Below are 61,526 nucleotides of genomic sequence, written 5' to 3'. Positions count from 1 at the left end.
CCAGTTTAAAGCACGACCAGAGATTCCCACCCAGTCTTCTAACCTCTGTAATAAGATTGCATGGTCAACTGTGTCAAAGGCAGCACTCAGGTCCAACAGAACTAAGACTGTGACTTTACTTGCATCTGTGTTCAGGCGGATGTCATTTGTCACCTTGATCAGAGCTGTCTCAGTGCTGTGGTGGGGCCTAAAGCCTGATTGGAAAGTATCAAAAGCATTGTTAGACAGGAGAAAGTCACTAAACTGTTGGTATACAACTTTTTCTAGGACTTTGCCTAAGAATGGCAGGTTTGATATGGGCCGGTAGTTGTTCAGTACTGTGGCATCAAGATTGCTCTTCTTTAGAAGAGGCTTAATGACAGCAGTTTTTAAGGCCTTTGGAAATGTTCCAGTCTGGAGTGAGATGTTGACTAGATGAGCGAGTTGTGGTAACAAACTGCTCAGTACAGACTTTAGGAATCTAGTGGGCAACTCATCAAGGCAGCACGTTGATGAACTCAGACTGCAGATGATCTCTTCGACTGTTTTGTCAGTAACAGGTGTGAAATGTGTCAGCTCTAGGTGTCTAGCTGGCTGCAGAGTAGTTATTTGTGTTGTGGAAATTATTGCATTCTTAATGCCTTGAACTTTGTCATTAAAAAATGTTGCAAATTCATTACACTTGGATGTAGAAATGAGTTCTAAAGGCAGTGAAACTGGAGGGTTTGTTAATCTGTTTACTGTAGCAAACAGGACACGAGGGTTGTTACTGCAGTTTTTGATGATTTCAGAAAAATAACTCTCCCTTGTTCTACACAAAGTCTGGTTGAACATACATAGTTTTTCTTTGTAAGTCTCATAATGAACCTGGAGCTTTGACTTGTGCCATTTCCGTTCGGCACTCCGGCACTCCTTTTTCTGTGCCCTGACCGACTCTTCTTTCCTCCATGGCGCCCTTTGCCTACTTTTAACCGTTCTAACCTTGACAGGAGCAATGGTATCCAAAACATTTAAGAGACTTGATGTGTAAGAGTTCAACAGATCATCAACATTAGAACACAGGGTTTTCTCAAACATAATCATTTCCATAAACTGTGTCCCTGTTCTGTCATTTATGAGTCTTCCCCAAAGAACAGCAGACCCAGCTGCTGGTTTGGGTATAACAGATAGGTCGAAGAAAACACAGAAATGATCAGATAAAGCAACATTGACAAAATCCACGTTTGAAATAACAACACCCCTTAAAATGAGCACATCTAGAGTGTGTCCCCTGTTGTGGGTGGGCTCAGTCACATGCTGAGTTAGACCAAACATTTCAAGGACAGCAGTGAGCTCTTTAGCTTGCTTGTTATGGGCTACATCCATGTGCACATTCAAGTCCCCTGTTATGACTAAACAGTCAAAAGCAGTGCACACAATTGAAAGTAGTTCAGTAAAATCATCAAGAGACTGTTATTGGCTCCCGTCAGTAAATGAGTGAACTAGTATATATAAATATACTATATAACTAGTATGTTATATATTTAAATTATATATATGATATAAGAAGAGAGACACAGAGAGAGCAAGCATACAGATATGAATGGCATGGTGATTGAGGAAGTAATTATTGACAGAATGCTAGTGTGTGTAAATGATGGCTCTGGCACTAGACTCAATATCCTTAAGAATGAAACCTCATGCATTGACTTAACCTTAGTTGACAGAAGATTAGCTTACAGATGTCAATGGTGCACTGACCAAACAACTACTATTGGCAGTGATCATTTCCCTATATGGTGTAAAGTGGAGGTGGAAATCAGGACCAATCCAAATTATGTTCACCATAAGTGGCTTTTTAGGAAGGCTAACTGGAAGGTATTCCAGAACATGTCTACAGAATTGGCAGAACGTGCACCAGGTTCTGAGCTGAATGTTAATGACATGAATGATAGCATAAGCTCATCTCTCTATTCTATAGCAAGACAGTCTATACCAATGAGTGAGGGGAAAAGTAATAGGAAGAATGTTTCCTGGTGGGATGATAAATGTACCAAAGCAATAACAGACCGAAACAAGGCTTTAAGGCTACTACGTAAAACTTTAACCACTGATAATTTACTGGACTATCAAAACAAGAAGGCACTAGCTAGACGTACTATTAAAGAGGCGAAAAGAGAATCCTGGAGAGACTTTTGCTCATCAATAGGTAGAGAAACTTCACTCAATCAAGTGTGGATGATGATTAAAAAGATGACTGGTAGATATGTACCCCCTCATATTCCTGTCCTAACTGACAACTTTTTCAGATGTTCATAAAGGCCACCACCTGGAAGACTGCTTCAAAAAAAGGAAAGAGGAAATCTTGAGTATGAATGAGGACCTCCTAACTAAGAGGGAATCGAACAAGTCTAGTATAGATCTTGATTTTAACATGACTGAGCTAAAAATGGCCCTAAAGAACACAGGCTACTCTGCTCCTGGCAATGATGGCCTTTGCTATGCCATGTTTAGACAACTCCCTGATGAGGTTTTAGAAATTATCCTTACACTTTTTAACAAAGTATGGGAGGAGGGCACAATACCAGCAGCATGGAAAAGATCAACAATTCTCCCATTTCACAAACCTGGTAAAGATAAATGTGATCCAGGTAACTATAGACCAATTGGTCTATAGTTACCTGGGCAAACTTATGGAAAAAATGGCTGTGGCTAGACTGAACTACTGTCTGGAATGTAATAACCTACTCCATAGCTATCAAACTGGATTTAGAAAACAAAGATCAACTACTGATGCACTGGTTAAACTAACCAATGAAATTGAGAAAACGATGACTATGAAGGAAACAATGGTGGCAATCTTCCTAGATATTGAAAAAGCATATGACACAATGTGGAGAGAAGGACTCTTAATCAAACTAAATAAAATGGGCATTGAAGGGAAGATGTACAACTACATCTTAAATTTCCTGTCGGAGCGCACACTGAGGGTTAGGGTTGGCGAGGCCCTCTCAAATGAATTCTTTGTGGAAGGGGGAATTCCGCAGGGTAGTGTGATTAGCCCAATTTTGTTTAATATGATGATTAATGATGTATTTGAGAAACTGAACAAAATGAATAATGGCTTACTGTATGCCGATGATGCTGTCATCTGGAGGAGGGGGAATAATATCCCGTACATCACTAAAATAATACAGAAGGAACTGCATATTCTAGAACAATGGGGAATGGAGTGGGGTTTTAAGTTTTCTGTGCAAAAATCACAAGTGACATACTTTACAAAGAAGAAGGTGTCAGAAACATATGAAATTTTGCTTTATGACCAGCCTCTCAAAAGAGGAGATGGTTTCAAGTACCTAGGTCTTTGGTTGGACAATAAACTCACCTGGAAACGACATATTGAGTATGTAGAAACAAAATGCAAAAAGGTTCTGAACCTAATCGATTCCCACTCTCGCCACTCAAAAGATTGGTGGAACTGATAGCTGGAGGGGTGTCAGTCCACCTCCTTGTCACGGCCGAGGTGCCCTTGAGCAAGGCACCGTACCCCCCTTGCTCCCCGGGCGCTTCATGGCTGCCCACCGCTCCAGGTTGGCATCTGTCTCTGAGTGTGTGTGACCCTGTGCATGTGCATGTGTGTGTCAACAGGTGCAAACCTGGATGGGTTAAAAGCGGAGGACAAATTTTGTGTGTATGCATGTATACATGACAATAAATCTGATCTTGATCTTAATCTAATGCGTATGGTCTCTGGTCTCTGTTGGGGTGCAGATAGACAATCTTTACTCAATATCTATAAAGCGTTGATAAGGTCAAATATTGACTATGGTTGCATAGTTTATGGATCTGCCTGTAAAACATCCATCATGAAACTTGAAAGAGTACACTCAAGGGCCCTGAGAATAGCCCTGGGTGCCATTAAGACAACTCCCATCAGTGCCCTGCATGTGGAGGCAGAGGAAACTCCTATTCAGCTTCGTTTTAAAAAATTGGCTCTGACCTATTGGGTCAGACTACAGTGTAACACTGACAGTCCTGCCATGTCAGTGCTCAAAGATTGTTGGGAATATTATAAAGAAGGAAAGGGATTTGGTTGGACCATTGAAGAGGCTGCAAGCGTGTTCGGTTTAAAAAGCCTTAAATTTAACTCTGCCTTGGCTATGAGTAATGTACCCCCATGGATCCTTCCTGCCCCAGATGTTAACACAGAGCTACTGAAAGTGAAGGAAGACCACCCTGATGATAATGGATTTGCAATACATTGTAAAACTTATTTGAATTCTGCATTTTATGGGTACCTACAGATATTTACGGATGGCTCGAAAAACCCTCTAACTGGCCAATGTAGTATTGGAATCTATATACCTGATACCGACTGAATAACTTCTTATCCATATACTCAGTAGAACTAACTGCTATAATCACTGCATTGAGATGGATTGAAGAAGTCAAGCCTTTTAAATCAGTCATCTGCACAGATTCACTCTCAGTATTGCAAAGCTTTATCTCTGGAAATGCAGTGAGAGATGACTTGGTTATCGAAACGAGGCAGCTTTTAGCCCAACTCAGTAATCTGGGGCTCATTGTCCAATTTTGCTGGGTGCCAGCTGCTCATAAGGGTCTCAAGGGTAACGAAACTGCAGATAAAGCTGCCAAGGACGCATTAGGTCTCCACTGTATCTTAATCCATGTTCCACTAGGAAAAGGGGAAGCTAAATCTCATATTAAGGCAGAAATTATGAATAGGTGGCAGGATGAATGGGAGTCAGACCCAAAAGGCAGAACATACTTTAATGTGCAACAGCAGGTTGGGGGGATGTAACGACGCGCTCGCCGTTACCTCGGATTAAAAGGAACTATGACAGACAGGAAAAAGACAATTATTGATACAGTGGATTCAGGTGTGTTTCGGGCGGGGCAGAGACTCTGTGCACAGGACGCTTGCTGGTCTGTGTCGTCGTCCGCTTGTTTATGACCTGCACACACAGAACCACACAGACAGACTCATTACATGAGTGGGATATGATTGGGAAAAACAAAGGTGAAACTTACCTCAACCGGCTGCTCTGTCCTACTGGGGTGTTACATCAAAAGAGGTCCCCGGGGACATGACCCCTTAAATATGGTTCCGGAGGACAGTAGCAAGTAGGAAGGGGGAGTAGGGGAGTGTGTAAATATGTTTATTCATGTATATATGTTTAGGGTGTTAAGTAATGGTTTAGGGGTTTGTAAATGGGTGATTATATTGTGTATATATTGAAAGTATGGATGTATGTACATATTTATGATTTATTGGAAATTATGTAAATATTTGAACCTACCTGTTAATGGTTTGGTCTAATTAGTCATGTGACTAAGGGTAGGGTTTTAAAAGGGAGGCAAAATGTTTGTTGGGGGTAGAGTGTTGGAGATGGGATTTGAGACTGATGAGTATTGTTATTGAGAAGAATTTGGATTTTGCATGTGTTGCAATAAACACGCCTTCCTTGCCACTTGAAGGAGTATTCCTTGGTTTTTACCTCCAGACCGCTCGACAAGTTGACAAGTGGTGTCAGAAGTGGGATACTGATCCTGGAGGCCTGTCAGAAGACAGAGTTGGTTAAGGCAGTACACATCATGACGAGAGGTGGTAAAAAGACAGAGCACCATGAGGAGCCTGACGATGGTGTGCCAGGTGCAGCAGATGACCAGCGAGGAGCCACAGCAACCAGCAACCCGGATAAGCTGGAGGAGCTGACCAGTCTGGTGAAGTCTCTGGTCGTTTCACAGGCATCCAGAGATGACAGGATGGAAAAAGAGACGACACGTCAGGAGCAGAGATGGAGAAGCCTGCACCACCAGTTCACCCAAATCCAGGCACAAGTGAGAGACCTAAGAGATGAGCATGAGGATGATGAAGGCAGCGATCGAGAATATCTGGGACCCGGGGCTAATCAAGCCAGCCGGCAGGCTGAACCTCCACCATCACAGAGGTCGCTGCACAGCCGCAGGGACCCGAAGCTGATACCCCTAGCTCCTGAGGATGACATCGAGCATTACCTTACCACGTTCGAGAGAATGGCCACCGTCTGCCGTTGGCCGAAGGAAGAGTGGGCAATCCAGCTGGTCCCACTGCTCACAGGTAAGGCACGTAGTGCCTATGTTCTCATGGACTTTTTGGATACAGAGGACTATGATAAAATTAAGGAGTGTATCTTGGCCAAATATGAGATCACGGCTGACACCTACAGATGACGGTTCAGGTCACTGGACATTCATCAGGGAGAAACTCCTCGAGAATTGTATGTGCGGCTGAAGGATCTTTTCAGCAGATGGGTCAGACCGGAAACGTCCACGGTGAAGGACATTTGTGAGGTACTGATTTTGGAGCAGTTCCTAAGGATGGTGAGCCCCGACCTGGAGGTCTGGATTCGCGAACGGGACCCGAACACAGCTGAGGAAGCTGCCCGGCTTACAGAGGTGTTCATGTCAGCCAGAACTGGGAGCAGACGAGGCACCTTCGGCCGTGATGAACATTTCACCAGGCAAAGTAAGTCCAATGGGGGTGAAAGGAGTGGTCAAGCTCAGTTTAGGCCTCAGCCTAGTTCCAGGCAGTATCCTCCCAGTAGACGAAGTAAACAGTCATTTTCTGGCCCCAGACAGGATACCCGCTGTTATCTGTGTAACAAAATAGGTCACACTCAGTACACATGCCCTGCCACCAGACAGAGTAAACCCTCACTCTTGTGTACAGTCCCCAGACCCACCCGCCCAGCCCAAGTCCAGAATGAGATGCACACAGTGCCAGTCTTGGTGAATGGTCAGCGTGAAGAGGCCCTCTTAGACTCTGGTAGTGTCCAGTCGGTTGTGCAATCTAGCATCGTCCCTAGGGAGCTGTGGACCGAGTCCACCTCTAAGATAGGCTGTGTTCATGGGGATGAGAAAGTGTATCCCACAGCTGAGGTGTATCTTACTGTAGGTGGTCAAACTTATCTCCTGCCAGTAGCGTTAGTGCCTAGGTTGCCATATAAAGTGATCTTGGGGACTGATGTTCCCACGTTGCTAGACTTGATACAGCAGTCAAGATTTAACAACCAGCGAGCAGCTAGTTCACAGAGCATGGTCACCACTAGGGCACAGAAGGAAAGGAACACTCTTCAGGAGTTACCTTTTTATGACAGTGAACTGGAAGCAGGCAGAGCTAAGCAGCCGAAGACCAGAGCTCAGAGACGAAGAGACAAGGTTTTAGCAACAGCAAGGGGACAGTGTGAGAAAACAGTTAAACCCACTAAGCCACCAGACATTCACATTCCATCAGACATAGCAGCATTACAGCATGCTGATCAAACTCTCAAACCCTGGTTTCAGAAGGTCTCAGAGGTTGAGGGTGTGAAACAGGGCAGGAGTGACTGCATAGCTGAGGCGAGCTATGTGATCAAGAAGGGCATTCTTTACCAGCGGCAGGGTAAGGTAGAGGCCTTAGCTTTACCATTTGACTTTAGGCACAAGGTTATGGAGCTAGGTCACTGAAGCAGTCACAGTGCCGTGTGGATTAAGAGTTTTTCAAACTTTGACAAAACCAACATTCCTGTGGGGGATGTTTACGTATGTGGATATAAACCAGATCTTCATTTTCTTTCCACAAAGGAAAAAGAGACAGAAACTGCCTAATTTACGTTAACCTTCTACCCTCTTAAGAGCTTTTGGGAGTGAAAAATAAGCAACAGACACTTGCCATAAAAATTGGAAAACTCGAATGAACAAAGGACCTTTCTGTTGGAGATGTTGGAGACCTCACTATCTTATCTTCACCATGAATCGAATTGACATGTTAACACCCTCTTCCCCCAGAGAAAGAGACCAGATGGCTACATACGAACTGAGAAGACTTCACTAAGACTCACTTTTAGTCGATCTTAAAACTATATTAAATGTGTTTGATAACCGTATACAATTTCTTTCAGGTTTCCAGCTTGATCACAAGACGCATATAGAGACAATTTGTACGATTCTGGCTTAAATATTGACAAAGAACTGATCTTGGTTGAAAATGCCCAACCTGCCTGATGGAACCACATTGCCCCCTAGTGGTCTGCAGTGTTGATTAGTTGAACATTTAAATCCCAGAGGACTCAGTAAAATGGACAAGATATATGCAACTATTAACTTCTAACGATGTCCCTTCGGTATCTATTTGGTATTTGTTTGGTATCCCCATTGTTAACACAGAAAATTAACATTGTGTGGTTCACTATTCATATGTCACGATTTCATAGATATTCATCTGAATTTTGAAAGTCATAATCATCAATTACGTTGTGTGTTATTTTGATGTCTTTATATTACAAGTCTATGTTATATCTTTAATCTGCATATCTTAACAAGATGTGGTGTTTTCAGAATCACCGAGACAAATGTTCTATGAGACGGAGTAATGGAGAAATAAGCGTTTCTTTGTCTAATCCAGAAATCCCCATATAGCACAGATCACCTTACACAGACACCCAGGCAGACATGCACACAGTTCAAGCATATCATTGGCTGAAAAAGTAGTGTAAGCTTACGTCATGATCCGCCTCCGAGAGTCAAAACCTGGAGCCCGCGAAAAACACTCTCTCTCTCGTTCTCTCGTTTTCTGGCTCTCGCTTCAGGCGTCTTGTTTCTGGCTTCATGCCACTTGTTCCAGAAGAGTTCCAACCCAGAGTTTCAGAAGGAGATTTGAGCAGAGAACAGCTGCTCAGAGAGTTTTGGAGATGGTTTGAGCAGAAGAGAAGAGCTCACCAGAGTTTGGGAGTTTTCCCATAATCTCAGAAGAGAGCGGAAGGACGTGAGGATAACGATGCAGCGGACGACCGGAGGAAACCCTCCAGTACCCAGTGAGACCCCGGAGACGAGAAAGAAAGACCCGAACAAAGATAAGAACAGAATGAAGTTTTCCTACCCAGAAAGCCAACTCCAAGCAACCTTTTATTAATCTTCTGTGAACTTAAGTTCACTTCATCAGAGAAGCAACGGACCAACTGACACTCAGAAGATTCGATCATCTAACCACAGCCCTCGGCACCATCGTTCCCGTTTCCCAGTGAAAGAACCAACTGAGAAGTCCGCTAAAGTCAGCCACCACAACCAGGAAGGCCCAGAGAGCGGAAGAGAATTCCCCTCGGACCCCGCGTGGCCGCTGCCGTGTTCCGAGCTGACTAAGCAGAACTTCAGCACAGTAAGACCGACCCGTTTTCACCTTAAAGTGGGTTTGATGGATGTCTCGAGGCTTTCACAGAATGATACATTAATCCGAAATGTCAGTATTTAGCGTCAAATAGTCAGCCAACCCAAACTATTTGAATACATCCAGTATCTCCCCATTCCCCATATTTTATTTTCCATTCACTAAGTGTTTTATATAATCACCCATATTCAATGCATCTCCTGTTTGTTTTAAAGGCTCATGTTTTGGTCATATCATTTTAATAAATAGTTCATATATCTATATATATGTTATAATCACAGATTGTGTCGTATGCTTTCTTTACGTAATGTCTGTCCAACCAAACGAGAACTTCACGAAAGTAGCGAGATATGAGACTGATTATTAATTGATTATTAACTGATTATTAATTTAACATACCAGGATCGTAATATTCCAACAGTTTTCCTACCTGACTGTAACGTAAAGTTAAGATAACGGTAGGTGGTGCCCTTAATTCGAGGTTTAAGATAAATCCTTATATTTGATATATATAATTGCCCCGGTAACGCTACATCACTCTATCCCATGGTCAGGCCATCTAGGATTCCAGAAATCCTTTAACAGGATTGCCAGTAGGTTTGTTTGGCCAGGCATGTTCACCCAGGTGAAATCCTTCTGTGAGGCCTGTGAAACCTGTCAGCTAACAACACATAGGGGAGTGGCACGTGCCCAGCTTCAGCCGTTACCCATTGTTTGCACACCATTTGACAGGATAGGCATGGATATTGTGGGGCCGCTGGAAAGAAGTTCCACGGGCAATCGGTACATCTTGGTTATCTGTGACTATGCCACCCGATATCCAGAAGCCTTTCCCCTCAGATCAGTTAAGGCCAGACAGGTTGCAAACTGTTTGTTCCAGCTGTTTTCAAGGGTAGGCATACCTAGGGAGGTCCTCACAGACTGTGGCACAAACTTCTTATCCAAACTACTACAGCAGGTTTATCAGTTGTTAGGGGTTAGGGGAATTAAGACCACTCCATACCATCCCCAGACGGACGGTCTGGTTGAGAGATTCAACCAAACTCTCAAGAACATGTTGCGTAAGTTTGTGTCTCACACAGGCTCCGATTGGGACCAATGGCTGCCGTACCTGCTGTTCGCGTACCGTGAGGTGCCACAGGCGTCAACAGGATTTTCACCTTTTGAGCTGCTCTACGGTCGTCAGGTGAGGGGGCCGTTGGACCTCCTGAAAGAGCACTGGGAGGATCCAGTTGCAGAGGGGGAGAATGTGGTGTCCTACGTGGTCAAAATGAGAGACAGACTTGAACAAATGACTGCTCTTGCACAGGAGCACATGAAAGCAGCGCAAGCCAACCAGAAGACCTGGTACAACAGGAAGGCCAGAGACAGGTCTTTTGATCCAGGTCAGGAGGTGTTGTTGCTGCTCCCAACAAGTGATAGTAAGCTGTTGGCAAGATGGCAGGGACCCTACCAGATCACAAGGCGCCTGGGTAGGGTTACCTATGAACTGTTCATGCCGGATAAGGTGAAGAAACACCAGAACTTTCACGTGAACCTGCTGAAGGAGTTCCAGCAGCCTGTACAGCAGCACATCCTCATCCGTGCTCTTGATGAAGAGGGGCAGAGAGAGGAATCTTTTCCTACCAACAACCAAGACTCTAATCAGATGGATGTTTCCCATCTCCAGCCTGACCAGCAGAGGGAGATACGAGCCCTGCTGGATCCGCAACTCTTCAAAGAGGAACCCGGCTTCACGTCCCTGGTCCGGCATAAGGTCCACCTGAGGGAGGTGTAGCGTTATTGGTTACCAAATATAAGGATTTATGAGGGTTCTCACTGTCTCAAATAAGCCTTAAAACCTAGAATTCGGGGCACCACCTCCCTGATTGGCTTAACTTTAGTTAAGTTTGCAGTTCAGAGAGGGAAACTGTTAAGATAATAAAACGGGTAGTCTCATTCTGATTCGTACGTTCTGTTTGAAGTGACAACCGACTTAGTAACTGTCCGTGACGCTCTTAAATGGATTAATACAAACATTTATTCAACATCGCACAGGTATATAGGTGTATAAACAATTGATAAGAGACAGAATATGGGTACTTTGCAATAGTTGTAGGGAAACATGGTTGAAAGGGAGAGATGACTTAGCTAAACGGGAGGACTAGTGACCTGGGGTTAAAACATTAATACTGAGTCTGGTTCTTCACACGGAACTGCTATGGCTAATCACTTCGGCCGGTTATTTCCTACGGATCTCTGCACAACCATCACCTCCAGAGGAAGGATTCAGCACTCCGAGTTCAGCAGAGTTCCACTGCTCCAAAGATATCAGACTTTATGCACCTTACTTTTGCCGTAGAGTATCGTGGTTCTTTACAAGGTGAGCGTCAGTCCTTGGAGACCACGTTTCCTTGGTTACCAGCGGCTGGGCGTCGTTGTTGGAGACCACGTTTCCTTGGTGACCGGCTGGGTGACGTTGAGTCGGCTGTTCTTCTTGGGCCGGGCGGTGTGATTTAGCAAACACTCGCGTGTATCGGACCAGACTTTTATAAAAAAAGGGAAGTCTAAAAAAAATGGGAATTAATAGTTACGGAGTAAAATAGAGAGAGGACAGAAGAGTTGCGGGGAAAGGCAAGATTACAAGAGGTCAAAAATTGTAAGCATAAGCTGAGGGGACAAAGGGAGTGGTCAAGGCTTGGAGGACCACCGGGAGGTCCTAGAGTTGCGGATTTTGAGAGTAAACAGTAAGAGCGAGCTAAGAGGGGAGAGATGGTAGATATGAGAGAGAGCTCGAATCTCTGGTGCGCTCGGGTTTTAAACTCGAGGTCACATGTCAGCTTTCGTCCAATCAGCGTTTCACTGACCCCCAACCCAAAAAGCTAAAAATGGGGGTGGAACTGAGAACAAAAGGGAAAATTCTCTCTTTCAAACGCATTTACCTACGTTACACTGATTTATACAATATAATGTTCCTAACAGACAATAATATCGCATAAAAGCAGGCATAAACACAAATATGAGCATGAAACACTTATTAGCATACAATACTTCATATAATCATGACAAAAATGGTAATGACAACTTTGCTTGCTGTTAACTAGAATGATCTGCGGCTCCTTGAGTGATACCTGTGGGATTAACACCATTGGGTTATGCATTGTACATAATGAGAACATTAAAACATCCTTAGTTATGAGTGTCCTTGGTCATTAGGCTGACAGAGTGGAAAGTGTCCGTCATCTATGTCCACTGGGTGGTGCTGTGGTTCCATGGCAGAGTTTCTATTAAATCCAATATTCCATAACTTGGTAAATACTCCATGTAAAAGAATGGCGAATGTTTCAAAATGATCTGTAGATTTATGCAGTTCCGATTGTAACAGTTTTATTCCAGGAGAAAGTGAGGATTATGGTGAAAGTTCTACTTTCTAGAAAATAGAGAGTTGAACATTCCTTTGTAACAGGCCAGGAAAGAAGAGCAAGCCTGGTTTGTTTCTCTGTCAGAGGGTGTCAGTTTGCATAATTATTATGCGTGGCTGGCGTGGAGGAGAGAATCTCACAAAGAGACTCCAGTTGGTCGGAATTCACATCTGGGTCCTTATCTTCTTTAGGTAATCCGTTGAAAGGGTCATAAACAGTGAAATGTTTTCGATGTCAAGACATTTGAAAAAGGGGGTAAGGTTAATGTAAACATCTCCGTTCTCTGTCTTTCCTGAGAGCACGCTACAGAGGAAGCAACGCCACGCCGGAAGAGCTACCGGATTCCTGAGCGGTTGGTCCTGAAACTGAAGAAGGAGATCGACCTGATGTTACAGCTAGGCATCATCGAGGTGTCTACAAGCGAATGGTGCAGCCCCGTTGTCCTGGTCCCAAAGAAGGATGGTTCGCTCCGATTCTGCATTGATTTCAGGTACCTGAATGCAGTCTCCAAGTTTGAGTCTTACCCGATGCCTCGCATTGACGAACTGTTGGAGAGAGTGGGGAAGTCCACGGTGATCACCACTTTGGACCTAAGCAAAGGGTACTGGCAGCTGGCACTGGCACCTGAGACAAAAGAACTGACGGCATTCAAGACACCATATGGACTGTTTCAGTTTCGTGTGATGCCATTTGGTCTCCAGGGAGCACCTGCAACATTCCAGCGTCTGATGGACCAAGTACTGAGGGACGTGCCAGCATTTGCAGCGGCGTACCTGGATGACGTGGTGATATTCAGCGAGACCTGGGAGGAACATTTGAGCCACCTCCATCAAGTGCTACGTCTAATCAAAGATGCTGGCCTGACAATAAACCCTGGCAAATGTGCGTTCGCACAACAGCAGGTCCAGTACCTGGGCCATATTGTTGGCCAGGGGATGGTGAAACCACAGATGAGCAAAGTGGAAGCTATCCAGGCGTATCCTGTACCTGCCACCAAGAAGAAAGTACGGGCCTTTTTGGGTCTGGTGGGATGGTACAGCAAGTTCATCCCACACTTTTCTGAGAGGGCAGCAGTCCTCACAGACCTCACTAAGGCCGCTGCACCAAATAAGGTCAGATGGACTGAGGATTGTGACAGAGCATTCACGGACCTGAAGAGGGCCATCACAAAGGACTCCATGCTGCAAAGCCCAGACTTTACGGAGCCATTTATCCTGCAGACGGATGCCTCTGGGGTTGGCCTCGGAGCAGTGTTACTGCAGGAGACAGGAGGAGAGAGACGGCCACTGCTCTTTCTCAGCCGCAAGCTCCTGGATCGGGAGACGAGGTACTCCACAGTGGAAAAGGAGTGTCTGGCCATGAAGTGGGCTATCGACTCGCTCCGCTACTACTTGCTGGGGCGCCAGTTCTGCCTGGAAACGGATCATCGGGCCTTGCAATGGCTAAATAGGATGAAGGACACAAATACACGCCTCACCGGGTGGTACCTCTCCCTGCAGCCCTACAACTTTACAGTGCAATACCGGGCAGGGAAGGCCAACCTGGTAGCGGACTGTCTTTCAAGAGTCCATGAGGATTGAGTATGGGACTCTTTGGAGAGGGGAGGAGGAATGTAACGACGCGCTCGCCGTTACCTCGGATTAAAAGGAACTATGACAGACAGGAAAAAGACAATTATTGATACAGTGGATTCAGGTGTGTTTCGGGCGGGGCAGAGACTCTGTGCACAGGACGCTTGCTGGTCTGTGTCGTCGTCCGCTTGTTTATGACCTGCACACACAGAACCACACAGACAGACTCATTACATGAGTGGGATATGATTGGGAAAAACAAAGGTGAAAGGTGTATATATTGAAAGTATGGATGTATGTACATATTTATGATTTATTGGAAATTATGTAAATATTTGAACCTACCTGTTAATGGTTTGGTCTAATTAGTCATGTGACTAAGGGTAGGGTTTTAAAAGGGAGGCAAAATGTTTGTTGGGGGTAGAGTGTTGGAGATGGGATTTGAGACTGATGAGTATTGTTATTGAGAAGAATTTGGATTTTGCATGTGTTGCAATAAACACGCCTTCTGTACAAAAGGCCCCTCTGTTTCAGTTCTTTCTACGTCTGAATAAGGCTGTTTTAGTTTAATGCGTTATTTGGTTGTAGTTTCGGAGTGTCCACCAGGGGGCACTGCAGCCTGTTATGTGCTCGTACCGCCAGTAGAGTTAGACATGGTCTCAGAAGTTCGTTTCTCCTGGTGAATGCTTCATGCAAAGTGTGTGTGATTCCTGTCAAGTGTGCGTTTATGCAGAAGTAAGTTTGTTCCCTAACATGTGTGATGTTATATGATCTGTGTGTGATATTCTGGTAGTCGATTTAAGTGCCTTATTTGCCATTTGTCTTTTTCTGTCTAGCTAGCATGATTCAAGCTAACTCATTCTCATGCTGTTGGGTAGACTGTACCTAGTGTGTATATTCCTTAGTTTAGTGTTTATGGCTTAAACACTCATACACATTCCACAAATACAATTCCTGTGTATTTGTGCATTTGTATTATTCCTGTGTATTGTTGGTCAGTAAGGACAACTTAGTAATTGTGTATTTTATTTATGTTTATTTCAGAGACCACACAGACACACCTATATAATACGTGTCACACCTTTTGTCATCCTGTATTCATCTGATGTTCAATACAAACCTAAACGTCAACCCTTGCCTCCTCATTCTCTCCATCCATCTGCACATTCATCCTGGCCCAAGTAGTGCTCTGGCCGGCACTCCAGAGTAGTGACAGCGTAACTCCTAAAATAGAGCCCATACAGTCCTTTACTTCATTTCCTCCACAACAATAAATGGTCCTTCGAGCCGGATAGCTGTCTCTGCCCTCTCAAGATGGATGATGTTCAGGATTTTGCAGCCCTCGGTGCACGCCCTCGACGCAATGTACGCCTGCCCCTTCGTTATGAAGACTATGAGATCGATCTACCCAGGCATGAGGTGCGTCACCCTGAGGATGGCGAGATAACACTACCACTAGTTGGCGCTACCTATGCCCCTGCCCTTCCCCCCATGTTTGAACATCATAGCGAGCTCTCACCAGGCTATGCCACACCTATGAGGGCAGAACTACAGGAGATGCAACGTGAGAGACATCTGCTTCAGAAATCCCAGGAACGGATGAAAGCGGGATTGGAGGATTTTCAGGCCCTTTATGCCAGTATGCAGCAGCTGCTGAACCGTGCTGAGAGTCTGCAGCATTCCCCCTCACCAGTGGTCGCTGCAGTTCCCTACCACCCCGTTCCTGTAGAAGAAGACTGGCCTCTACCCCCACCCCCAGTTGAGTTTAAAGAGGAACCGCTACCCAGTCCAGTTGTAGATCGTCTGGATATCATGATGATTGAGCTTCAGAACCTGAAGAGGGAGTCTTTGGCTGCACAGCAGAGCCGTATTAACCCACCCTTTGTGCCCAAGCCAATGGTCTCACCCCAGCCCAAGACTACCCTTCCTCCAGTGCCACCCCCTAGAGCAAACCCCCAGCCCGCTGTATTATTGCATCCACCCCCTCCGGATTCAGGGTGGAGGTCATCACAGGCCCAGAGACCCCCGAGACCAGTCGCAGTTTCAGAGTTCACCTACAGGGGGCCTCGACCAAGCATTCCCAAGCTATTGCACAGGGATCCTGGGGAATTTGCAAGGCTGAAGATGGCACTGGAGAACTTGTTGCCTCCTGAGAGCTCAGAGCTCTTCAAGTATCAAGTCTTGTTAGACCACCTGCACCTGGAGGAGGCAAAGTTAATAGCTGATGCCTACCTTCACTCTACCACCCCCTTCAGTGACACCATGAATGCTCTCAATGAGAAGCTGGGTCAGCCCCACCAGCTTGCCCTGAGAAGAATCGCAGCGGTGATGGACTCACCTGACATCCGCAGAGGGGATGTGGTGGCATTCGAGCGGTTTGCCCTCCAGATACAGTCACTTGTTGGTATGTTAAAGACTTTAGGCCATGATGGTGAAGTTGAGCTTCAATGCGGCTCTCACGTGGCTCGACTCCTGAGTAAGCTTCCCACAGAGCAGAGAGCGGAGTTTCGTCGGTGCATGTTCAACCGCTCTGGCCAAACGTACACCCTAGAAGACCTAGCCACATGGTTGAAGTACGAGTCGTGGTGTCAGGATTTTGACGGCCTGCCCACTCAGCGAGGTGCTAAAGAGAAGCCTGATACCAGACCCCCTAAGCGCTCCACCACTGTGCTCCATGGGGCAAAAGGCTCACCCCTGCCACCAGCTAACACCCCTAGCAAGCCAAAGCAGCAGCCATACTGTGCTTACTGTGACAACCGTGCTCACCACCTGAGTCAGTGTACAGAGGTCATCAAGCTAAGCCAAGAACAGCTCACTGACTGGATCAAGGCCAACAAGAGGTGCTGGCGCTGTGCACGGTCCCATCAGGCAGCACAGTGCACCCTTAAGAAGCCCTGTAACATTTGTCAGGGTCACCACCTGCAGGTTCTTCACCAAGTTAACTGTAGGCCACAGAGGTCACCTGTTCCAGCTGCTGTTGCCACTCCGGGAAATGAGAATTCCACTGGTGTTCTGTACCTCGACCGACCGACAGAGAGCGGTAGAGTCCTGCTAAAGGTCGTCCCAGTCATCCTTCACCATAATGGCAAGGCTCTGAGCACCCATGCTGTCTTGGACGACGGGTCCGAGAGGACCATGCTGCTGCCCACCGCTGCCCGGAAGCTAAACCTCCAGGGCACTCCCGAGAGACTTCCTCTGCGCACCATTAGACAAGATGTGCAGACCCTACAGGGTGCATGTGTTTCCTTTGACATCTCCACTGGTGGTGAACCTAAGCAGAAGTATAGGGTCGCTAACGCCTTCACCGCCACCCGCATTGACTTAGCTGAGCACAGTTACCCAGTTGAGTCACTTCAGCGGAAGTATAAGCACCTCCGAGGCCTGCCCATCCAGCCCTTCATGAAGGTCAAACCCCTACTACTCATCGGAAGCGACCACCCACAGCTTATCACTCCAACCGAAGCTGTCCGTCTTGGCCCCCCAGGTGGTCCCGCTGCAATGCGCACCAGATTAGGGTGGACATTACAGGGTCCCTCCAGTCTCATCTGTTCTTCCTCCTCACCACAACAGTGTCTCCTCACAACCACCACAGCCCCTCAGGTCAGTGAGCTACTGAAACACGTAGAGAAGCTATGGCAGGCAGATGTTATTCCAGTGAAGGAAGGCAAGATAGTTACCCGCTCAAGAGAGGATAATTACGCTGTTGACCTGCTTGAGCTCAAGACAGTTCGTGTGGATGTAGAGGGTACCCTCCGCTACGCCACCCCGCTTCTTCGCCGTAAGAACATGCCACCCCTCAAGGCTACCCCTGCTGCTGTCCTGCCCAGTCTGAGAGGCGTAGAGAGGCGCCTGCAAAAGGACCCTGAGCGAGCTAAGATTTACAGCACAGAAATAGAGAAGTTGATCCATGCAGGTTCTGTGGTGAAGTTGTCCCCTTCAGAAGTTACCCAGTCAGAGGAGTCGTGGTACATCCCACACCACCTTGTTAGCCACAATGGCAAACATCGCCTTGTGTTCAACTGTTCATTCCAGTTTCAGGGCCAAACCCTTAATGACCAGCTCCTACCTGGCCCTGCCTTAAGTGCATCCCTCCTCGGTGTCCTCCTGCGGTTCCGGGAGCATGCGGTGGCAGTCAGTGGCGACATAAAAGGCATGTTCCACCAGATTCGCCTTCTCCCTGAGGACCGCTCCCTCCTCCGTTTTGTGTGGCGCGACCTACACCCAGAAGAACCGGTTGCAGTGTTCGAGTGGCAAGTTCTTCCTTTCGGCACAACTTGTAGCCCTTGTTGTGCGACTTACGCCTTGCAGCGCCACACAAAGAACCACGCCCAAGCCGATGATCAGCTCCATCATTCTGTTGGACAGTGCTTCTATGTCGATAACCTTCTCCAGAGTGTGCCCACCCCAGAAGAAGCACGGGGCTTGGTAGACAAGTTAAGAGCCCTCTTGTCTACTGCTGGATTTGTCCTCCGTCAGTGGGCTAGTAACGAACCCAGCGCTATCAGCCACCTCCCCGAAGACCTCAGATCCACCAGTGCAGAATTGTGGCTTGCCCAAGAAAAGACAGACACTTCTGAACCAACTTTGGGCCTTAGCTGGCACTTCCCCATCGACACCTTGACCTACAAGCACCGCCCTATCAGCTATGGCGTCCCCACCATGAGGAACATCTATAAAGTCCTCGCAAGCCAATACGACCCCTTAGGCTTCATCCTTCCTTACACCACCCGGGCCAAAATGCTGGTGAGACGCCTTTGGGATCAACAAAGAGGCTGGGATGACCCGCAGCTACCATCAGAACTATTGCAGCAGTGGAGAACCTGGGAGGAAGAGTTGCAGTACCTCCCTCAAGTCCTGCTGCCCCGCCCTTACCTGCCATCACACCTCACCGAGTCTGTCGAAGAGAGGGAGATTCACATATTTTGTGATGCCTCCGAACAGGCCTATGGCACTGTGGTCTACCTGAGAACCGTGATGAGTGATGGGAGCGCACATCTGGCTTTCCTGCTGGCACGCTCAAGAGTAGCCCCCAAACGTGTGCTCTCCATGCCCAGACTCGAACTGTGTGGTGCCCTCTGCGGAGCTCGTCTCTGCAGTCTCCTCGAGAATGAGCTCAGCCTAGACATCAAGAGAACAGTGCTGTGGTCGGATTCCACTACAGTACTCACCTGGCTGAGTTCTGAGTCATGCCGCTTCAAGATTTTCGTAGGCACCCGCATAGCCGAGATCCAAGAGCTCACCCACCTTCATTCTTGGCGCTATGTCGACTCAGCCCAGAACCCCGCTGACGACATAACCCGGGGAAAGTCGCTTCTGGAGTTGAGTAGACCAAACCGGTGGAGCCAAGGTCCTCCTTTCCTGCTCCTACCCCAAGACCAGTGGCCCTCGGAGCCAAGCGGCCCCAGTACTCAGCCTCCCGATCCTGCAGAGCTCCGTAAAGACATTTTCTGCGGAGTTTCTACAACAGCTCACCCTGCCACACCGAGCTTCAGCGAGTATGACACCTGGATGCAGGTGTTGGAAGCTACCATCACGCAGGTGCACGGGGCGGCCACCGGAGACAGAACACCTTCTGCTGAAGACTATCGTCAGGCAGAAATCGTGGTCCTGAGAAGAGCTCAACAGGAGAGCTTTCCTGATGAGTACCGTCTCCTCAAGTCAGGCAAATCTATCAGCCGTAGCAGTCGTCTCATTGCTCTCGCCCCTGAGTTCGACTCTGAGAGTGAGGTAATTCGAGTAGGTGGACGTCTTCGTCGCTCTGAGGATCTTGCCTACTCCAGTCTCCATCCAGTTGTCTTGGATCCAACACACCCAGTCACCCGTCTGCTCATTCAGGACTTCGACAATCGCCTGCTACACCCAGGACCAGAGAGGGTCTTCGCGGAGATCCGACGTTCCTACTGGATCCTGAGAGGCCGGGAAGCAGTTCGACGCTTCCAGCGAACCTGTACTGAGTGTCGCCGATGGAGATCCCGACCTACAGTCCCCAAGATGGCTGATCTGCCAGTCGCTCGCCTCCGCCTTTACAAGCCTGTGTTCTACTCGACAGGAATGGACTGCTTCGGACCATTCGAAGTAAAATTAGGACGCCGCATGGAGAAGAGGTGGGGTATCATCTTCAAGTGCCTTACCACCCGAGCCGTTCACCTGGATGTTCTCACCTCCATCGATACCGATGCCTTCCTCATGGCACTCCGACGGTTCATTGCCCGGAGAGGAACCCCGGCAGAGCTTTACTCAGATCGCGGCACTAACTTCCGCGGCGGAGAGAGTGAACTTCAAGCAGCCTTCGCCGCCATGACCTCCGACCTGCAAAGGCTCCTCGCTCCTCAGAAGATCAGCTTCCATTTTAATCCTCCTGCAGCTCCTCACTTTGGGGGAGTGTGGGAGCGAGAGATCCGATCAGTCAAGACGGCGCTCTACACTACAGTTGGAGCTCAACCCCTGCAAGAAGAAGTCCTCCGTACAGTCCTAGTGGAGGTGGAGGGCATCTTGAACTCAAAACCTCTGGGCTACGTCCCATCCGACGTCAGCGATCCTGATCCAGTGACCCCCAACTGTCTTTTGATGGGGCGGCCAAATGGGTCACTCCCCCAAGTGGTCTACCCGAAAGAAGAGATCCTGAGTCGCCGGAGGTGGAAGCATTCACAGGTGCTGACCGACCACTTCTGGTCCCGTTTCATCCGGCTGTATCTTCCTGGTCTGCAGTCCCGTCAGAAATGGCAGTCATCCTCTGCGGACATCACCAAAGACTCTGTAGCGATGATCGTGGATCCACAGTTGCCACGGGCTTCCTGGCTCATTGGTCGCATCTCCAAGGTTCACCCCAGTGCGGATGGCCACATCCGGTCAGCCGACATCAAGGTAAAGGACAGGACCTTCACCCGACCTGTCGCCCGGTTGGTGATCCTGCCAGCCCTCCCAGGAGAAGCCAGTGGACAGTCGCCTTGAGTTTTTGTTAGTGGTAACCTTTTGTTGTGAGCAAATGTACTTCATACATTTGGGGGCGGCTGTACAAAAGGCCCCTCTGTTTCAGTTCTTTCTACGTCTGAATAAGGCTGTTTTAGTTTAATGCGTTATTTGGTTGTAGTTTCGGAGTGTCCACCAGGGGGCACTGCAGCCTGTTATGTGCTCGTACCGCCAGTAGAGTTAGACATGGTCTCAGAAGTTCGTTTCTCCTGGTGAATGCTTCATGCAAAGTGTGTGTGATTCCTGTCAAGTGTGCGTTTATGCAGAAGTAAGTTTGTTCCCTAACATGTGTGATGTTATATGATCTGTGTGTGATATTCTGGTAGTCGATTTAAGTGCCTTATTTGCCATTTGTCTTTTTCTGTCTAGCTAGCATGATTCAAGCTAACTCATTCTCATGCTGTTGGGTAGACTGTACCTAGTGTGTATATTCCTTAGTTTAGTGTTTATGGCTTAAACACTCATACACATTCCACAAATACAATTCCTGTGTATTTGTGCATTTGTATTATTCCTGTGTATTGTTGGTCAGTAAGGACAACTTAGTAATTGTGTATTTTATTTATGTTTATTTCAGAGACCACACAGACACACCTATATAATACGTGTCACACCTTTTGTCATCCTGTATTCATCTGATGTTCAATACAAACCTAAACGTCAACCCTTGCCTCCTCATTCTCTCCATCCATCTGCACATTCATCCTGGCCCAAGTAGTGCTCTGGCCGGCACTCCAGAGTAGTGACAGCTTAACTCCTAAAATAGAGCCCATACAGTCCTTTACTTCATTTCCTCCACAACACCTTCCTTGCCACTTGAAGGAGTATTCCTTGGTTTTTACCTCCAGACCGCTCGACAAGTTGACAGGGGAAAAGAATCACATCAGTGGGGCTTGGAAGAAGGGAGGAAGTGGTATACACAAGGCTGAGATTGGGGCATGCTGGCATCAACACATTACATGTGTTGGGTAAAACTGATGGGCTTTGCACTGAATGCCAGGTCAAAGAATGCAATGCAGGAAACACACTGACCACAGGTCACGCTGGAGAGAACAGGGAGATGATGATATACAAAACATCTTGAAGGAAGAGGGAATGCAGGGCAATAGAATTGAAGGTCTTATGATGTACCTAAATAATGCAGAATTGATGAGCAGAATATAGGCTGTGTCACATTTCTTTCTTTATTTCTTTATTTTATTTTCTATTTTCATATTATTTTTTCTTGCCATGCCATGACTTCACCTGATCACATCACACACTCCTGTGCAGTAGGTGGCGATATACAAGTCTAAATTGTGAACCGCCATTAAAAGAAGAAGAAGAAGAAGAGAGAGAGAGAGAGAGAGAGAGAGAGAGAGAGAGAGAGAGAGAGAGAGAGAGAGAGAGAGAGAGAGAGAGAGAGAGAGAGAGAGAGAGAGAGAGAGAGAGAGAGAGAGAGAGAGAGAGAGAGATGATGAGTGATTTTCACTGAGGCACCGCACTAGACAGCTACAACCGGCAGCTGTGGTCCTTTTCCACAGCGCTGTGGAGGATTAGCAGCCAACATGCCAACTGTCGGATTAAAAAGAGACCTTCTCTTCAAAGCATTGGGCAGAACTTACAGTAAGACATATTGATATCTTTTCCAGCCCCGAATAATGTCTGTCAATCGTCCTCCAAGTTATTTTAGGCTTAAAAATAGGAGTAAATGAGAGTTTTAACTGAACTCGCTGCGAGAGTTAGCGACCATTGACTACGTGCTGACTTCAACCAGCCACGATGCGTTATCACGGCTTTCATGAATATTATGACAATATAATAATATAATAATAATATAATAATATGATATTTTGCACCATATAACACTTTTAATATCCGCTCATTTCTACTGGTCTGTGTGTAACTAAGACTGTAATGTGCTGTTATCCTAATAATGGATGTCAGTGTGGTTGCGTCATTTCCCTTGGCTCGGGTTAAATGCTAACAGGCTGCTGTTCGGGCACCAATGAGCAGACAGCAGCATGAGTGGTGAATTATAGACAACCCTGGATCGATGACCATGACTGTTTGTTTCTTGTTTCAGCTGACGAGGAGTTCGACGAGTTGTGCTTTGAGTTTGGGCTGGAGCTGGATGAAATTGTAAGTAAACTACTTTGAATTAGATCGAGCCAAAGTGCTTCTTGGTTTGTTGTAGACGATGACCGCAAAGCATTTTGTGGTGTACATCTCAGGAATATAGTACAAGTAGACCCGTTTAGATGAGTTCAGAATGTCTGAAAAATTATCTGTAGAAATCCCTTTGCTCTGCCACCATAACAGACCTCAGAGAAGGAGCTTATCAGCAGAGAGCAGGGCGACTGCAAGGCGTCAGCTGCATCTGATGTCATTCTGTACAAGATTGATGTACCTGCCAACCGCTATGACCTGCTGTGTCTGGAGGGGCTGGTTCGTGGACTACAGGTCTTCAAGAATAAGTGAGTCAAATGCTGCTCAATAGAATAAAGATGCTATTTTAATTATGCAAAACTCCTACTCCTTTTGCTCCTGTTTGGTATTGAAAATATTATTTTACAACCTCTTGCTGCGTTTTTGCAGTCAATCTTACTTCAATATGAGTAGTTATTCATTATAAGTCCTGTGCAGTCAGACTTGAGTCAGTGTTGACATACAGGTGACATCTGTATTTCAGGTTGGAGGCGCCTCGTTACAGACGCGTGAGCCCAGTCAGTAAGGAACCTCAAAGGCTGATCATCACTAAAGAGGTGTGTGGACCCATTTTTTTTTTTTGTTTGTTTTTTTAAATTTCAAATAGTTTTCAAATCAGAAACAAACCTGCGTTTTGCCATGGGAGTCGGTGGTTGTTGTACCGATGTTTGTTGTGTGCAGACGGCAGCAGTGCGACCCCACGCTGTGGCGGCGGTGTTGAGGAACATCACTTTCACTCAGGAGCGCTATGACAGTTTCATCGAGCTGCAGGAAAAGCTACATCAGAATATCTGCAGGTTGTGTGTGTGTGTGTTGTGTTGTGTTGTGCATTAGAATCTTTAATTTAAACAGTGAAACCACTGAGATCCATTATTTATTTTTCAAGAGCGTTTTACCCAAGGCAGCAGCACAGTTACAACCCCACCTCACATGTGCATCGTAAGCTTCTAGCATGGTTGCCATGTCGGCTCGCGCGAGCAGTGTTGATGACGTCACAACTTTGTGCCGGCTATTTATAGTGGCGCGAGTCGATGCGCCAGTAGTTGCAATTTTCTCCGTCACAGAGGTGTCGCTGCTACGTGAAGGTTGCCGCTACTCTACAACCACGAACGTCGAGAAGAAAACATTGCCACTGTCAAGAGCAGGAACACTGTCATCAATGATACTGCTGCAGTATCTGGAAGATGAAATGCTTACGGTAGCCGTCCACTGTTCCGGCACGTCAACTTAACTCGCCGGATTGGATGCCTAGTCTCGCCGTGTTGCTACTACAGTGGGTGTGTACAGAGGGGCGTGTAGAATGGCTCCGGGGGAAAGTAAATAACTTGTGATTTTAACCAACCGAAGTTTCTCCCTCTAAAAATTTGAGTTTTGGAGGGAAATTAATGTGTATAAATCGTCAGCAATGGAACATTATTTCATATTGCACCATGGATCCGGATCTGCGAGCGAGGAGAGCTGCTATTGTGCTGCTGCTGCTGCGACACAGGAGATCACATGATCTACTGTCATTGGATAACGCACTCCGTCTGCCGTGGCAAATTTGCATAAAGTTCGAGCGAGCCCAACTTTTTGACGTGCCGCAGGTCCCCCGCTCGCCGTGCCGGAATCCCAGCATGCTTTGCGAGCACGGCGACAACGATCGGCCGGATTTCATTGAAAATGAATTGAATGCGTTGGATACGGCTTGACGTGCCGGAATAGTGGACGGCTACCGTTAGTGGGTTTCTGTGTTTCACGAAGTTTGTGAGCCAAGACAATTCAGTCAATAGAGTTGAAGGTCTGAAGCCCCTGGCATCACCACTTGGAGTCTCTGCCCTCTTCTTTGTCTTCACGTATCTGTCCCGTAGCTTCTTCCACACACTCTTACAGAACTCTCCCTCTTTCCCCAAAGTTCTGCCAATTTCTGTCCACAAGTTTTGGTCCCTGTGCTCTTTCACTGCAGTGTCGTACAGGTGCCTGTACAAACGCATGGACCAATTTGAGCCTGGTCTCAAATTGGTCCATCCGGTTTGTCGTTCTCAGCGCAGCCAAGTTACAAAATTCGACTGGTACACGACAACGCGCTGCGCCGCCTTTTCATGGTGCCCTACAGGCCTGAAACGTCATTGTGACGTCACGGGCCGACCGTGCCGTGAGCGACGCATCAACTATAAATCCAGCTTTAAGTGTCCACCTCAGGTTGTGGGAAGAGACCAGACAGCAGGACATTCTGAGATAAATGTTGAGGAAGCAGTCCAGAAATAGAATTGATATAAATTGTTTATAAATGATAAACACACTAACGACTGCCTTTGTGTGTAGACAAGAAAGAGCACCTAACACAGTGTACAACAGGCAGTAGTGAGGAAGAGATTTAGAGTTGGTGCCTGTGGATGTATAACAGGCTGTAGAATAACTTTTTATAGTGAGACTGCTTCAGATGAGAACTGTTAAGGTGGGGTATGAGATCTTGGAAAAACGGTTCCTGCAAGCTATATTTTTGAAAATACACAACCTTGCCTCTCCTTCAGCCCACCCCTCGAAACCACGCCTTCAAAACACATGAACGAGTCACGAGTCTGTGAACGTGCAGGGGGGAGGGGTGAGGGGGGCTGACGGTTGATTGGCATGTCAGAATCCAATAGAATCCAATACTTCTATTGGTCAGACATTTCCTCTTGCTACACCCTCTACAATGGACTAAAATATATATTTTTTTCCAAACATTCTATTTTAGTGGGTGCAATGGGGTCGTGAGGAGGTTTTCAGACAATATGATAAAAAATGCTCCAGAAAACATCTCCTACCCCACCTTTTAAGGAGTTTATAAGCTTGTGTTTGTCTTCAGTCAGCACAGGTGTGCAGCAGGAACTGAGCACAGATCTGTCAGTTTGTGGCTATTCAAGCTCAGATTACATAACAGAGGCCATTTAAATGTTTGTCAGAATAGAGCCTTCGGGCGGGAACCTGAAATGTGATTATGTCGGAGTCTACAATGATATTCAGGTCTCTAAATGTAAGTGGGGATTTTGAAGAAACATTCCTAAACTTGTGATTAATGTCCTGTTTTTGTTCCTCTGATGTGATGTTGATTAACAAAGAGTTAGGAGGCGGGGAGGCAGTCTCATGGCAGATATAGACATATACACTTTGAGCAGTTGATACATAATCAGATCAGCCCAGAGGCATCTTTATTCCAGCTGTAATCTATATCTAGACTTTGCTAACATCTTGTCACCCACCTGCTTCATACAAGCCTGAATGAATTGTTCAGCTCAGGTGAGACACTTCTCTGCTATTTGCACATCGTTAGTAATGCTTTTTCAAACCACTTTTATTTGCAAACATATACAACTTTCTATGGACCAAGTAATGTAGAATGTGTATTTTGCAGATTTTTATGTCGCGCAATTAGTTTTTACTCAACTGAGTTTTCACAACCGAAATAGACTGAAAGTGTCCTTGCCGCTGAAGCCTGGTACTGATGCCCAGTGCAAAAGATGTTTACAGCTACCCCCAAAACTTGATAATTTCCTCTATTACACACAGTGTACAGTGTTTATATGCATCACTGACGTCTAATTTCATTGGTATTAACTGTGTTTGTGCAGGAAGAGGAGCCTGGTGGCCATTGGGACCCATGACCTGGACACCATCAGTGGGCCTTTCACCTACACAGCCAAACCTCCCAAGGACATCAGCTTCAAGCCTCTCAATCAGACCAAAGAGTACACTGCAATGCAGCTCATGACTCTCTACAAGGTGAGCAGCTGACTCTGCTGCATGCTGGTCCAAAGAGCAGCTTGTGTTTGTGAGCAGTGCTGACCCAGTGTTTTTGTTGGCTTGGTTCATACAGACAGACAGTCACTTGAGACATTATCTTCACATTATTGAAGACAAGCCTGTTTACCCGATCATCTACGACAGCAATGGCATCGTCCTGTCTATGCCTCCTATTATCAATGGTGAGTACTGTGGTTTTATTTTCTGTTGCACACATTTTATCAGTTGGCGACCAACTTTGTGCTTAAAATATTCTCAATACATAGCATTTGGGAATTATGTACCCTCTTGAACTAATGAAATCGGTATTGGATATAGAAGTCATTTTGAAGATTTACTTCTAATTCATAGTAGTTGCTGTCCAACGAAATGTTTGTCAGTGCTAAATACTCACTTCTGTTGCAGGGGACCATTCAAAGATCTCCCTACAAACGAAGAATGTCTTCATTGAGTGTACAGCGACAGACCTCACCAAGGTACAACAGGAGAATAAAAAATAAACTGTCACTGTTAACGTTAACACGAGTATCTGACTGGATCTTGACCATGTTCTCTCCAGGCAAAGATTGTGTTGGACATGATGGTAACCATGTTCTGCGAGTATTGTTCACAGCCTTTCACGTAAGTCTCTATCTCTATCTCTCTATCTCTACACTTTCTGATCCTTCCTCTGCTTTTTAGGGTGAAATATTAAAAACTCACTCTTATTGCAAAGCATTCATGCACTAGCCTCATATGAGTTGAATAAGTTTTCTGTATGTTTCTGCATTTGCTGAGTAAAAGAATAGCGATTCATGTAGGGCAGAAATGTGTAACTTTCATCCTGTGAAAGATGTTTCCCATCGGGCTTCTTGCAACAATCTATTTCATCTTCCAGATCCAAATATTTGGTCATTTCACTTTGTCATTATCTTTCTGTTTAGTTTGTCTTGCTGAGCTGGCCCTGCTTTGACATCATGATAAATTCTTGTAAGAACTTGAATATCTCTCGTGGAGTCTGTGTCATGTTTCATATGTTCAAGATATTGATTTACTTTCTTCAAGTTAAGTAACATACCTGGTTCCATGTTAAAAGCTCAGTGATTTAGTGCCACCAAGAGTGAAGCAGTGAGCGATATATTTTCTTCTCTCTCTTGTCCTTAAGGGTGGAGGAGGCCGAGGTGGTGTATCCAGATGGCAAAACCTGCATATACCCAGTACTGTATCAGCCTGTAGTTTTTTTTTTTTTTAAGGGACATTAGATTTTTGTAACGTTTAGTAACTGTCTGTTGATGTTTCCTGGTTTTGTTCTTTAGGAGCTGGCTTACAGGAATGAAAAGCTGTCCAGCGAGTTCATCAATCGAAAAGTTGGCATTAAGTGAGTCCCTTTGATCTGCTGTATACTGCTAAACATATGTGTAGATGTGGGTATTTAGTTTGTATGCGTGTAATATGCAACAAATCTATTCAGTGGCCCCAACACTCATTTACATTTCTTTGGGTTTTTTTTCAACTTTGTTCATTTTTACATCTTGGCCTGTATGCAGCACTCAGACTGAGCACTCACCTGTTTACTGTTGCATTTCATGGCTTCTAAAGACATGGGAAATGTCAGCACTTACCTGTGTGTAATTTTCTGAGATGAGATGACTTTTGTTCACTCTGCGTCAGATCACCACGGGGTGCACCATCAGAGACCTCTTAAATCCCACTTTGTCTTGAGATGTGCTGCTTTTCTTTTTTCTCCTTTGGACAGTGAGTCAACAGAGCGAATTGCTCAGCTGTTGACCAGGATGTGCCTCCTCTCTCGAGCAACTGGTGTCGGCGATGAGATTGAAGTTGAGATCCCACCCACCCGTTCAGATATCATCCATGCCTGTGACATCATGGAGGATGCTGCCATGGCCTACGGTTTCAACAACATCACCCGCACCACGCCGCGCACCTACACTGTAGCTAACCAGGTAACTGGTAGGGGTGGGACGATATGTTTTGGTCACGATTCGATTTGTATCACGATTCTTGATAATTGCGATTTTACAAGAATTAGGGCTGAACGATTTTAAGAAAAAATTGAAATTGCGATTTTTCTGGCAGAGATTGCGATTTCCATTTCAACCACGATTTATTTTCTTTAAATCAAGTTTCAGTGTAAATTAATTCAATGCGGCTGGCCCCGGTTCGACTCCCGCACCGGGCGGCCCTGTGCTGCGTGTCTTTCCCCTCTCTCTGCCCCCTGCTTCCTGTCTCTCTCAAACTGTCCTAACATTAAAGGCATAAAAAGCCCCAAAAAATAGCTGCGGTCGGCAACTTTTTTTTTAGTCATATTAGCTTGAACTGTCATGGGATTCTGGAAGTAGAATATTAAATAGGCTGTTTAGGAAAAATAACGAAATCTGTAGCTCCCTCTGAAGCCTGTAATCATGCTTGCAAAAACCGAGCGCTCCCGGCTGTTTTTAACCAATCAAGTTAGGGTGGAGGAATCCTACCTGTCAATCACAGCTTGTGCACACGCTGCTGAGCGTGAGTCTGCCCCAGCTTGTGTGCGCTCACACTGGTGTGAACTCACGTGCACAACCTCGTCCACAGAGGGGGAGGGGTTTGGGGGGCGATTCGGAGCTTGTTAGAGGTTGGAGAGGGACCTGAAAGTTGTATCAGTTCGAATTTTCCGACTTTAGACTCGGAATCTTGAAAACCTGCCGACGGCAGCTTTTCAAAAAAAATAAAAAATAAATAAATAAATAAAAATTATGCACCAAAAAAAACTGCAGCTTTGACGATCGCAAAATCGTGTTGTCTGAGATCGCGATTTTCGGTTGAAAACGATAGATCGTTCAGCCCTAACAAGAATTGCTATTCGATATAATCAGTAGGGGTGGGAATTGCCAGAGAAACCACGATACGATATTATCACAATATTGCGATATGCTGAGTATTGCTATACCAAATATCACGATATATAGCAAAATTTTCAGCTGCAAAGGATACCAACATAATTAATCTTGATCAACATGCTTATCTGTTAAAAAAAAAGTTTTCAGTCAATTCATCTTACTTCAAATATTTATTCCAACAAAATGGACAGCTCATTCAACAAGTGCAAACACTCAGTTAAAACTGAATATAAAAATAAAACATTTCTGTCTTTTCCCAACTACAATAGAAAAACTACAATAGAAAATATCCTCTTTACCTGACCAACGTAACTGTTTGTATTTCAGTCTAGTCAATTTCTTCCGTGTGCGCATTGTCTCATTCAAAGTGAAGATTTCACTGCCACTCCTTCTCACTTCGGGAGACAACAGGGCTGCACAAATTGCAGGCTGTTGTTCAAGAAACCTCAGCCTTTCGTATGCACTATTCCATCACGTGGTTACGTCAGTTTTGAGTTTGTGGCTCGGAAGCTGCGACATTTTCTGCTTTAATTCCAAAGCGTGGTTTGCCACTGTATTTCTGTTGAAAAAGGCAGTGATGCGCTGCACTCTCGCCATAAGCCTGGCTACTATTGGCAGCTTTAATGCCTGCTGTGATGCAAGATTAAGTGTGTGGGCGAAACACTTGACATGGACGTATCCCGCTAACTGAATGGCGACACACATATTAGAAGCGCTGTCTCTTACAACAACCAAGTCTTTGTCTGCAATCCCCCATTCTTCTGCTGCATTTCGCAGGAGGTCTGCGATGTTGGCCCCGGTGTGGCTTTCATGTACCGCTCGCGTTTGGAGTAGGCTACATGAGACTGCAGTTCCCAGTCCTCTGCGATGTGGTGCGATGTTACAGTCCTGTACTAGTCCACTGACCTCGACGTCAAAGTTTCACTAGTTAATGCAACCATTCCTGCTGTTCTCAAGGATTCTTCAACTTCAAGCTTAGTTTCTCGGTAGAGTTTAGGCACAGCCGTCTCGGTAAAGAAACGGTGAGACGTAATCACATACTTGGACTCAAGCCTCTTTAACATGTTGCAAAACCCGGCATTTTCCACCACGCTGAATGGACGTAAGTCTTTCATCATGAAATAAACAATTGACTGAGTTAACTTCCTTGCATGCTCAGAATGTGAAGGTAGCTTTGCTAATCTCGGAGTGTCCAGTGTCGGTTGATTTTTCTTTTTCTTTTTTGCAAGCGCTGGTTTTGTTTGGCTCCCCTCACCTGCCAGTGGTAGCGGGAGAGGTGAACTCTTATGTTAGTTGTGTTCCCGGAGTATTTCACTTTCGCACGATAGTCCCTGCAGATTGCATGTGTCATGTCAATGTCTTTCTTTCCCTCTTTGTTCAAAAGTCCAAAATAAGTCCAGACACTTGACTTAAATTTTGATGGCGCATTTATCAGTTCTCCTTCCTACATGTTGCTGTGCTGTGATCACCTATGACCTAGTTCACGTGCCAGCCAGATCTCACGTGAGCCGCGCTTCGCTGTGTTGAGCTCACCAGACAGTGAACGGTTAGCACCATTTAGTGGACTAAAGTGGACAATTGATTTTATTTTGGTGCATAATACAGAGTTTATTTTTATATGTGTATGTGACCAAAATATTAATATTTGGTGTCTCTGAATCGATACAATATCGCTACGCGAAATGTCGCAATGTCTCTGTATCGATATTTTCCCCCACCCCTAGTAACTGGCTTTGTTTCTATGTTAGCATCTTCTTTTACATCAACCAGTACTGTTTTATTCCATTTGTTATTTTAATTAATTTTCCAATGTGTTTGGTCACAGTTTCCACTTAATAAACTGACAGAGCTGTTGCGACAAGACCTGGCAGCTGCTGGATTCACAGAGACCCTCAACTTTGCCCTGGTGAAGAAACATGAAGACACACAAGTAGCTTTTTTTTGTATCTGTGTGTCTTCATAATGTGAAAAACTTCTCATTCTGCTGTCCCTGTAGTGTTCTCAAGAAGATATAGCAGACAAGCTTAGAAAAGACATCTCAGAGACCAGGGCGGCTCATATTTCTAACCCCAAGACAGCAGAGTTCCAGGTAAGACACCGTATGATAAAAACCCAGTACAGTCAGTACTTGCACTGGCTACATACCCAGTTAGTACAAGATTGGAGTCTTTCAGAACCATCAAAACATAAGAGTCATGTTTTAGGTTTACCTCGCATGTGCAGGAAGTTTGTCCATGAAGCTCATTTTATCCCTGGCAGACTTCACCATTTTTAATTGAACCTTTTTGTGTCTTGATAGAATGGTGTGTGTGAAACAAAGACTAATGTTGATCAGTCACACTTTATGCTGCATAAACACTAGGTGATTAAGTTATTCTGTTCCATCAACTGCAAATGAGTTGACTGCAAAACCCCATGGAAAGAGTTTTTCTGTTGGCAGGCTGTCAGTTTGCTATCAGAAATAGTTTAGATTTTTTATGAAGTCTCCGGTGAGGGAACATGTGTATTGCTGAATTATAGTGTGAATGCTTGGTGGACACAACCTGTATTATATGAAAATTCACTATACATCAATAACTGATGTGAAATCTGTCTCATTGATCTAGAGAAAAATTAGCCACACACTCCAAATAATGTGTTTTTTTTTTTTTTTTAAATTTATCTATATTTTTATTTTAGAAAATCAGAAGGATGAAGTTATATTGAGAAGTCAAAAACCAACCACAAACTCAGAAGTTGCATTATTTTTATTTTTATTTTTTTTCCATTAAGAGGGCGCTGTCTCCCTCTGTATCTAACTGCTTTCACATTTCCAACCTGACAACAGTTTTCTCCACCAGGTGGCGCGCACCACCTTGCTGCCGGGCCTACTGAAAACTGTAGCTGCCAACAGGAAGATGCCCCTTCCCCTCAAACTATTTGAGATATCTGACGTGGTGCTGAAGGATGAGACCAAAGGTTGGGATCTGCATGTGTGAAATGATGTAAAGAAGTAGACTTATGCTGAGAACCTGTTGGTATTTATGGGCACATATTGAAAATGGGGATTTAAATACATAGTGATCCTCATGTTGGATGTAAGAACTCCCTGAAATGTCATTTAGACTATAGAATAATTGAAAATTGCACGAATGTTACAAATGTAAATATACAAGAAAGGCATCACTTTGACCACATTTGAAGGTAATTTTTAACAATCGTAGCATGATAAGTTGCTGGTGCATCTCTGCTGTTAATGTCCCTCACCCTGCCTACCATCAGATGTCGGGGCGAGGAATGTTCGGCGTTTCTGTGCCATTTACTACAACAAGAGTCCGGGCTTCGAGGTGATCCACGGCCTGCTGGACCGAACCATGCAGCTGCTGGAGGTGAAGGCGGCCCGCGGACAGGGTTACCACATCCAGGCTGCAGATGGTGAGAAGCCCGGGGAGGGTGGGGGATGGGAACCAACCACCAGGAGTAGCAGATTTTAGAAATGTACAATCTGGTGAACAATAATCTGGTTCATGAGAGGTGAAAAGGCAGGTTTTGTGGAGATTATGTAAATCCGGTCTGTGACTAGTATTGTTGTTGTGTTAGCAGAGCATCTTGTACATGGCTGAGGGGGCACAGTTTCCATGGCAATGACATGCGCTATTCAGCTTCAGCTCAAAACTGGCTTGCAAAATGAGTGAGCAGTTTAAGTTAAGTCTTATAGAGGGCTACAGAATCGGATATACAAGAGAAAATCCAAACCGCAAATGTGCACAGCTGTAACTCGCAGCACAACATTTAAAGAGAGTAAATAAATCCTGTGTTGTGTGCACTCACTTGGTCTCTTTCTCTCCCCTCTACCTGCTCTCGTCTGTTTTTCTGTGCTTCAGAATCTAGACCAATATGAGGAACAGACAAAAGCGAAACACTAACTAGTTCTAACCTGGTGAACACAGCTGCAGTCACTTTGCAGGGACAGTGTTAGTTGTGAAGCTTCTGCCGAGTGACTTCATGCTGTCGCTATAAGCTGTGAACAGTGAAGCAAAGATGAAAGCTGACTGCCATAAAGAAGAAGATGGGATGTTGTTTAGATATGGGCTATCGGTGAAAGAATTCAGAGATGTTGCAACTTGTTACATGTAAAAGTGACAGAAATATTAATGTAAATGGAGAACTTGAGAAAGAAGTTCAGACCCAGTGTGTGCTGTTCACTGTGTGTCCTTTTGATAGTTTTCTACCTGCTTAAAGTACAACCAGTTTGCTGACTTCTTAATTGCAGGGATGTTGCTCTATTTATGTTAACGACTTAGGCTCACTCACCTGAAATGTGTTTGCTTTAATACAAATTGGGGTGCATCTTCCTTTTGTTCAAAAATCTCTCATGGCATTTCAACATTTTTATACAGATACTAAGTATCTGATAATCCTGTTTAAACCCAAAGTGTATCCATACACGGCCTCAGGCCTGGTTCCAAAGCTGGACTTACCATCACTCCACAAGTTAATGCGGTTATCTTCGGAGTCTGCAGCATTGATTGTATGTACACACACATGAACTGGTACCTTCTCAATGATTTGAGAATGTTGGCTTTAAAGCTCTCCTTCAGTCCATCAGGGAAGCCAAACACTGTTCTGTCGCCAACAAAAAAAATCCCACCCGTCTGTCAGCTTTGGCGTTACATGGAGTGGCGGACCAAGAACACAATTGCACTTTTTCTCTGATGATGAAAATAATCTGAGTAAGAATGTGACTTTAAAAAGGCTTCCCTCAGCCTTCATGAAAGGAATGAATTAAATAAGTCAGTTGCATCAGAACTCCAGGACTTTTGATGACTTTTTGGAAGTGGCGCAGTGTTACTCACATAAAAGTTGTACTTAAAAGCAGAAAAGGGTACTAATCTGTTTATTCCTGTGAGACTGATAATCAGAAGCGTAAGCCGATCTGTATTCACCCTGGCTTCCATCTGCTAAGAGAATCGCACCATTTGAGTGTTGGATTCCTCAGTTGCTTCCTGATTTATTTATTATTATTATTTTCCACACTCGTTCACTCCTCATTCTATCTTACCTCTCCACCCAACTCCTATTTCCCTCTTCCCTTGGCTTGCAGTCTCCAAGGTCGCAGTGTAGGATATCTTTGCTTCCGCTGCCGGCCTTATTGACTGCCAGTCAGTGGGCTCAGGTATTGGCGAATGAAAGATGACTGCAGAGAGGGTGGTGGAGGAATGGATGAGATGAGAGGGGGGAAAAGACTGACAGCTGATGATGTAAGCCTGAAAGAGTGGGTAACATCTGTGATGTGGGAGGATGCACAGGAGTCACATCACCCTCTGCAATACTGAGCAGTGAGACAGACGGACACATGTCATCCATGATCTGGCAGGCGCACATACCCTCAATGCAAGAGCTGAGATGAACAATTTCTTAGTCAAACACACAACATACTGGACACACACCTTGACTATCCTGCTCTGTTTCCACACTCTCTGCACCATTGGCACAAATCCCCCACGTCTCAGCGTGTCCCTAACCCCATTGTGAGCTTATGCTGCAGTCTGAGAGCTCACCTGATGCATGTCTTCAGGATGTGTCTATCAGTAGTGAGGCTGCACTTCGGCTACCCCACGTCACTCCTGGGGAGTACGTGTCCGCTGAGCTTCTGCCACCCAGCGCGGAAGAGGCAAGATGTGCTGAGTCGGCAGAAGAGGAAAAAACACTTGGGAGACAGATGCCCGTGTTTCACTTAACAACTGTGTCCAATGCATAGTCTCTGCCCATTTGTCAGGCCAGAGACTGCGATCTTGTGACCTTTTAATTTTTTTTGCCAGTCATTGACCTTGTGTGTTGAACCTGCCTGTGTTTTGAAAGACAGTTATTGAGATTCTAAAGATGAATCTTATTCTCGACATCAAATATTCCAGAAACATAATCAAAGACATAAAGACGGTAATGAGCAGACCTTTCTTAAATCAATCAGACTTTGTTGGAGGTGAAGAGAACATTAATGTCATTATCCAGCCTGTTAGTGTGACAGAATGAGGAGCAGCCTCCTTGTTCTTTGTTCGCCCAATAGACGCACAGTTTTCTTGTGTAATAATTAATCAGTATCAGTATTTTAAGAACTCCTAGTTCTGGTTTAGCTCCAGTTAAATTGCTACAGTGAAACTGTTGATGTTGGAAGATAAACTAAATATTTCGAACAGATACTGCCTGTGGATCCAAGTTAAGTGTTTACTGGTAAAAGCCAGACGCACACACAGGTCAGCTGCAATATTGTGAGCTCAGAAAAACCACAAATAACAACAAAATCCTGAAAACAGGATATACAAATTCATTACTCCTTAAAGTAACTTATATTTGTAATAATTTTAGTTGTGTTAGTAGCTGCTTGCAGGATTAGGCATTATTTTCACTGAGTGGTTTTCTAGCTTCGTTAAGAACAGAGATAACTGACTTTTTGGTTAAATGGTGACAAAGACACCTGCGTTGGTGAGGATCTAACTTTCCTTTCTGCTCTGCTGGAAGTTTGAGAAGTGGGTGGAAAGTTGCCAGGCTCGTGTGGAGGATTTTCATTGACTGATTGGTTAGTTAAGATATACCAGAGCTATTTATATAGTCGCCATGGTGTCCCGCTTATGGTGAAGTAGGTGACGTGTGAACCGACGCAAGCAAAATCCACCAGTTGGATATCCGGACAGACACCCAGCTGGCCTGGCGTCCTCGCTTGAGTCTTATTATTCGTCCACAGTGATGAGTGAACATGTGAGCAGTGGGCTCTGGAACCCATTAGAAAGGCAGCGTGGGAAGAAGCAGTGAATTGTGGTAGGATGCCACGTCTGTGTGTGGTGAGGGGGGTTTGTTGCCATAGCAACACTCCTGTGTCTTATCTCTTGACAAGTCTGTCGTTCCATCCGTTTTAATGCGTTTCTGAACTTTAAGTTTTGCGTTTGTTCAAAGTAATCATTGTTAATGAATGTGGGTGAACAAACAATGATCAAAGATAAAGAAATGCTGCACGGTATCACCCACACTCTTACACATCACGGATTTTCTGAGTGAGTCACAACAGGCATGTCCTCAGTGCTGGGGAGACGAATGAATGCTTCCGCATTAAAGTAAATGCACTTCAAGCAGACCTGTAGAACCAGTATGAAGTGTCAGGATCCCAGAGACTTGGATAGTAACGCAGTGGTCAGATAGTTTGCCTCAACACTCGTTGGTTGTAAGTGAGTGAAGACGATGATCATTTCAGGAAGGAGGCCACTGTCAGGAGCTTTAAAGTAGAGGCCTGCTCGGGACAGAATTTACAGTCCCGCCCCCGCCCGCACCTGTCATATTTTGTCCCGCTCCCGCCCGCAATTTCCGCATGATTCAGACGTTCGCATTACTTCTCACAGAAGTTCTTGTCATTGGCTTGAGGAAAGAAACATGCTCTTAGCTGCGCACAACACTGCCCGATCCTTAACGTGGGGCACATAGTGCAGGAGCGCATTAGATGGCACAAGCAGCTATCACAAGAAGCAAAGGGCAGCTGATTTCCCTCTGCGTCATACACGAGCGAGAATGACTTCCAAATATCTGATTTTAGAACTTTTGACTTTTTAACGGTGAATGTACCTCTCTTTAAACCAGCACTTACTTCAGAAGCATTGTGTGCTTCACTAGAACTAGAGGAGCTCTGCTCTTCTGCCATGATCGGAGAGCAGAACGGAAGAGTCTTAACACGGAAGAGCAGAACGGAATCGGAAACCTATGTGAGATTAGACACATCCGCAAATGTAGACATTTCATTTTTTTATTAATAGGCCACCAAATAAAATATCCAGCACAATGTAGGCCTACTGTATAGCCTATGTGATAGACATAAATTAATAATTTATAGCTTTTATATTAAACACGTTTTTAGTTAGCGGGACTGCAGCTTATCACCGCTCCCGCTCGCCCGCGCCCTCAATGAGCTTTCAAAATGTGTCCCGCGCTGCACTGCTTTGCGTTGGGTCCCGCGAGTCCCGCGGGAGTGCAGGGCTCTACTTTAAAGTCCAGTGACAAACTGGACTGTAGAAAGATGAGGAAACGTCAGAAACGGACAATTATGTTAACCTTATGGTATTGGTCTGTTGTTCCTTTCAAGTAACAGATTTTTTTTGTTTGCTTCCAGATTCCACTTTTTTCCCCGGTCGCTGTGCAGAGATCTTCGTCTGTGGTAAAAGCGTGGGGCGTCTCGGAGTCCTCCACCCAGATGTCGTCAACCGATTCGAGCTGACCATGCCCTGCTCCTCCCTAGAGATTGACATCGAGCCCTTCCTGTGATTTCACCTTCCTCAACCTTTACCTAAAACTTTTCTAAGCTCTGTGAAGAAAACACAAGACAATTAACATGTGAATGTGTGGTTTCTGGCTGAGTTGTGATGCAGATAATCTGTTTAACTGGTGCACAAGTAAAAGGACCAATTTGTACGTCACAATAATGTAGTGCTGTTGTTTTATATCTGAAGTACAAGGCTGTTTTGACTTAAGGCAGAAGAATTAAAGCTGAACAAGAGTTCACTGTGTTTGTGCATCTGTGTGTGGGCCTGTGCATGCTGGTCTTAATTTAGGCCTATTCTGCCTTGGTTAGCACGGGGTAATTAAGCTCAGTGTCTCATTACCTGTTGCTTTGATTCTTTCAGTGGCCACTCTGCTGAAAGCCTCCTCACACATGACGTCTCCATGCAGGAAATCATCAGGCACAAGTTCTCCGCGCAGGGCAAATCCCAGCAAGACCCACCCCCCCACCCACCTTCCACAAAAACTGTGTTTGGTGACATGAGCGCACAAGCAGGCCTCAAAGAGCTCAATGACTTCTTGGCTGACAAAAGCTACATAGAAGGTTTTGCAGCATCCCAAGCTGATGCCTCAATGTTCGATGCCATCCCGTCTCCCCCCTCACAGACCTTCTGCCACCTCCGGCGCTGGTACAACCACATCAAGTCTTTCCAGATGGAGAAGGCTCATTTCCCACCAGCCAAGAGTCAGTTTGTACTTCCACAAACTCCCCCTGCCTTGACAAACAACACCAGTGATGATGACATTAACCTTTTTGGCTCTGATGATGAGGTCGAGAGCACAGAGGCTGCTATAATCAAGGAGCAGCGCATCACCGAGTATGTCGCCAAGAAGTCTAAGAAGCCGGCACTCGTTGCCAAGTCCTCCATCCTGCTGGATGTCAAGCCCTGGGATGATGAGACGGACATGGCCAAGCTGGAGGAGTGTGTCCGCAGTGTCGGCATGGACGGGCTTCTGTGGGGGCAGTCCAAGCTGGTGCCAGTGGGCTACGGTATCAAGAAGCTCCAGATAGGGTGCGTGGTGGAGGATGATAAAGTGGGCACGGATCAGCTGGAGGAAGCTCTCACCGCCTTTGAGGAATATGTTCAATCTGTGGATGTGGCTGCCTTCAATAAGATCTGAATCACAAAGAATAAACTGAGTGGTCCATCTAATGTTTTCTGATCTTGGCTTAACATAGATTTTGGAAACAGTGTTTAGTAGCGTTTCCCAAGTCCATGTACTCTCATTTAAAAAGAGGATTCATGCCATCAGACATCAAATAAAGCCATTCGAACTTTGACAGGGTGCTGTGCAGCTTTCTTTGGTCTGCATGCGTTTTTAACAGGAGAAAGAACACAGACCTCTACTGTTGAAGCATTATTGGCAATCCAAAGGGAAACTGTTGCAGCCACTGGACTCCCATATAAAGTAAGCTGAGTGAATAACAAGCTGTCTTGTAAGTGAAGTCAAACAGGTGCTCCAGCATTCCTTCTGACCTAACTGCAGAAAAGAAAGGTTAACACTTTCAGTCCTGCACAACCAGGCCACTGTGGTGCAACACACTGCTTGCTCCAACCTGCCGAGTGATGACACTTGAAAGACAAGTTTATGAAATTGGGTTCCCAGAATTCAGTTAAGCTGGCTTTGGTCTGTTCCAGACTAATATGAGCTTGTCTAGTTTAAAGGGTGGGTTCCCCCATTTCAAGAAGGGAAAAGAAGCAATCTGCTCTAACCTTTGCTACAGAATCCAAACAATGATTGCACTAAAGGATAAAAACTTTATTGCTATGTGAGCAAAACATTGTTTTTGGGGTTTTTTTCAGCTCAGTCACAAATAGACTATGGTGAATCATTTCTACTAAGGTGTCTTACATTAAATTCTATACATTTTAAAAAGGTTAATTTAATGCACAATGAAGACAATTAGACTTGTTTTTTTTTATTTCCTAACCATGTTTAAAGATCAAAGCAGTCCTATTAAAATAAAGACTCTATTGATCAATATAGAATTAACAAGTCCCACGGCTGTGTATGTGCTGAACTTAGATGGCACTTCTATCTCTTTCTTCCTCCTGGCACTCTCAGCATTTTCTGGCACCCTGTACCATGAATATAACATTAGCAGACTCAGTTTTTTCACTATTTGCCGAGTTCCCACCAATGCCACAACTCCCACCAGGAAGCGGCAAGCACCTAGTGCCACTGACAGTGCAGTCAGTGTGGGTAGGGGTACAGGTAACACCCCCTGCGGTTCAAAAGTCTGCCCCAGCTGTTCATTCACCCAGTATCCCACTGAGCAACCAGCACACACTCCCAGAATGGTGGTTGTATCCCCCCTTGTGGTGCTGTAATGGTCCAGCTCAGGGTATGTGAAGCTGAGGAAGAGGAGCAGGGACGGCACCACGATGGGCGAGAAGCGGCTGGTGAGCTGGAAGCGGTCGAAGATTTCCCAGTAAGGGTAGGTGAAGAAAATTAGGACAGCAGAGATGAAAACGCCACAGACAACATCCTGAAAGCAGAGTATTGGCAGAATTTGTTCAGAAAGACTTCAGATGATGACCTGGTTAAATTAGCTGCTCATCATTAAACGGTTCACTGGCTTATTGCTCCTGGTCAAAGTATACCTTACAAAACCAATACCTATTTTGATTTTTTTTTTTTTTAATTATTTTGTTCCCAACACTACTCTTCAACTGTCACAGCAGGGAGCAATTTATCCACCTCAATTCCATGGATCCAAACAGGAAGTGAGCATCCATTTATTTAGAAGCTCCAGCTCTCGGTCATTCCAAGCAGCGGCTCCAGCCTCTGAAGGCTTGACTGGTCATAACAGTTAAGCCAAGCTCTATGAGCTTTGTTGGACTAAGTGCTTAGGAAATTACTTCATAGTCACACATTTCACAAGCATTTAACCCTTTAACAGGATAGACGCAAGTAGGCTCATGTGTTATGTGACAGGCTGATCAACACATTCATAGTATCAACTGCCTCCTGTTATTAGAAAGTGATTTATGTCAATGGGATGCAACAACTTACCATCTGAGAGCACCTTGATTTACCACTGGTCACTATCTGACAGTGAGTGGCATTTCAATTTAACAACTTAAGAAATCATAACTACTTTCATAATGCCAGTTTTTAAATGTCTGTTCCTTTTTGTATATTGAGAGAAAAAAAATTATTTATTTTTATGAATGGGGTCTTTTTGATAAAAGTGTTTGATCAGTGTGTACTGAAACGACTGATAAACGCATTACTGTAATATTTCCAAGTTAAATAAATGAAACGTGCATCACTCTGACTCTAGAAGCGAAGCCTTAGACAGACACGCATATTAATTATAAATTTAGCTTTTGGCTTGAATGTTCCATGCCGTGATATCTACAGTGTGTAGATTTATACGTGTGTTGATGTGTGTGTGTGGGTGTGGCTCACCAAAACGGAGTGCATGCCAGTGTAGAGCCGGCTCAGACACACCAAGGACGACAGCGTCACTGCAAACAGTAGACCCACCTCAAACTGGAACTGAGGCACAGAAACACACATCAGTGACCTACACAACAGAGTTCTGTCTGTGCAGAATGATGCGTGCCTGCTAAACGTCTCCACTGTAAGTCCTCTGGGTTTTCATTTAGCACCTTTTTGCTGTTAGTTCGCCGTCAGACTATCCGTTCATCAATCCTCTCCACTTTGACGTTGGACTCCTCTCCCTGACAACTTTCTGCTCAGCCTGGCTGACGCACAGCCCGTCATCCACTCACTGCTCCTTTATTTATCAGCTGTCTCTCCCTCATCTCCCCCTCCCCTCTTTACGTATGGCAGTAGGTTTTATTTCCCCCCTCCATTTCAATAACAGAGAGAAGAAAGGCCTCATGTATTCATTCACCTCCTCCACCCTCCCCTCCTGTGCTCCCCTCTCCTCCTCCTTTCCTTTTTCCTCTGTCTTTTCCTGTCCTTTGCAGCTGGAAGCCTATTCAGTGGTAGTTCATGAAGAGAAGTTTTTTTTATGAATGGCCACAAAGGATGCCAGGGACAGGAGGGGGTCAGTCTGTGATTGACTGTCGTGACCTCTGACCTGGCTCTGGAACAGGCTGAGTTGCCCTGAGGACTTGGAGCTTTTCAGGAGCCTCTTGCAGCCTGCTACTCTTCTGTGGGTATACATACTCTTTTCTGTCAGGGGATTCCTTGAGGATTTTCAGGGCACAGTTATTTGCTCCACTGTACACAGTTGTCCTGGGTGTTGATCTGATTTCTCTGACCTCGAGGACAGCAAGCTACTCAAAATGATCTGACTACAAATCACTATGACAGCTCCAGAGGCCGTAAACTCCTCACTGAGGGATTTTGCATTTATGCTGTTCTTTACTACCACAAAGTGCTTGATCAAGACAGCCTATGACTGAGGCTTTGAGTGCTTTATTGAATTGGCAGCAGAGTGGGAGCAAAAATTAGGAAGAGTCAGAGGAGGAAGGAGAGAGGTGAGGAACTGGACTGACAGTCATTGACTCAGTCCAGTCTATCAGAGGATAAAACAGCAGCTCCATGGGCGTGGCTGATAGTGACTGATGGTGACTGCTAGCCCCGTGTCTCAAAGCCCATTGTCCAAAAGCTCAGTCAGGGCTGAGATGGACAGCAGGGACACTCCCTTCATTCAAATCTGCCATCAACAGACTTGCAGTGCCACAAATCAAATCTCGTTCTACAATGATTTTAGCAAAAATGCTAACACTAAATCTAAGAGAGAATGCATGAAACTTAAAAGCAACTCAACAGGTCTTCTAGGTACTTCAGTGTCACAATTGTCATTCAACATCCATTTAGCCAAAGCTAAGCTATAATGAAGTTGAAGAACATCATCTGTGATCATTTATGTTGGTTAATCAAGCCACACGGCAATAAGCTCTGTTTCAGTAATGACAAAACAGTTACAGTAATGTGAAAAATACATTCCATCCTCTCAGGACAAACATCTGGTTGATGATTATGATTTATGGACCTGATCATATCAGGTCCATAAATGAGTTCAATCCAACCTCAGATAAACAACAAAACTTGACATATTACACTGTGTCATTATTCATTGAACAAAAACTGAGACAAAACACAAGAGCAGGGTGTGAAGCCCACCCAATGAGCCAACGGCGTGTAGAACCACCTTTAGTAGCAATAACTTGAAGTCATGGTTTTCTGTGTGACGTTATCAGTCTCTCACATAATTGTGGAGGAATTGAGTCCCACTCTTCTTTCCAATGTTGTTTAATTTCATTGAGGTTTGCGGCATTGGTTTATGCACAGCTCTTTTAAGGTCCCACAACAGCGTTTAAATCAGGTTGAGGTCTGGATTTTCACTGGACCATTGCAACACCTTAATTATTTTCTTTTTTAGACATTCTGTTGTAGAGTTGCTGCTGTGTTTGGGATAATTGTCCTGTTGATGACCCAGTTTCAGCCAAGCTTTATCTGTCAGACAGATGGCCTCACATTTGATAATAATAATAATCTAGAATACTTTGGTATACAGAGGAGTTCATGGTGGACTCAATGACTGCAAGGTGCCCAGGTCCTGTGGGTGAATAATAAACCTAAATCATCAGCCCTCCACCACTGTGCTAGACAGTTGGTATGGGGTGTTTGTGCTGATATGCGATGTTTGGGTTTCTCCAAACATGCTACTGTGCATTATGACCAAATATTTCCACTTTGGTCTGGTCTTTGGTCTGAGATGTAGCTCTTGGGTTTTTTGTAGTGGAACTTGCTGGGATGTCCACTCCTGGGAGGATTGACAGCTGTCTTGAATGTTTTCAACTTTTAACTGAATTAAAAAATTAAAATGATCCGAATACTGCAGCAGTATCATTAATGACTATTCCTGCTCTTGACAGTGGCATTGTTTTCTTCTCGACTTTCGTGGTTGTACAGTAGCGGTAACCTTCACGTAGCAGCGCCACCTCTGTGACGGAGAAAAATCAATCAATTCCCATCCCTACTTACAGGGCAGTGTCTCTTCCACCACTGGGTAGATCTCATCACAGCATGGTCTATCTACAACCAGACCCTGTGTACAAAGACTTCCTGTTACTACCAGATCTTTCAGGAAGTGGTCACCAGAGGCGAGTGATGCATTGAGAGACTGCTTTGATGTCACAGACTGGGCTGTACTGCTGGAGGAAGAAGAAATGGACATTGACATGGACAGGAGGGTCAGCACCATCACTGACTACATTAACTTCTGTAGGGACACTGTGATTCCAGTCAGGACTGTAAGGTGCTATCCAAATAATAAACCATGGATCACCAGTGACATCAAAGACCTCCTGAACCAGAAAAAGAGGGCGTTCCAGAATGGGGATGGAGAAAGGCGGAGGAGTGTACAACAGGAGCTTAAAAAGACATTGCGTCGAGCTAAGGTGGAGTACAAGAAAAAAGTAGAGAGACAGCTGGAGAACAATAACACCAAGGAGGTGTGGAGGAGCATGAGGACTGTTGTGTCACAGAAGAATGTGGGAATTCACTCTGGTGAAAGACGACGAAGAAGCTTAGCTAGCGAACACGATGGATACTTTATTTGTAAGTAGGTGACAACCGTTCTCTCGTGCTGTTCCTGAGCTGCTGCCTGTTACATCATGAACACCCCATAACCTTTACAGTGCCATCTCCTGGAACAACCGTTAACAACATGCACCCCCAAAACAGCATAGGCGCTACACAGTACATTATGCTCTTATTATGTACTTTATACACCACAAGGACCATCACTGGATACAGACTAAAGAACTCTCAGTCTGTGGAACATGATGTGGACAGAGCCAATACTTTCAACCATTATTACAACAGGTTTGACAGTGTGGCTTTTTCCACCTCTGCTGCTGCTCCCTCCACCCCCACCACTACAGCTGCTTCCTCTATACTGCTTCCACTGCCCTGCTGTACTTCCACCTCAATGGCAACCTGCATCGCCAATCCTCCTCCTCCGCCTGACTGCACCTCCACCTCTGCAGCAACTGTCACCAACAGGCGTCTTCTGTCCAGCTGTACTTCCACCTCTACAGCAACTTCCACCGCCTGGTCTCCTGAGCCAAGCTACACCTCCACTTGTGCTGCAGCTTCCACCACCAGGCATCCTGAGCCCAGCTGCACCTCCATCTGTGCGGCAGCTTCCACTGCCAGGCCTTCTGAACCCAGCCACACCTCCACCACTGCGGCAGCTTCCACTGCCAGGCCTTCTGAACCCAGCCACACCTCCACCTCTGCGGCAGCTTCCACTGCCAGGCCTTCTGAACCCAGCTGCACCTCCACCTCTGCAGCAACTCCCACTACTAGCCCTCCTCTGTCCAGCTGCACCCCACCCTGATCTCTATGGTTGATAGCAACATCACTCCTGTCGCCATCCCTCCGCTACAACCTCTGTATCTAACTATAGAGGAGGTTGGAGCTGAGCTCAGGAGACTTAAGTTAGGGAGGGCTTCAGGCCCAGATGGAGTCTGTCCAAGGCTTCTGAGGGACTGTGCTGGTCAACTAGCAGTCTCTCTTCAGAGGCTCTTCAATATGAGCATTCAGATGGAAAAAGTCCCGGTACTGTGGAAAAATTCTTGTCTCATACTGGTGCCAAAATTAGGGCAACCAGTGGAGCTGAATGACTACAGACCGGTGGCTTTGACATCTCATATCATGAAGACCTTGGAGAGACTCCTTGTTCGTCGCATGAGATTGCAGGTTGCTGAGGCTCTTGATCCCCTCCAATTTGCCTACCAGAAACACATAAGAGTGGAAGACGCGAGTCTGTACATGTTGCATCGGGCATATGCTTATCTGGATGTGCCTGGTTCATATGTGAGAATCATGTTCTTTGACTTCTCCAGTGCCTTCAACACCATACAGCCTCCCATACTGAAAGACAAGCTGCTAGGTATGGGTGTGGCCCCCTCCCTGACATCATGGATTATAGACTATTTGTCTGCCAGACCACAGTATGTCAGGATGGGGAGATGTGTTTCTGGAACACTGGAATGCAGTACTGGTGCTCCGCAGGGTACTCTTTTGGCTCCTTTTCTTTTCACCCGGTAGAAATCGTACTTCAGGTACAACTCAGAGTCCTTCCACATTCAGAAGTATTCTGATGATACGGCTGTTGTTGTATGTGTGCATGGTGGACAGGAGAAGGAGTACAGGGACCTTGTGGAGGCCTTTACTGACTGGACCAAAAAGAACTGTTTGCTCCTGAACACCACCAAGAACAAAGAGCTGGTGGTGGACTTCAGGAGATCTAAAACCCCATACCAGTCAGACTGCATTGATGGAGGAGAGATAGAGACTGTTCAGACCTGCAAATACCTGGGGGTGGTGCTCGATAATAAACTGGAGTGGTCTGCCAACATAGACGTAGTGTACAGGAGGGGCCAGAGCCGTCTCTTTTTCCTGAGACGGCTCAGGTCCTTCAATGTCTGCAGTGATATGATGTGCATGTTTTATCACACTATCATTGAGAGTGCACTGTTCTATGCTGTTGTCTGCTGGGGGAGTTGCACTACAGACAAAAACTGTAGGCGCCTGGACAAACTGGTGAAAAAGGCTGGTTCTGTTGTAGGCAGAAGGCTAGACCCTCTCGGTGCTGTGGTGGAGAAACGGATGAGGAAGAAATTGTATTCTGTTTTGGAGAATAATAAACATCCTCTCCACAGTATCCTGGCAGGACAGAGGAGCATCTGCAGTGAGAGGCTCATCTCTCTGCGCTGCAGGACTGAGAGGTTCAGAAGGTCCTTTGTTCCCACAGCCATAAGGCTTTTTAACAGTGACTGCTGAGTTCTTCTCAAATTGATTGATTGATTTTTTTTATTTATTTGTTTATTTAGTCATTTATTATTATTATTAGTTAGTAGTAGTATTTTTTACTAGAATTGGTATTATTATTGTTGTTGTTAATACAATCATTGTAAATATTTAAAAATACATTGAGCTACTTGACTAATTTGAATTTCCCCCATTGGGAGATGAATAAAGTATTTTTCTATTCTTTATATGACATTATTGTTGTCATAAACTTGTGTTTCTCTTTCTCAGCAGGTATCCCTGGCCTGGTGTCATGGTACTGGTCGTCCCCTCTCTCCTGTCCTCTCAAACCCCAGCCGGTCGAGGCAGCTGGCCGGCCTTCCTGGTTCTGGTTCTGATGGAGGTTTCTTCCTGTTAAAAGGGAGTTTTTTTCTTTCCACCGTTGCCTCCTGCACGGTCAGGACGGGAAATTTAATTAAACCGATTGTTGATAGTCTGCATGATACTCACTTACTTACTCGCTTACTTGGCTGGTTTATTTTATACTAACTGGCATTACTATAAATATAACTATAATAAATTGGGTTGATTTGGATTGAACATGATTCTTATTGGTTTACAATGAACTTGGCTTTTAACTAGATTTAGATTTAATGGAATTTGCTTAGAGCAATGACATCACACATGTTTTGAATTGGCGCTATATAAACAAACTGAATAAGATTTAACTGTAGTAGTAGTAGTAGACTGTATTTTGCTCTGTATGTAAGAGAAATATATGACCCATTTGCAGCACTAGATGGACTTTGTGGTAAGTCAGGAAATAGATGACAATAAAAACAAAACAAACCAAAAAAATTAAACCATAAACAAAGTATTGGTATACAATACCAGTCAAAAGCTTTTTAAGTTTTGAGTGGATGTGTGGACTTTTGACTGGGAGTGAAGATATAAATGTGTGGTCAGGATGAATAAATATTCTGCCTTCATGGGCAACTAGACAGTCTGCACCTAACTGAGTGAAATTCCTAATCGAGAACAGTTCCCTCAGAACCAAATATGGAAATGTTACAGTAGTCAAAGTCAATTACCCTTTAGGGATGAAAAATGTTTTCAGAAAAATGTAACGGGAATCCATACAGTACTTTGAAGACATATTCCATGTGTGGTTGTAGACATACTGACAGTGAAAAAGCCATAAATAGAGCTGTGTGGCCTCTTTTGGACATACAGTAAGTCAGCCCATTTTTTAATGGAGACTCCAGAAAATGGTGAAAGTTTATAAAATCTAGTTTCAGCTGAATATAAACCTAATACATGCTACTTTTATTTATCCTCCGTGGCTCATAATGAACAATGACACCTTGAAGCTGGTTTGCTGTTTCGTGACATCTGCCTGCTCATGCTCACCTGTATTCTGGAGGGAGCGCTGAGTAAAAGTGTGAAGGAGATGGCAGTTGCAGCCATGGCGTGGGTGGAGGGTAGTCCATACTCTGCATCCACACGCGTTTCCAGTTTGACCACAGGTGGTGAGGGAGGGCGAGGCAGCTTCAGTACATCTTTCATCACTTGGCCAGCATACATCACCAACTAGAGGAGACAGGTGTTGTGTGGTGACTTTTTGGTTCAACACTAAATCCCATCACTCACTGTAAACGATATACTTTAGAAATGCTCACCGAATGTGAAAAATTCTACAGCATCTTTACTAAGACCAGAGAAGAATATGAAGGAAAAGAATGATAAGATCAAAAGTAAAAAGGCTGACCAGTCTGCTTTAAAACTGACCGTACCCCGTTATTAAAAAATATTCCAAGTTAATTGAAAAAAAAAAGCAAAACAAAACTGCCCCATATGAGGAGCTGCTGCAGCCGTACAGTAACGACATTCACTTAAATTCAGTTCAATCTTATTCATATAGCGCCAAATGTTACAACAAATGTCATCTCGAGGGTCTTTTCAATCTTACAATCCAATCCAAGCCAATTACAATCCAACTCAATGTAATACAATCATAGTCCTATTAAATCCATTTAATTAAATTCCAAATTAGTCCAATTCTTACATCCAGAGACAATTAAAAGAAGAGTGTGAAAAAAAGGGTGAGACAGAGGGCTCCTCACACAGTGACACAATAATTGTTGTGTGTGTGTTTGGGGGGTGCTGCCTATTCTCTTTCATGAGATCCCAGCAGCACTGGGTCAGGCACCCTGTTCCAGCTCTAGGTTTATTTAAAGCTCTGCCTTGTATATTTAATGAATGGCTGTCTTAGTGAGGCACATGGAGGCAGAGCGCACAGAGGCAGCACGATGCTAATGTGTGTGTTTAAGGGAGAGAACAGAGAGGCTGTTATTACTATCTCACTAACAGGAAGTGCTTGTTACCATGGTGAATACTTGAAAGTACATCTATTAACCCACAGTTAATTCAGTAACTTGATATAGAGATACAGAGATCTTTCCCTGCAAATGCATCCTGAGATTGGACAAGATTTGAGCAGGGCGCAGGGACATGTTCCCTTTCACTAAGGTTTAGAATTTATGGTGATAACGATGATGATGAGACACTCTATATCCTAGTTCAAACCAAAGACAATGGATAGAACTGGAGTTATACCAAACATGAAAAAATTAATTAAGGAGAAGAATAGCAATCTGAAGGGAGCTTCAAAAGCACGGTTTTAAAATGGCTGACATATGCAATCCAGTGGTCAAATTACTAATACAGTACTGTGAAAAAATTGCCATTACGACCATTTATCCTACAATAACAGAGTTTCCAAAGTAAATTGGAGAATTGATATTCGTAAACTGCAGAAAAATGTGGATTATTGACTACCAGACAAACAGACCACAGTTTTTGAGACTGAAGGGTTCTGTGTCTGAGAAGGTGGTCAGCACAGGAGCACCACAGGGGACTGTAACAGTTTCTCTTCACTCTGAGTCCTGTCATCTACAGAAATACTCAGATGACTCTGCAGTTGTTGGCTGCGTCAGTGATGGAGAACAGGCTGAGGACAGGGAACTGCCCAATCACTTTGTGAAATGATGTGGGAACAATCACCTCCTCTTCAATACAAACAAAAGAAAAGAGATGATTGTTGATTTAAGGAGGACCGGGAATGAGCCAAACACTGTCTCCACCCTGGAAGAAGAGCTGGAGGTGGAAATGCAACACTCTGTCTACAAGAAGGGACAGAACAGACTTACTTTTTGGGGAAAAATGTCTGCATCAAAATTTTGTATATCTTCTACAACTCTGTGGAGGAAAGTGCAATCTGCTCTGCAGCATCTATTGGGGCAGCAGCATCAGAACCAGAGACTCAAAGAAACTGAACAAACTGATAAAGAAGGCAGGCTCTGTGCTGGGGACTGCTTTGGAGCCCCTGAGGATGACGGTAAAAAGAAGAATTCTGTAAAAGTCAATGATCATAAAGAACAACACTGACCACCCGCTTCATAACATCGTGTTGAGAGAACAAAGCATGTTCAGTCAGAGGCTTCTTCAGCTCTGCTGTAGCACAGAATGATACAGAGTTCCTGGGGTTCCTTCCTTTCAGCAGCAATAACTCTACACATTGACAGCTCATCATGATTGTTGAGGGAAAAAAAGATACTTACCTTATAATCCCACTGGAAATTTATAATATTTTCTAATTTAATTTAACTTATTTTTCCATATTCATTTAATTCTATTTTATTTTGCAAAACAACAATCATTCTTGTAACCCTAGTTGGACATATTAGGCAGTAATATGAATATTGTCTGATCATGTCTGATTATTGACTGATCACCTTGTTTTTTTTTTTAAATAGAATTAATATATCCGAGTGTAGAAACAATCTTGAAGGACCAATATGAATATAAATTAATTTGTTTTATTGATTACAACTGGATTATAATGAATTGGACTGGATTGAACTGGACTGTATCTATAAAGTGCCTTCAGATGTAATTTGTTGTGAACTGGCATGTTAATAATAATAAAACTGAATTGAATTGCTGCAGCACTGATGATATTCCATCTGTTCATATTCCAAGTGTCACTCAATGAGCTAAATAAGTTAAATGAAATAAAGGAGACAGTTAAGCCTCAATTCGATACAACCTTGTTCTGAAATTTAAAAAAAAGACTGAGGACCTATTTTCTCAGTCATGTTCAAATGTTTCATTACAGAGGACAGCACAGAGCACTCTACACAACATAAATTTATGTTCAACATAAGTTACAAAAACACAAGTAGACAAAGCTTCCTACAACACTGCTAATGGCCTATTCATGTTTCAAAAGTGTGAGACAAACTCCACACTTCAAATATAAAGTGTGAGGTATTATAAATGCAGCATACAAAGGCAGTTTTAGATGACAAAGCCTAATTTTAGATTTTTGGTTGATCCTGCTGCTCTACGTCAGTGTTAAAAAGACAAGCAAGTCAGCATAGCTCCTGAGGTATTATGGCCCATTAAAGCTTGCACTGAGATATCCATCTGTGTCCCTCTTACCCAACGAAGAGTGAAGGATTTATGTACAGTCTCCTAAAAATCCAACAGCATTGACAGCTTATAATGATTGTACATCTGATGCTGATTGGCGGATAGTTAACTCAGTCATCCACTTTTATATAGAGAGCACATTTAAAACAACAGAAGCAGAAAGCAGTGCTTTCCGTATAGGATGGTGAAAGAAATTAAATTGAGAAACATTTTGAATGCCGTAGATAATTGATAACACAACACTGAAATTGTGACACAGAGTAAAAACAAAACCAGTAAAGGAATTAAATCAATCAACAAAACATTTTAAATATATATGAAATTTGAGACATAAATACATACAAATACATTTTAGATAAAGCTGCCACTAATCAATCAATATGATTAACAAAAAACAAGAGTTAAAAGCAAGAGAAAGCAGCAGTATTTAAATCTTCAGCTGCTGGATAGGAATATTCAGCTCTGATCCACGATGAAATGACTCTAAAACCATCAATAAAATGTGCTGCCTGTGAAAACACTAGGCACTTCAAAGATACAGTCCAATTCAAGCCAATTACAATCCAATTCACTGCAATACAGTCATAATACAGTCAAATCTAATTAACTAAATTCCAAATGAGTCCAATTCACACAGAGCCAATGAAAAAAAAAGAAAGTAGTCTAGCTTAGGAAACCAACAGATTGCACCGAAACTTCTCTTTGATCCACTCCCCCGTCCTGAGCGTGCATGAGGCGACTGTGGAAAGAAAAAACTTTCTTTTAACAGGAAGAAACCTCCAAGCTCCTTCCATCTGAACCAACAATCTTCAACTTGAATACTGAAATCAAGTTTTTTGGTATTTTTATATTCAATTCAAAAGTTACAAAGTTGTCTGAATTATTGTGAATAAATGATGACTGACAAATTAATTAAGCACAGCCCATATCATATAAGAAGGCAAATTATTAAGTACAATTATCAAACACTAAACCCAACACTAACTACCAGTGACAATAATACAGTTTATGTGATATCTAACTAAGCAGATCTTTTGGTCTGGTTGTAACATGAATCCAGTTTATTAAGTAACCATCTCCTCAGCAGTGAACAGAGTAATCCAAATTATCTGAAAGCAGAGAACAATAAGTGGTTTGTCCTAGAGCAAAGTCTTTCCGCCTGTCCTTTTGTCTCGCATAAATAGAAACTTTATTATTAAAATATTTGCATCTGAACCTACACAGATCCTGACAGAACAAGTGGTACAAAGGAGTGGTTGATGAGAGACAATGGTAACCCCCCCCCATCTTCACACACTGAGTCTGCTCACTAGCTCTTGTGCTTGAATGATATGATACACCCCCGTTCCTGCTCTTACCATCTACACAAACATCACATTCAGCTGCCTCCAGAGAAGCCATCTCTCCACTGCCTCACTGGTGCCTTTGTAACATTCACATCAAAAGAGCTGACCCAGAGACAGTCTGGTCACATTAACAGAAGAGTTAAAGACCGTCTGACCTTGTGAATAAGTATATTGATCGAGGCCAGAGCAGCTTTGGACTTTGATCTGTCAACATGAGGATGGGACTGAGTGTTGATTGTGTGTATATATAAAGAAGGCAGGGTGTTGCGGGTCATTGTTTGTAAGAAAAGAAACATGTGATTCTTCCACAGGGACATGATCAATGGCTGGTTTTGTTACTAGCTGTCTCCAAAGTACTGCAGAACAAACCTCTGACAATGGAATTACACTTGAAAATAAAAGCAAAGGAAAGTTGGCGACTAAACAACTGCGAATAACATTTTACATCAGAAAAAGAGTCAACTTTACTGACTGGAGAAAAGCATAGAGCTTGTTCCTCCGTATAAAGACTGACTGACAGGTGTGCAGCAACTTAATCTTCAGGGGTTTTCTTTTTATGAATGGAGCTTTACTTTTTGATAAAAAGAAAACAATAATCAAGACTGTAGTATACGGTTAAGAATGTATATCGGTCATTCATTATCAAAGACGATTCACATATTGGCTCCAGATGTAAACACACTCACTTGGTTTGTACATTCATTGGTGTTGAAAGTTCCAAAATGTGTTTTAGGTTGCTAAAGCCTTAACTTCCTGTCAGCGATCATGATCACCACCAGCTGGTAGCTTCTTTGTGTCAACATTATAAGGCTTCATTTGGCAGCAGTCACTGAGCAGGCCAATTTACATTTTCAGGGTCGTAATTCAGTAGAAGAAGTGGTGGATGATGGAAGACTACCAAAATATTCTTCATAATGACCTGAAATCATCAACTAGACAATCTGGAGCTTGGTCAAAATGAAATCCTCCAACAGAACAATGAGCCCAGCCGGAAATAGAAGCCGGCTGTGGGGTAGATAATGCAGGTCAGTAATATGCTTTTGGAGCGGCCATCTCACAGTCTTCACCTCAGTCCTCCTGGAAATGTGTGGACGTGTGTCAGGAAACCAATAAACTTAAACTAACTCTGCTAATTGTTCAGAAATCAGTGGACAAATACCCAACCAGACTTTAATCAGAAGCTTTTTGCATGATTTAGTTTTAACATGGGGTCTGTGTTACACTTAAAGCATTTTGATATCTCATTTTGCTCATTTTCCATTTCTGTAGCCATTCTGTGTCTCTGTGTGGTGATTTTGTATCTCTTTGTTCACGTCTCTTCTTTTCCTCATGCTAGTATTTTTGTGCCTTCTTCTGGAATATATACACTATCTTATTTCTGGGATTTAACCTGGGGGCCACCTGACTTCATCCATCCCTGTGTTGCCTGTGCTCAGAAGCTCTCTCCATAATCTGCTCATACATTTGCTCACCGTTGCCAACGGGACCACCCCCAATCCAATAATCACCTCAATAGTGATCATCTGTGTCCCCACTCTCAGTCTTATCATAGCTGATGAGTTGTTTACAGTTTTTGTTGAAGTTTCAAGCACCTGCAGCAGCAGAGGACTGGAGTTACTATTCCAATGCAAACTAGTCTTATTTATGTCATAACAGGATAAATGACAAACAGGTTTTCTAATGTTAGGCCAACCACAGAAGTAGCTGATCCAGGACAGGGGAGAACCCTACAGCTTGAACAGTTCTGTATTCTGGGAATGGAAGTACTTCAGAATCTGTGAATACAGCTTCTGTACACACCAGTGTTTTGGAATCCAGTGAAAATAGTCTACAACCATATTTTTGAAAATAAATAAATCGGGACACTGTGTAAAATGTAAATAAAAACAGAGTGCCGTGATATATGTTAATTTATTCACAATATAGAAACATAGAGAACATATCAAATATTGAAAGTTAAACATTTTACTATTTCCTGAAAAATATTAGCTCATCTTGAATTCGATGGCAGCAACACATCTCAAAATATTTTGGACAGGTCCATGTTTCCCACTGTGTAGCATCCTGTCTTCTCTTAATAGCAGTCTGTAAACATCTGGGAACCGAGGAGTGCAGCTGCAGGACCTTTGGGAGAGGAATGTTGTCCCATTCTCCTGAGTTACTGAGCCCATGTAGGGATTTCCAGGACAGAATCATGTCTGTTTTTAATGCAGTGCTGCCTGAGGGTCTGAAGATTACTGGCATTCAACATTATTTTCAGCTGTATCCCTTGTTCACAAAGACGTCTCTAGATTCTCTGAAACTTTTGATAAAATTATGGACAGTAGAGGAACATTTTTCTGAAATTGCTCCACAGTTTGTAGACATTTTATTTCTTCAGATTTCTGAACATCTGTCCAGAAACAGAGAGACTCTGCCTCTCTAAGGTGCATGTACTCTCTTTTTATACTCAAACATGTTACTGACCTGTTGACAATTGACCTAATTAGTTGCAACATTTTCCTCCAGCTGTTTCCTTTTGGAACTACTTACTTTTGCAGTCTTTTGTGTGTCCCAACTTTTAAGACGTGTTCCTGCCGTCATGTTCAAGATGAGCTGAAATTTTTCCTAAAATGATGAAATGTTTCACTCTTTTACATCTTTTATTGTGAATTAAATATTGGTTTATGAGATTTGAATCTATTTACATTCTACAGTGTCCCACCTTTTAGTGGAATTGAGGTTTTACTTAACATGTTAGTCTATGCTTTTTGTTTCATTATGCTAAAGCAAAACTTTTTTTAAAGTGTATTCCAAACACAGCACAGTAGGTGTATGATTTACATAACACTGCAGTATGTGACAACAATGCAACACTGCAGTGTAATTCATGACCATATGTTTCATGAGGCTGCTGTTTTCTAAGTCAGCCAAAGTCACTCTGCAAGTGAGACCAAAAAAGTGCAAGGACACAAGGCTACATGTGTGTATATGTTACTGAGGTTGTTTGCATGAGGAGTTGCCACATGTTTATCTTAATCTTTAACTCTGATTCATTTCTATCTTGTTTTCCTTCTTTTTTTTCTGTAAAGCCCCTTGGGTTACATCTTAATAGTGCTGCGTGGAGTTGAGTTGAGGTCTCTGTGAACCTTAGCTAACTCTACCAACACAATGCAGAGTGCTGTAAAAAGTCAGAGGTGTAGGGTGATGCTCCCTGAGGGCTGACAGACCAAATGGTTGGTCCAGAGATAGGGGGGGGCACTGTGGAAAGCTGGTAATGTCTAACTAGAGGGCGGGCAATGAGTGTGTTTAGCAGGCGACATGGGGAGTGTGAGCATGTGTGTGTTGCAGTTTATGTGTATGTTTGAAAGAAGTTCACACGGGGGCATGGTGCTGCCAGGATTCCAGAAGAATGGCATCTCTTCCCCTGGGGGTCCAAACACGGGGTTCAGACACAGGGCACCTAAGTGCTCAGGGCAGGGACACAAAGAGCACAAAAACACACTGCCCATCACACACACTGTGTGAGTGAGGGTGCATGGCTGTCTGAGCGTCACTTAAAGTGTCATAGTGACTCTTCCAGGGACTGCATTTCACATGTTGGTCATACTTTACTGGATTCTGTCAGAATAAGCATCTAAAACAGAGATCCAGCAGTCTTTATTTGTGATGTGTCCTCATTTGTGGCCTCTTACTATGTCAGGGGCCATGGTCAGGCTGGCCCCTGTGTCTCCCTCGGCCTGAGGATATATAGACTCTGTGGTGTCAGAGACAGGTCACTGGAAGGGGGAGAGGGATGAAAGCAAGCTTAAAAAGTGAAGAGAAGGAGATAGAGCAGCAGACGAGAAGAGAGGTGGCATTGTGAAGGAGATGGACTTCAGACCTGATTTGTGCAAACTGAGGTGAAATAACTGACACACACACCAACACACAGCGCTCTCACTCTCTCTGACTTACAGTCCATATGTTGACAAGGCGACGGCAAAGGAAAGGATCCAGACTCCAGTGTATGCACGGCAGACAGGTGATGTAAAATATTTCATGACCTAGGCCAGCTGAGAACAGGAAGAGGCAGTGCAGCAGCCAGTTCCTCACCTCATATTGATGCTTGCTGCAGTCCTGCAAGGAATAAATAAAAGTTAACAGGAAACAGGATGGAACCTGGTGCTGAAAGACAGACTCTGGATTGGTTTCAGAAAATACCCTTTTCTGTAGCTTCTTCATAATACATTTATTAATTTTTACAAGACCCATGAAAGCAATTCTATAAGACAATTATACTCCTTTTACTTACTCAATTAACTGCAATCTATTACTTTTTTAGACTGTGTCAAGAACAAAAACTAAGCTGAAATGCAAAAGCAGTATGTGAAAAACTAGAGGGTAAGTAGCAGCCAGCCAGGTGCTGCTGATCAATGCACCGATTGATTGATCATCAGTAAATGTGAGCAGAAGTTTTGTCAGTTTGCTGGTCTGGAGCACTCAGGTGTGTTGTAACACAATGCCAAGGAGGAAAGACATCAGCAATGTTGAAATCAGCAATGAGCAAGCAACTGTTGATGCCCATCAATCTGGGAAGGGTTAGATGGCCATTTCCAAACTATTTGGAGTCCATCATTCTGCAGAGGAAAACATTATTTTCCTCTGTAGACCTTGACCTCTTCTTCTGGGTTTGCCTCTTTTCATATCTGTAGTACTTCATAGCCCTCAGAGCACCTTATGAGAGTATACGGTGAATAGCCTGAGAGCTCAGACTACACAACAAACTGATCCCTCTATTAGTTGCAGTGTCGTCACAAATCATATGTTGGACTGGTCAAAGTTGTTAAAACAGGTACCAAGTGCTGCTGGCCAGTTAAAACCACCACTGAGTGCCCACATCATAATTCCTTCATCCCAGAATAAACTCTGGATTTCACAATTAATTGTAAGTTGTTTTTTTTAGCGACTAACAGTAAGAATTGTTGCTTGTATGGCCAATATTTCACCGATGTTTGTTTTTGTAACGACTGTTTAAGATACTGTACTGGTGGTGCATTCAAAGACAAACGGGAAATTAGAGATTCTAACTTCTGACTGGTAAAAAAAATTAAGGTAAATTCGAAGTCACATTTCCTCGTCTGGAAATAAACACTACACAAAGTCCCGAATAAGCATTATTGGCTCAATTATTTCTTCAGTTAAGTGAACTATATAACTAATTATGAGGTTTAACGTTGAAATCAAAGCAAAGACCAAAAAGCTTAAACCTCCGAGGTACAGTGAATGTAGCATCATCTGAGGTTGAAGTTAGATGGAGGTACAGAGGGAGGAGGCTGAATGACCTTGTAAAATGACACGGGTTTCCCCTGAAAATCTGAGCAGCTCACTGGATGTCACATTTCCATAAGGGTTATTCTTTTTCGTCTGAGTTTTTAAGTTGGTACTGACTTAGACAGTCAAATATATGCAGTAGTTACCTGTAGTCTCTTCGCCACTCTGATGATACATCTATGATATCATCAAGTTTATTTTCTACAACCGTAAAGATATTTAACAGCTGTTTGGCTCTCACTCTCTAAAACATACTGAAGCTGCTGAGGCTAAAAACAAGCTGCTTGTCATAGACAGCAGTTTGAGGATCTTGTGACTGGCATAAGCAACCTGTCAAACGAGAAAAGCCAGTCACGTGTTGGTCAATCTTCAAATAAATCTAACGCTTTGTCTAAGGATTATATTTAATCTAGTGCGTGTTTAAGTCTAATTTCCTAATTTCCAGTAATGACAGACAGTGTCAGTTGAGGAGGCTTTTTAAACTAAGGTAGAGGCCTGATACAAAAAATATTTGATGTTTAAATCGTGTCTGATGTCGGAATCAACTGCACATTAACTCTTCTGAGCCATATTGCAGCCAACATTTAGACTGGATCATTTTCATTTTGATTTGAAGGACTCACACCAGCAGTACATCCGTTCTCCTTGTATTGATGGTTCCAGTTGCTGTCCTGGTGGTCCCATCTTCTCCTCAGCTGTCCACGTGCCTTCTCCCAGTTGGTTGGGGCTCCATTTGGAGCTCGTGTCCTCCCACAGCAGTGACGCGAGGCTTCGACGAGAAAAAGTCCGCATCTTCTCTGGAACCTTGCCACGAGCTCCGGGGCCTGGAGGTAAGCCAAGAGTTCCTGCATGTCGAGGGAACTAGGCAAAAGGTGGGAAGTGTGTGCGAGTGGTCTGTGTGTTTTCAGTGCAAGGCTGCCATGGAAAATGACATATCTGACGAGGTAGATCGCAACCCAGGTGCTGCTGCTGTGTTTCCCAGGTGAGCGGGGCGGGGCTACAACAGGGCTGAACAGGTCACGAGTAAGCAGAGGTGTGACCAGAATGGCATGTGTGGGTGGGTAGTTAGCTCATTTGGGGGGGCAGAAAACAATACCTGAAAAAAATCGGTGGAAAACCACTACTACAACTTCAAGCATAATAATAATAATAACAATAATAATAATAATAATAATAATAGTAATTATTCAATTCGGTAATGAAAATATGGTCACACTAGCATAAATCATGACCGTCAATTTTGCACGATAACAAAAAAATAAATAAAGCTATAAACTTTGCTGATATATGCTTTTTTAAAATCACCACCTGCATTTATTCTATCAATACAAGACACAAACAGAGATAATAAATTGTGGCCTTTTTTCTGGCCAGTTTTCTTTGGATGGACAGGGCCTTTCTCAGGGGAGCAGTGCCCCCCCCCCCCCCCCCCCTGCTCCCCGTAGCCACGCCCCTGGTGAGTAGTGTTTGTCTGTGTAACCTTTATACTGCGAAGGTTCCGATGCTACCATAAATTCTTCAAGGTGGTTGTCAGTAATTTTATTGCACATGCATGATAGCAGGGTTTGAATCACGTTAAAGTCCTGAATACAATTCATGCAGCTCACTGATCTGAGACCAGGCTGACGTCAGATCCAGGTGCGTCATGATGTTCAACGTGGGATCTGACACAATTGTTAGCAACAGTAGGAAACTAGATTATACAATTCAAAGTCATGCTATGAATGTTTGCATCAAAATGAACACCTGCAGCACAAGTCTCATTTGTCACATCACTGGGATTCTGTAAGCTGCTGCTTCTTATCCAGGAGTTGAACTACAGGATGCGACAGATCCTCACCAAACATGTTCATCATTTTTGTACAGGACTGAATTCAAAATCAGTCATAGCAGAGATTCATGCCCCCAAAGCATCCTGTTGTAAACATAATTTGATTCATTACATTTTTCTTAAAAAAATGCTTCATCTCTGCTGGAGCTTTGACATGGACTGTGTCAAAATCAGATTTTAGCTACTTTGTAATTGTTATATCGAGCTGGGTTTTCATAAAGTTGTGTTTGCAATTACTTCCATTGTTTTATATGTGTCAAATAAATCGGCTCAAGCACACAGTTATTATGATTACCCATATACCAGACAATTATTTCTGTAATAATTGCCTGTCTTCATAAATGTCAGAAAACATGATTCACCAAAGCTCAAACTCACATACTGAACTGTCTTTTATTTTGTCCAACCCTTGTTTGACATTCAGAATAAGTAGAAGAATGGACCTGATAAACTGGTTCCAGTCATTTTCAAACAATAATTCCATCAGTTTTAAGTGGTAGGTTTCCTGATGTTTGATTTAAGGTAAAGATAAAAAAAATCAAGGTTTTTGGGCTCTCAGCATGTGCAGTTGGGTCCGGAGACATTTAAATTGAATTCATTTCAGTTTTAACCAACAGATTGTGCCGAAACTTCTCTTCAGTCCAATCTCCCGTCCTGAGCATGCAGGAGGCGACAGTGGAAAGAAAAAAACTCCCTTTTAACAGGAAAAAACCTCTATCAGAACCAGAACCAGGGAGGCCGGCCATCTGCCTCGACCAGCTGGGGGTTGAGAGGACAGAAAAGAGGGGGCAACAAGCACCATGACACCAGGCCAGGGATACCTGCTGAGAAAGAGAAACACAAGTTAATGACAACAATAATGTCATATGTAGATGGAGAGTAAAGAGTGAAGAGTGCTCCTCACTCTTCATGGGAGGTCTTCCAGCAGTCAAGGCCAATAACAGCATAATCATGGGATGTTTCAGGGTCACCTGAGCCAACCCTAACTATAAGCTTTATCAAAAAGGAAAGTTTTAAGCCTAATCCTAAATGTAGAGAGGGTGTCTGTTTCCTGAATCCAAACTGTCAGCTGGTTCCACAGAGAGGGGCCTGATAACTGAAGGCTCTGCCTCCCATTCTTTTAGAAACTCTGAGAACCACAAGTAAACCTGCAGTCGGAGAGACAAGTGCTCTGTTGTGAAAATATCCAACTATGAGATCTTTAAGATATGATGGAGCTCGGTCATTAAAAGCTTTATATGTGAGGAGAAGAATTTTAAAATCTATCCTGAATTTAACAGGGCGCCAATGAAGAGAAGCTAAAAGTGGAGAAATATGGTCTCTCCTGTTAGTTCTCATCAGAACTCTGGCTGCAGCATTTTGGATCAGCTGAAGGCTTTTCAGAGAAACTTTGAAACAGCCCAATAATAAAGAATTACAGTGGTCAAATCTTGACGTAACAAATACATGAACTAGTTTTTCTGCATCACTCTGAGAGAGGATGTTCCTGATTAATTATATTTGTATAGAGTTATTTAGCAAAATATTTAAGCTACAGTTAGGCCTATATATCAATTTGGGTTTAAGAATGCCAGCTTTTTTACATGGA

At 44.1% G+C, this 61,526-nt stretch overlaps 2 protein-coding genes across 2 annotated transcripts; one reads left to right on the top strand and one right to left on the bottom strand.

The window, feature by feature from the left end:
• Window positions 1-22,581: 22,581 nt before the first annotated feature.
• Window positions 22,582-39,509, top strand: farsb (phenylalanyl-tRNA synthetase subunit beta). Its single transcript, XM_075474018.1, has 18 exons — window positions 22,582-22,709; window positions 23,170-23,225; window positions 23,406-23,560; window positions 23,776-23,848; window positions 23,973-24,088; window positions 26,885-27,035; window positions 27,130-27,238; window positions 27,462-27,532; window positions 27,616-27,677; window positions 28,201-28,252; window positions 28,352-28,413; window positions 28,792-28,999; window positions 31,755-31,835; window positions 31,926-32,018; window positions 32,770-32,887; window positions 33,191-33,343; window positions 38,061-38,208; window positions 38,572-39,509. The coding sequence occupies exons 1-18, from the start codon at window positions 22,652-22,654 to the stop codon at window positions 39,347-39,349; spliced, it is 2,544 nt and encodes an 847-aa protein (XP_075330133.1). The 5' UTR covers window positions 22,582-22,651; the 3' UTR covers window positions 39,350-39,509.
• Window positions 39,510-39,973: 464 nt separating this feature from the next.
• sgpp2 (sphingosine-1-phosphate phosphatase 2) lies at window positions 39,974-59,091 on the bottom strand. Its single transcript, XM_075474025.1, has 5 exons — window positions 58,731-59,091; window positions 56,752-56,913; window positions 48,386-48,565; window positions 41,645-41,734; window positions 39,974-40,718 (listed from the first exon to the last, which is right to left on the bottom strand). Exons 1-5 carry the CDS (start codon window positions 58,956-58,958, stop codon window positions 40,173-40,175), a joined length of 1,206 nt encoding a protein of 401 aa, XP_075330140.1. The 5' UTR covers window positions 58,959-59,091; the 3' UTR covers window positions 39,974-40,172.
• Window positions 59,092-61,526: the final 2,435 nt, after the last annotated feature.

This window comes from Odontesthes bonariensis, chromosome 9 (assembly GCF_027942865.1).
Source record: "Odontesthes bonariensis isolate fOdoBon6 chromosome 9, fOdoBon6.hap1, whole genome shotgun sequence".
Lineage (NCBI taxonomy): Eukaryota > Metazoa > Chordata > Actinopteri > Atheriniformes > Atherinopsidae > Odontesthes > Odontesthes bonariensis.
The sequence above is the reverse complement of the archived record's forward strand: the minus strand, read 5'-3'. Positions and strand labels throughout refer to the sequence as shown.

Coding starts and splice junctions, on each gene's coding strand:
- farsb (XM_075474018.1), top strand. CDS start 22,652: ATGCCAACTGTCGGATTAAAAAGAGACCTTCTCTTCAAAGCATTGGGC. Junction 22,710..23,169: donor AGCATTGGGCAGAACTTACA/GTAAGACATATT, acceptor TTCTTGTTTCAG/CTGACGAGGAGTTCGACGAG. Junction 33,344..38,060: donor CCACATCCAGGCTGCAGATG/GTGAGAAGCCCG, acceptor GTTTGCTTCCAG/ATTCCACTTTTTTCCCCGGT.
- sgpp2 (XM_075474025.1), bottom strand. CDS start 58,958: ATGCAGGAACTCTTGGCTTACCTCCAGGCCCCGGAGCTCGTGGCAAGG. Junction 48,566..56,751: donor GCCTTGTCAACATATGGACT/GTAAGTCAGAGA, acceptor TGTCTCCTCTAG/TTGGTGATGTATGCTGGCCA. Junction 41,735..48,385: donor GCGCTCCCTCCAGAATACAG/GTGAGCATGAGC, acceptor TCTGTGCCTCAG/TTCCAGTTTGAGGTGGGTCT.